The following is a 61,701-nucleotide window of genomic DNA, read 5'->3' on the forward strand; positions in this document are numbered from 1 at the left end:
CATGGTGAAAAGGAAGCGGCTGGGGCCAGGAAACTGGAAACTGTTAAAGTGGCGGAGGGCGTCTGAAGAGTCGCAGATGTAGGTGGGAAGAGACTGGACAAGGGGAGAAAAGATGGAGTCAAGATAGGAAGAGATAAGTTCCATGGGGCAAGAACAGGCTGAAACGATGGGTCTACCAGGGCAGTCCTGTTTGTGGATCTTGGGAAGGAGGTAGAAGCGGGCTGTGCGGGGTTGGGGAACTATGAGGTTGGTGGCAGCGGGGGGAAGATCTCCAGAGGAGATGAGGTCAGTGACAGTCTTGGAAACGGTGGTTTGATGTTCGGTAGTGCGGTCATGGTCCAGGGGGAGGTAGGAGGAGGTGTCGGAGAGTTGGCATTCAGCTTCCGCTAGGTAGAGGTCAGTGCGCCAAACAACAACAGCACCACCCTTGTCAGCGGGTTTAATGACAATGTCAGGGTTGGATCTAAGAGAATGGAGTGCTGCAAGTTCAGAGGGCGGTAGGTTGGAGTGAGTGAGGGGAGCAGAGAAATGGAGACGGCCGATGTCACGGCGGCAGTTAGCGATGAAAAGATCTAGAGAGGGTAAGAGGCCAGGGGGAGGGGTCCAGGTAGAACGGGAATTCTGCAAGCAGGAGAAAGGGTCAGTCGTGCGGGGGGAAGACTCCTGGCCAAAGAAGTGGGCACGGAGACGAAGGCGGTGGAAAAAGAGCTCAACATCGTGCCGAGCTCGAAATTCATTGAGGTGGGGGCATAGGGGGATGAAGCTCAGGCCTTTGCTGAGGACTGATCGTTCAGGGTCAGAGAGGGGAAGGTCAGAGGGGATAGTGAAAACGCGGCAGGGGGTGAGATTGGGAGAAGGGGGGTCAGAGGAAAGTGAAGGGGAAGAAAGTTCCGGAGGGGCGTTGGTGTCTAAGAGTTGACGAAGCTTGCAATCCTTGACATCGGAAAGGAAGAAGAAAAGTTTTTTGTTGAAGCGTCGGATGAGTCGAAGGATGAAATGGAACTGTGGACCCAGACAGCATTGAAATAGAGTGCGTCGGTGCTGCTGAAGAGAGAGGTCAAGGTTGTTCATGTGGCGGCGCATGGCATTGAGCGAGGATCTCAAGATGCGGCGAGAGCAGTAGTTCGAGGAACGATGAATATCTTGGAGATATTTGTAATCCTGGGTGGATCCGAAGCACGAAGGGTGGAAGTTTAGTTGGAATCCATGTGGAATAAGTCGGAACCGGAGACAGTTGCTGAGGAAAATGATGTGGCTGTGAAACTGAGTCTTGGCAGATACCTGATCAAACACGAGAAGGGAAACTGAAAGTAATGAAGATGAACAAGGTTGAAGAGCCAAACGGAGATCCCGTCGAAGAGAAGAGCAGAACTTCTTCAAGGTAGGCATTCCTAGAAGAGGTGTGGCAGTAAACCAAACACTAGTATGATAGCAAAATACTGCGGATGTTGGAAATCCGAAATAACAACAGAAAATGCTGGAAAAACTCAGCAGGTCAGGCAACATCCGTGGACAGAAATTTGAGTTGATGTTTTGGGTTGAACCCTTCTTCAAAACTGGAAAGAAAAGATGGATCGGAGGCAGGGCTGCGATCGGACAAAAGAATAAAAGAAACAAAGGAAGTAAAAAAGAGACAATGAAGGGTGTTAGAAGCTAGACGAGATGGTAATAGGCTGAGATTGGGTGTAAAGTGTACTGGCAGGGCAAGGGATAGCTGCCAGGTGTGAGAGCAAAACAAAAGGAAAGGGGTGGGGGGGGGGGGAAGAGTGGAAAAATTACAAGAAAAAATGAAATAGGGGCCGAGGTTATGATCTGAAATTGTTGAACTCGATATTGAGTCCGGAAGGCTGCAGAGTGCCTAATCGGAAGATGAGGTGCTGTTCCTCAAGTTTACGTTGAGCTTCCGTGGAACAATACAAGAGGCCGAGGACAGTGAGGTCCGAGTGGGAATGGAGCGTTCAGGGCCCGGGGCCAGGGGAGGCTGTGGGCCTTTATTCCCCTTATTGGACACAAGGCTCTTTGTCTCACAACACACTGGTGCAGGTTTTAATGCAGACTTTTTAAATTAATCAATAAAAGCAGATAAACCTCGTGCTTCTGTGGAACAAACTTTTTAATATTTGGGAGCCAAAGGACAAGTTTTTTTTCCCTCTGGGGAATTTATTATTAGTGTCAGGAAACAACAACAACCACTTGTATTTATAAAGCGCCTTTAATGTAGTAAAACGTCCCGAGGCTCTTCACAGGATCGTTATAAAACAAAATTTGACACCGAGCCACATAAGGAGATATTCGGGCAGATGACCAAAAGGTTGGTCAAAGAGGTAGGTTTTAAGGAGCATCTTAAAGGAGAGAGAGGTAGAGAGATGGAGAGGTTTAGGGAAGGAGTTCCAGAGCTCAGGGCCCAGGCAACTGAAGGCACGGCCGCCAATGGTGGAGCGATTAAAATCGGGGATGCTCAAGAGGCCGGAATTAGAGGAGCGCAAATATCTCGGGGGGGGGGGTGGCAGGGGTTGTGGAGCTAGAAGAGATTACAGAGATAGGGAGGGGCGGGGCCACGGAGGGATTTGAAAACAAGGATGAGAATTTTAAGGATGAGACACTTGAGGAAAAGCAGGGAGTGGGGGAGGGTCAAGCCCCTATGGGACAGGGTCACTAATTCTGTTCTGCGACAGTTACTGGGACAGACTGTATCTCCCCCTCTCCTCCACACAGGGATTTGTGGTAGTTAAAGGGACAGTGATTCTCCTTGTTCTGTGAGATTGTAATTAAAGGGTCACTACTCTGAGATGGCTGCAAACTTTTAGTGTCACCAGCCTTTCTAAAACATCTTCCTTCCTTTGAAGATCTGTGTGAACTCGCTGGTGACTCAGCAGGTTGGATGAACTCTGAAACCTCTTTACACAGTCTGAACATTTAAAGGGTCTCTCATCAGTTCTGGGGCAGGAGGGATCTAGTTAACAGTGATCACAATATCAGTAGGTTTAAAGTAGTTATGGAAAGGGACAAAGAAAAATCAACGGTGAAAATACCCAGCTGGAAGAGGGCCAATTTCAGTGATGTGAGAAGGGATCGAGCACAGGTGGACTGGAAACAAAGATTGTCCAGGAAAACAGTGAATGACCAATAGCAGGCCTTCAAGGCTGAGATAGTTCGGGTACAATCCAAGCATATTCCCATAAGGAGGAAAGATGGGGCATCCGAAGCTAGAGCTCCCTGGATGAGAAAGGATATCGAGGTTAGAATAAAACAGAGGAAGGAGGTTTACGACAAATGTCAGGTACAGAATACAATCAAAAACCAGGAGAATACAGAGAGTGCGGGGAAATTGAAACAGGATATAAGGGCAAAGAGACAATATGAGAAAAGATTAGCAGGTAACATAAAAGAGAACCCAAAAATCTTCTATAAACATATGAAAAGTAAAAGGATAGTTAAAGGAATGGTGGGGCTGATTAGGGACCAAATAGGAGCTCATCATACGGAGGCAGAGGGTGTGGCTGAGGTACTGAATGAGTACTTAGCATCTGTCTTCACAAGAGGATGAAGTTAATGTCGCAGTAGAGGAGGGGGGAGTAGAGAAATTAGATAAAAATGGATAGAAAGGAGGTGCTAAATAGGTTGTCATCACTCAAAGTTAACATGTCTTCCGGTCCAGATGCGATGCATCCTAGATTGCTGAGGGAAGCTAGGTGGAGATAGCAGAAGCTCCGACGACAATCTTTCAATCTCCCTCAGATATATGGGAGTGGTGCCAGAAGACTGGAGGATTGCAAATGTTACACCGTTTAAAAAAGGGGAGAGATAAACCTGGGAACTACAGGCCAATCAGTCTAATGTCAGTGTGGGTGAACGACTAGAGACCATTGTCAAGGACAAAATTAATTCTCACTAGGAGAAGCATGGGTTAATAAGGGGCAGCCAGTATGGATTTGTTAAAGGTAAATCGTGTCTGACTAACCTGATTGAGTTCTTTGATGAAGTAACAGAGGGTTGATGAAGGTAGTGCAGTAGATGTATATATGGACTTTCAAAAGGCATTTGATAAAGTACCACATAAGAGACTTATTCGGAAAATAGAAGCACAGGGAATTAAAGGGCTGATGGTAATTTGGGTATATAATTGGCTAAGGGATAGGAGACAGTGAGCAGTGCTGAGGGATGTTTTTCTGACTGGAGGGAAGTATGCAGTAGGTTCCCCCAGGTGTCGGTATTAGGACCACTGCTTTTCTTGTTATATATAACTGACCTGGACTTGGGTATAGGTGTAAAATTTCAAAGTTTATGGATGATGCAAAACTTGGCAACGTAGTAAATAGTGAGCATAGTAGTAGCAGACTTCAGAAGGACAGAGACAGACTGTGAAATGAGCAGACACAAGGCAGATGAAATTAAATGAGGATAAGTTAGAAGTGATGCACTTTGGGAGAAACAACAGGGAGAGGCCGTATAATCTAAATGGGGCTATTTTGAGGGGGTGCAAGAGCAGAGGGTCCTGGGGGTCCATATTCACAAATCTTTGAAAGTGCCGCGGCAAGTTGGTGAGGCAGTTCAGAAAGCGTATGGGATACTTGGCTTTGTAAATAGGGCCATTGAATACAAAAACAAGGAAGTTACACTAAACCTTTACAAATCACTAGGAACATACAACAGGAGGAGGCCATTCAGCCCTTCGAGCCTGTTCCGCCATTCAATGAGGTCATGGCTGATCTGCGACCTAACTCCATACACTTGCCTTTGGCCCATATCCCTTAATATCTTTGGTTAACAAAAACCTATCAATCTCAGATTTAAAATTAACAATTGATCTTGCATCAGTTGCCGTTTGCGGAAGAGAGTTCCAAACTTCTACCACCCTTTGTGTGTAGAAGTGTTTCCTAATTTCACTCCTGAAAGGTCTGGCTCTAATTTTTAGACTATGCCCCCAGTCCTGTAATCCCCAACCAGTGGAAATAGTTTCTCTCTATCTACCCCCTCTGTTCCCCTTAATATCCTGAAAACTTCGATCAGATCACCCCTTAACCTTCTAAATTCTAGGGAATTCAACCCTAATTTGTGTAATCTGTAGGGGGTTTTGGTTTGGAGTTTTTTGTCTGGTCCGTCAGTCATGTGCCTGAGCTGCCCCAGCCCTGTGCGGTTCGAACCGCTTCCCCCCTTTTAGTTCTGAGCACCGGACTTATTTACAAGTAGCGATATAGACAAACGAGACCAGTGGTTTGGTGCAAAGAAAACCAATGTTTATTAAAATAGAGAAACATAGAAACTAGGAGCAGGAGTAGGCCATTCGGCCCTTCGAGCCTGCTCCGCCATTCAAGGAGATCATGGCTGATCATCCAAACCCTAGCACCCGGTCCCTACACCGACAGCCATCCCACCCAAGCCCTATCCCCGTAACCCCGTGTATTTAATCCCCCCATAACACTAAGGGCCAATTTTTTTATCATGGCCAATCAACCTAACCCGCACATCTTTGGACTGTGGGAGGAAAGCGGAGCACCCGGAGGAAACCCACGCAAACATGGGGAGAATGTGCAAACTCCACACAGTCACCCGAGGCCGGATTTGAACCCGAGTTCCTGGCGCTGTGAGGCAACAGTGCTAACCACTATGCCACCGTGCTGAAATAATTATTATACAGAGAAAATCACTATGGATGCAATACAGTTACACTTAGCGGGGGAGGAGAAACGGACACATCGAGGGAAAATGACTAAAATGACAATTTTAGCAATCCCCTTAACTCCCACCCTTTACACCTATCTAGGTTATCTTGTGATGGGCCAGAAAATTGATGCTCACCAGTCTAGGATGTTGAAACGCCTGCTCCGTGCCCTGTTGCCTGTCGATGTTTTTAGGTTTTCACCACCCCAAAGCAGAGATACCCCAGTAATTCAAACGTAACTGCGGGTGTCCTACTTCCCTGGACGGGCTCTTCGTCGACGATCCTCTCGCTGTGTTGATGATACGGCAGGGCACTGGAGGCAAGGCGAGAGAGAGAGATGGCTTCCTGAGGGACTAGTTATACCCCTCCTTGGAGTCCTTATCTCCCGCCAGATCAGCTTGTTCCTTTGTCTGACCTGGACGTGTTGAAGCTTATACAAAGGAAACCGATCTGGGCCCATTGACCTGGATGGCCGGTTAATTGGTTTTTGAACGTCTCATAAGTGTTTCCCTTTGTCCAACTGGTTTCGTGATGGGGCCATTCCAGCTTGAATGCCCCGTTGATCATTTGCAAACAGTGCTGATTGTCCTCTAACAAAGGTCTGAACGCAGCTATTACATATTGATTGACTGTGCAAACGGCCTTGATGGGTTTTAATCAGAGGCCCGAATGCCACTGGTTTGCTTCTCATTCATAAATGCAGAAGGTTTGTCTGCCTTCTAATTTCTGGACAGTTCCTTTTTTGTCAGCCCAAACTGAAACTTACAGGCCTTGGCCATGAGGTTGACCGCAGCCATCTTGTTGAGCCCTGGAGCCCTGGATTTTAAACTCAGTCCAGCCAGGGTTTCTCCAGTAAGCCAAAAGTAAATGTTCGGGGGAGACATGAAATTTGCGAATCCTTTCAATCCCCCCTAGGATACTGAAACTTGCTTGAAGTGTCCAATCAAGGTGAGCAAATTTCTGACCCCCCCCCACAAACAACCTTCCCCTATATTTATCTATTCACGATCCCCCGACACATACATTCCCCTTACTTAGAGAAAACCGCAGTGCACGACAGGCATCTATGGATAGAAACAATTACTATTTGTTACAATAGTCCAAGCATGGAGGGGGTCCCACACCCCTACACTACTTGGGACATCATAAAACTTCATTACAACACACAACCTTCAATAAAAATAAACATCAGGCCAAAAAAACATATTTATTAAAAATAACAAAAGGAACGAGCTATTTAAAAATAGCAGACGGATCTGCCATCACTCGGCAGTGATATGACACAAAACTCACACGGGTGTTTCTTCTTCCACCCGGGCATACTGGTCCTTCCACAACCCTTTTACTTTAAATTCTACCCGGGACCCTTTCTCCTACACTGGACACAAACCAGGTAGAGGATGATCCCTAGCTGACAGACTACTAAGATGTGGGGCGCCATTCGAATCCAGGAGGGGACCTCTATACTCTCAAAAACGTTCCACCAGGGCGGGGTCGTAATATCTAAAATGTTGGCCCCTATCTGTACAGTCTTCTGTTCCAAAGTGTAGAAGTGCTTTTGTGATACTAGAGCGGCTTTTAATAATTTGGTAAGGTGCTCTGGAAGAGGGGGAATCGGGTAACCGAAGTGGGCGACATATTTCTGGAGGTGGGTAAAATTCTCCTCCACAGTGAGGTGAACAGTGGATGGTTCAGGAATGGGGACAAATCATGTCTGTGTCACTTGAACTTCTGCCTCGGGTTTGAAACAGAAGCTGCTGTCACTCACCGCGCACCAGCTCTGCTGTCCGTGCTGGTAGTGAGATGCTCCTGTGGTGACGCAATATGTCCCACCTCCTATATATGCTACCTGTGGGGGAACATGGCCTTACAATTTATAGGTTTCGCGTCAGCAGCTCTGAACCTGCATTGTGGTTTCGAATAGGCATTCAAGTGCTGGGGACACAGGATGATGTGAGCTCCCCGGCTACGGCACCCCGAGAGGTCAGTACCTGTCATAGCATGCTCCCACTTTATGACGGCGGGACCGCTGCAAAACGAACGTGTGCACCCCCTTGAATGATTCCAATGTTCTCCACCCTGTATACCGGTGCGGGTCAGGCTGTCCTACCATAACCGGCATTCTGACTACTATTCCCATAATTGGTAAAATTCTCCTCTGCATCCCGTTCGCCGCTCCCATCGATCGCTATCGGCGCTGTGTCTCCAGAGCACCCATAGAGGTGGGAATCCTCCACGTCACCTCTCCTTCCGAAGCTCAGTCCTATCAGGGCGAGTAGGATTACGCCCCCCTTCATTCCGTAAATTTTCCTGTAACAGATATAGAAGCACACAGCCAGGTTCCCTGGAGATTGGCTGGCTTGGGTGAAGCATGGTCGGGTCTTGCGACCGCGACTCAAATGTACACACTCTGAACAGATTACTTAAAACTAACCATCACCTTAATTAGAATTAAATTAAACACCCTAAACTTAACACTATATAAACTTAAAAGTTATACTACCTAAACTATATACATCCGCTGCCCGTCTCCGGGCGGCCAACCTAATCCCTGTTTGAGCTGCTGCAGGCTGCTCCCTGCGGCGTGGCTGCACTGACCTGCACTTCCGGTCCCTTGCAGTCTGTAGGTGCTAGCTGGGGACCTTTGTCTTCCGACTTCTCTTTAACTCGGAAGGTTGTCATTTTAAGCTGGGGAGTCAGTGACCATACCTTTCTGGGCTGGGGTGTCCGAGGGGACCTTCTAGGGAGGGCTACGGGTGGGGTTTTCTTGGCGGGTGGACCTTTGGCTCAGACCGCAGCCTTTGTTAGCGCGGTCTGTGGGTTTTCCACGACCGCTGGCTGGGGGTCCTCTCCCTCAGATTTCACCTCTCCCAAACTTGGGTCGATGGCAGGTAACCTTTTGCCGCCTGTTGCAGCAGGCTGTGAGTCTCCGTCCCCAGGTTCCAAACCTGGGTTGGGGGCGGGATTCTCGCGCTCGGACTCCTCCCCATCTGAATTCCAGAGGATTGGGGGAGTGTCCTGAACGGTGGGCGGAATGGCTCCTCCCCTGACACAAGCCACAGCGCCTGCCTGCGCAGCCTGTGAGCTTGTACCCACTGCGGGCTGAGGATCTCTATCCTCAGACCTTGTCCCAACTGGCTGCTCTTTCTTTTCAGGTTTAAACAACTTACATCATTTAATATAACTAGCAGCCTGCCAGTAACCCTGTTCTAAATTCTTTCTCTTTACCAGGGCGGCCTTAAAGGCGAAATCTTGGGCTTGGACCTGCTTTTGGTCCGGGGCCAAAGCTGTCCCGTGTGCCTCCCTTGTCCCGGATTGCTGCTGCCGGGCCTGCTCTACAGGGGTCCCAGAACTCTTCTTCCCTGTCCCCCTGCTTGGCCACCTCGTTGGTCTTTTGGTTACCCTCCCACATGGTACGGAGGGATCCTAAATCTATGGCCAAAGGTTTTGACCTTTCCCCAGCCTGCTCGTTCCCTGTGGATCCCATTAAGCTAAATGGGACCTTGTTAGACCGGGGTGAATTGGTCAGGTCTTCCGAATGGTCCACCGTGCTGGAAGCTCCAGTGTCCACCGAATATCTTCCCTGCACCGTCTTCACCCCCATCTTAACATAGGGCCTGCTCCCCTCAGCATTTTCGCGGGTACACAGGTCGACAGGCTGCACTGGTTCTAGTCATTGCTGGGAGTGGGATGGGGCAGACGGGGTCAAAGCACCGGTGGTGGCTGCTATTTTCCCCTGGCTGGTCAGGAGGAGAGATCGTATCAACTCCAAGAGTGGCTCGATCGCAACGGGAGGGATACCTGGCTCTGCCTTTTAGACTGAGGCTGATGAATTCTTCCCCTTATTCTCCTTCCAGGGATTCTTACAATCCTTGCGCCAATGGCCCTCCTTCCCGCACCCGTAACAATTTAACTTAGCCTGGGAGGGATGGTTCCCCTCCTGGTGCCACTCTTTCTTATTCTGGCCCCCAGGTTTAACCTCATGGACTTTCCCCTTGGGTTGGGGCGTCTCGATACCCCTTGTATTTTAAAATGCTATCGTGAGCTGGCGGATCACCGTTTCCTCGGTGGTCTGGGGGCTACTGGGGTCAAACCAGGCCGCAGCCTGGGCTTGGATTTGGGGCAGGCAGTTTGTCATTAGACAACGGAGCCAATGGGTCAATTGGACTTGGTTCAGTAATGTCCGCGCTGGCATTCCCGGGCATGCGCTCCGGTAGACTGGCCACAGCCTAAGTGCTCCATCTTGCGCCTAGCGCTGGCTTTACTTTCAGTGGTCTGGTATTCCAGGCACTCTACCCTTGCCTGGTGTTCCCGTTGCACCTCGACGGCCCGGGCCTCCAGGCGCTCTACCCTTGCCCGGTGTTCCCATTGCACTCCGAGGGCCCGGGCCTCCAGGCACTCTACCCTTGCCTGGTGTTCCCGTTGCACCTCGATGTCCCGGGCCTCCAGGCACTCTGCCCTTGCCTGGTGTTCCCGTTGCACTCCGAGGGCCCGGGCCTCCAGGTGCTCGACCCTTGCCTGGTGTTCCCGTTGCACCTCGACGGCCCGGGCCTCCAGGCACTCTACCCTTGCCTGATGTTCCCGTTGCACCTCGAGGGTCCGGGCCTCCAGGCACTCTACCCTTGCCTGATGTTCCCGTTGCACCTCGAGGGCCCGGGCCTCCAGGCACTCTGCCCTTGCCTGGTGTTCCCGTTGCACCTCGACGGCCCGGGCCTCCAGGTGCTCTACCCTTGCCTGATGTTCCCGTTGCACTCCGAGGGCCCGGGCCTCCAGGCGCTCTACCCTTGCCTGATGTTCCCGTTGCACCTCGAGGGTCCGGGCCTCCAGGCACTCTACCCTTGCCTGGTGTTCCCATTGCACCTCGACGGCCCGGGTCTCCAGGCACTCTACCCTTGCCTGATGTTCCCGTTGCACCTCGAGGGTCCGGGCCTCCAGGCACTCTACCCTTGCCTGATGTTCCCGTTGCACCTCGAGGGCCCGGGCCTCCAGGCACTCTGCCCTTGCCTGGTGTTCCCGTTGCACCTCGACGGCCCGGGCCTCCAGGTGCTCTACCCTTGCCTGATGTTCCCGTTGCACCTCGAGGGTCCGGGCCTCCAGGCGCTCTACCCATGCCTGGTGTTCCCGTTGCACTGAGGGCCTGGGCCTCCAGGCACTCTACCCTTGCCTGATGTTCCCATTGCACCTCGACGACCCGGGCCTCCAGGCACTCTACCCTTGCCTGATGTTCCCGTTGCACCTCGACGACCCGGGCCTCCAGGCATTCTATCCTTGCCTGATGTTCCCGTTGCACCTCGATGGTCCGGGCCTCCAGGCGCTCTACCCTTGCCTGGTGTTCCCATTGCACCTCGACGGCCCGGGCCTCCAGGCGCTCTACCCTTGCCTGGTGTTCCCGTTGCACTGAGGGCCCTGGCCTCCGGGTGCTCTACCCTTGCCTGGTGTTCCCGTTGCACCTCGACGGCCCGGGCCTCCAGGCACTCTGCCCTTGCCTGGTGTTCCCGTTGCACCTCGAAGGCACGGGCCTCCAGGCGCTCTACCCTTGCCTGGTGTTCCCGTTGCACTCCGAGGGCCCGGGCCTCCAGGCGCTCTACCCTTGCCTGGTGTTCCCGTTGCACTGAGGGCCTGGGCCTCCAGGCACTCTACCCTTGCCTGGTGTTCCCATTGCACCTCGACGGCCCGGGTCTCCAGGCACTCTACCCTTGCCTGGTGTTCCCGTTGCACCTCGAAGGTCCGGGCCTCCAGGCGCTCTACCCTTGCCTGGTGTTCCCGTTGCACCTCGACGGCCCGGGCCTCCAGGCATTCTATCCTTGCCTGATGTTCCCGTTGCACCTCGACGGCCCGGGCCTCCAGGCGCTCTATACCCTTGCCTGGTGTTCCCGTTGCACTCTGAGGGCCCGGGCCTCCGGGCGCTCTACCCTTGCCTGGTGTTCCCATTGCACCTCGAAGGCACGGGCCTCCAGGCGCTCTACCCTTGCCTGGTGTTCCCGTTGCACTCCGAGGGCCTGGGCCTCCAGGCACTCTACCTTTGCCTGGTGTTCCTTGGCCGTCTGCTCTCTTTCTTGGCTTAACGCCTGAAGCGCCACTAGCACCTTCTCTTCTGCTAAAACCTTATCCTGCATTTCTCGGGCCAATTTCTTGAGCTTGGCAGCCTGTGCTGCTACAACCCTGTCCAGCACTAGGACCTGTTTCTTATAACACATTAACCAGACTGCCTTTTCAATTGCCCTCTTATGCTGTTTACTCGCCATCCACTGGGCGGCGGCGTCTATGGGATGCTCGGCCTTTAACAAAGCGCCCACCCATTTCTTGCCGATATTAACCTTTCTACACACATAAGTGGACAACCTCTCTTCCATTGCGGTTTCTCCCTCCGCACCACTGTCTGTCATATCGCATACCGTCGCCGATGCTCCTACCTGGCTTGCCATTTCTGTAGGGGGTTTTGGTTTGGGGTTTTTGTCTGGTCAGTCAGTCGTGTGCCCGAGCTGCCCCAGCCCCGTGCGGTTCGAATCGCTTCCCCCTTTTTAGTTCTGAGCACCGGACTTATTTCCGAGTAGCGACATAGACAAACAAGACCAGTGTTTATTAAAATAGAGAAATAATTATTATACAGAGAAAATCCCTATGGATGCAACACAATTACACTTAGCGGGGGAGGAGAAATGGACACATTGAGGGAAAATGACTGAAATGACACTTTAGCAATTCCCCTTAACTCCTACGCTTTACACCTATCTAGGTTGTCTTGTGATGGGCCAGAAAATTGATGCTCACCAGTCTAGGATGTTGAAACACCTGCTCCGTGCCCTGTTGCCTGTTGATGTTTTTAGGTTTTCACCGCCCCAGAGCAGAGATACCCCAGTAATTCAAACGTAATTGCGGGTGTCCTACTTCCCTGGACGGGTTCTTCGTCGACGATCCTCTCGCTGGATTGATGATACGGCAGGGCACTGGAGGTGAGGCGAGAGAGAGAGAGAGAGCGAGAGAGAGAGAGAGATGGCTTCCCGAGGGACTAGTTATACCCTTCCTGGTAGCCCTTATCTCTCGCCAGATCAGCTTACTTCTTTGTCTGACCTGGATGTGTTGAAGTTTATACAAAGGAAACCGATCTGGGCCCATCGACCTGGATGGCTGGTTAATCGGTTTTAAACGTCTCATAAGTGTTCCCCTTTGTCCAACTGGTTTCATGATGGGGCCATTCCAGTTTCAATGCCCCGTTGATCACTTGCAAACAGTGCTGATGTCCTCTAACAAAGGTCTGAACGCAACTATTACATATTGATTGACTGTGCAAACAGCCTTGATGGGTTTTAATCAGAGGCCCAAATGCCACTGGTTTGCTTCTGATGCATAAATGCAGACGGTTTGTCTGTCTTCTAATTTCTGGAAAGTTCCTTCTTTGTCAGCCCAAACTGAAACTTACAGGCCTTGGCCATGAGGTTGACCGCAGCCATCTTGTTGAGCCCTGGATTTTAAACCCAGTCCAGCCAGGGTTTCTCCAATAAGCCAAAAGTAAATCTTCGGGGAAGACATGAAATTTGCGAATCCTTTCAAATCTCTCCTCGTAACTTAACCCTCGAAGTCTGGGTATCATTCGGGTAAACCTACGCTGCACTCCCTCCAAGGCCAATATATCCTTCCTAAGGTGTGGTGCCCAGAACTGCTCACAGTACTCCAGGTGTGATCTAACCAGGGTTTTGGCCTCAGCTGGAGTCTTGTGTACAGTTCTGGGGACCACACTTTAGGAAGGATGTCAAGGCCTTGGGAGGGTGCAGAGGAGGTTGACCAGGATGGTACCAGGGATGAGGGACTTCAGTTATGTGGAGAGATTGGAGAAGCTGGGATTGTTCCCCTTAGAGCAGATAAGGTTAAGAGGAGACCTAATAGAGGTGTTCAAAATGATGAGGGGTTTTGATCGAGCAAGTAGGGAGAAACTGTTCACTCTGGCAAGTGGGTCGGTAACCAAAGGTCACAGATTTAAAATAGTTGCTAAAAGAACTAGAGGGAAATGAGGAGAATTGTTTTCACACAGAGGGTTGTTAAGATCTGGAATGCACCATCTGAAAGGATGCTGGAATCAGGTTCCACAGGAACTTTCAAACAGTAATTGGACATGTGCTTGAAGAGGACTAGTTTGCAGAGTTCTGGGGATAAAGCTGGGGTTTGGGACTAAATTGGACAGCTCTTTGAAAGAGCCAGCACAGACATGATGGGCCGAATCACCTCCTTCTGTGCTGTTAGATTCGATGATCAGTGTGAAGACGCTGGTGACTCTTAAGGCTGTTCGAGCTTTTAAAGCTCTTCCCACAGTCAGAACATTTAAAGGGTCTCTCGTCAGTGTGAACAAGCTGGTGTGTCAGCAGGTGGGATGACTGAGTGAATCCCGTCCCACACACGGAGCAGGTGAACGGTCTCTCACCAGTGTGGAGGCGCTGGTGTCTCTTCAGCTTCCCGGAGCTTTTAAAGCTCTTCCCACAGTCAGAACACTGAAAGGGTCTCTCGTCAGTGTGAACAAGCTGGTGTTCAATCAGTTCCCTTGGGCTTTTAAAGCTCTTCCCACAGTTAGGACACTGAAATGGTCTCTCCCCAGTGTGAACAAGCTGGTGTCGCTTTAGATCCCCGGGGCATTGAAAACTCTTCCCACACTCGGAACATTTAAAGGGTCTCTCGTTAGTGTGAACTCGCTGGTGCCCCTTCAGATCCTCGGGGCTTTTAAAGCTCTTCCCACAGTCAGAACAGTTAAATGATCTCTCCCTAGTGTGAACTCGCTGGTGTGCCAGCAGGTTGGAGGACCGAGCGAATCCCTTTCCACACACGGAGCAGGGGAATGGCCTCTCCCCAGTGTGTAGGAGCCAGTGTCCCTTCAGCTCCTGGGGGCTTTTAAAGCTCTTCCCACAGTCAGAACATTTAAAGGGTCTCTCGTCAGTGTGAACTCGCTGGTGTGCCAGCAGGTTGGAGGGCCGAGCGAATCCCTTCCCACACACAGAGCAGGGGAATGGTCTCTCATCAGTATGAGCTCGCTGGTGTGCCAGCAGGTTGGAGGGCCGAGCGAATCCCTTCCCACACATGGAGCAGGTGAATGGTTCCTCATCAGTGTGAGCTCGCTGGTGGTGCTTCAGTTCCCCGGGGCTTTTAAAGCTCTTCCCACAGTCAGGACAGTTAAAGGGTCTCACATCAGTGTGAACTCGCTGGTGTTTCTTCAGTTCCCCGGGGATTTTAAAGCTCTTCCCACAATCAGAACACTGAAATGGTCTCTCATCAGTGTGAACAAGCTGGTGTTGCTTCAGACCCCAGGGGCTTTTAAAGCTCTTCCCACAGTTTGGACACTGAAATGGTCTCTCATCAGTGTGAACAAGCTGGTGTACTTTCAGCTCCCCGGGGCTTTTGAAGCTCTTCCCACAGGCAGAACACTGAAATGGTCTCTCGTTAGTGTGAGCTAGCTGGTGTTGCTTCAGATGTTCGGGCCTTTTAAAGCTCTTCCCACAGTCAGAACACTGAAATGGTCTCTCATCAGTGTGAACTCGCTGGTGTGTTTGCAGGTGGGATGAACGAACAAATCCCTTTCCACACACGGAGCAGGTGAACGGACTGTCCCTGGTGTGACTGCGCCGTTGAACTTCCAATGCAGACAGGGAACTGAATCCCTTCCCGCCGTCCCCACCTTTACCCGGTTTCTCCCCGGTGTGACGGTGCACGTGTCTCACCAGGTCAGGCGATCGGCTGAATCCGCGTCCACACACCGAACACGTGTGCGGTTTGTCATCGCTGAGATTGCTGCTTTCTCCTTCCATGTGCAAAGGCCGATGATATTCAGGTCCAGATGAATCGAGCGACTCTGTCAGATCTTGACGTGACGTTTGGTCTGAGCTCCCTGCCTGTAACTGCTCCACTTCTATAACCCTGTAAATAGAGATCAGAAAAGGATCAGAGGCAAACTGTTGTTTAATTTTCCCCTTTCCGACCCTAGGAGCAGTGAAGCTGATTTTCAGGCCCCAGCTGCTGCACAGGTTGGTTGAAAGGATCAGCAGTAATGGCGGCTGTAATACCCACAAGCCCCCATGCTCCAGAAAACGCTCTGTTGACTCTGAGTCCCGCGCATGCGCCTCATGGCCCCTGCGCTCTCCCTCCTGCTCCACAATCGCCCGTCCCGATCGGTCCACAACACGCATGCTCAGCGCACAAAACCCCGCGGTTGGAACATCGGGCGCGCATGCGGAGCCGCAACATCTGGTACGTGTGCACGGCTCAGGTGGGGGCGAGTCGGTGTTTCACCTCAGCCGCCAGGGAGGTGCGCATGCGCAGGACGACCCAACATTCTTCCTGTCAGCAATCACTCCCTCATTTCTTTAATAAAAACAGAAACTGCTGGAAATACTCAGCAGGTCAGGCAGCATCTGTGGAGACAGAACCAGAGTTAACGTTTCAGGTCGATGACCTGTCGCCAGAACTGCTTGTTCTTTAGTGTCAGCCAGTGACTCAGTTGGTAGCACTCTCACCTCTGAGTCAGAAAGATGTGGGTTCAAATCCCACTCCAGAGACTTGAGCACAAAAATCTAGGCTGACACTCCAGTGCAGTGCTGAGGGAGAGCTGCACTGTCGGAGGTGTCGTTTTTTGGATGAGACGTTAAGAGAGCAGACAGGGCCTCAGTTTAGGTGGATGTATAAAATCCCATGACACTATTTCGAGAAAGAAAGACTTGCATTTATACAGTGCTTTCATGTGTAATGATATCAGCAAATAGTGATGGTATTTGCCGGTTTGATTATGATGCCTTACCAGCATGTTTGCATGTATTGATTACTTATGCCTGACCAGCAGAGGGCATGTGACAGAGACAAGCAGTTTAGTTTTGCTTTCGCTTTAGATGGATCCCTAACATGATGTCTCCTGTAAATGCTGTTATAAAGAGTTGAACAAGCTTTAGATTAAAAGACATTCTCTTTCATAAATGTCTCGTCATTGAACCCACAAAGAAATCAATACATGGTGTCAGAAGTGATTGAAAGAGATGAAGAGGAAAATCTGAAGTTAAATCAGCTCTCCACATATTAGCAAGCCAAAACAGAACATCGTTACTTACCATTGGAGAATAGCTAACGAAGTGAAAAAATGGAAGGATTACACTCACCGGCGAAGCTTCAGTTGACAGGTAATGTGGCTGAAAATTGGAGGAGATTCAAACAACGTGTGGGGTTGTATTTAGCGGCAATCGGAGCCGACAAGAAAAGCGATAAAAAGAAATCGTCAGTGTTCTTACATGTCGTGGGTGATGAAGCGCTGGAGGTGTATAATAACTTCACATTCGCTGCTGATGGAGACAAAATGAAGCTAGATAAAATAATGGAACAGTTTGAGGCCTACTGCATACCTAAACGTAACATGACGTTTGAGAGGCACAGATTTTTCACGTGTACAGAAAATGGGAGAGACTATTGATCAGTATGTGACTGAACTGAGAAACCGAAGCAAAACATGTGAATTTGGTGGACTGACAGACTCGCTGATAAAAGACAGACTGGTGTGTGGTATTCCAGATAATGGTCTAAGGGAAAGACTGCTAAGAGAGCAAGATCTAGACCTGGGAAAAGCCATAGCACTGTGTAGGGCTGCAGAGACTGTGAAGTCGCAGGCAAAGGAGCTGTTCAGTGACAGTAGCTGCAACGTGGATGCAGTGAGTAAGAACGGACACAAACCGTTTAACAAAAAGAGCGCCAATGTGAAAAAAGAGGCGTGGCCAGCGAACGAAAATGAAAGGGACAATCGAAAGTCATGTAGTCGATGCGGTACACAGCATCCACCAAGGAAGTGTCCAGCATATGGTAAAACATGCAATAGCTGCAACAAGAACAACCATTATGCCCGTTGCTGCAAGATCCAAGCGCAACAAAGCAAGGTCCATGCAGTAGATGAAAGCGAGATAGAAGAGTTCAATGTAGATGTTGTGTCTGAAAACAAAGAAGAAAAAAGAGACTGGATGTTGACACTAAAAGTGAATGACATACACATTCCATTTAAATTGGATACTGGAGCACAAGTTAATGTGATATCAGAGACTGATTTTAAGAAAATTAGACCCAGACCAAAGATACATGGAATAAAAGTGAAAGTGACAGGATACTCAGGTACTGATATACCAGTGAAAGGAAGATGCATTGTCAAAGTAACACACAAGGACAGAGAGCACACGCTAGCATTAATCGTGGTGCCAAAGGATGTGCAAGCCATACTAGGTTTAAAAGCCTGTGAGAGACTGAACCTGGTAGAGTCCTCGTTGTGGAAAGCGAAGGAGAGACAGTCTATGATGAACTCATGAAAGAGTACAACGACCTATTTAAGGGTCTAGGCTGCCTGCCAGGAGAACACATGATCAGAGTAGATAAAAGTATGCCAACGGTCATACATCCATGCAGAAAAGTTCCGTTTGCTCTTCAAAAGCAACTGAAGGCAGAGTTGGACAGGATGGAAAGCCTGAACGTGATTCGGAAGATAGATGAGCCAACTGAGTGGGTGAGTTCCCTCGTCGTTGTGGACAAAAAGAATGGAAAGCTCAGAATTTGCCTGGATCCAAGAGATCTAAACAGAGCAATAAAGAGAGAGCACTTCAAGCTTCCTACACGTGAGGAAATCATGGCACAGTTTGCAAATGCAAAGTATTTCAGCAAGTTAGATGCATCATCAGGATTTTGGCAGATGAAATTGGACGAAGCAAGTTCAAGACTGTGCACGTTCAACAGTCCATTTGGCAGATACAGATTCCTAAGGTTACCATTTGGCATTGCCTCAGCTCCTGAAGTGTATCACAAAACTATCCATATGATCTATGAGCACCTGGAGGGAGTTGATACATCAATGGATGACATCATAGTATGGGGAACCACGAGAACTGAGCATGACGAGAGACTGAAAAAAGTGCTGGAAGCAACAAGGAAAACAAACCTGAAGCTGACTAGAGAGAAATGCCAGCTCGGGGTGACAGAACTGACATTCGTGGGAGATATCCTTAGCGGTGAGGGCATCAGACCAGATCCCAGAAAGGTGTCCGCCATTGAGAATATGCCAAAGCCACAATGCAAAAAGGACATGTAGAGGTTTAATGGAATGATCAACTACATGGGTAAATTCATATCCAACCTCTCAGAAAAGATGGCGCCACTGAGAAGACTAACTGAAAAGAACATAGAATGGGAATGGAATCATGAGCATGAGAAGTTAATGGAGCGATCTAAAGAAACTGCTCACAGAGGAACCAGTTCTGAGGTTTTATGACCCAGCGAGACCCATCAAGATATCATCAGATGCATCACAGCGTGGGCTCGGTGCCGTTCTTCTGCAAAAATATGACTACTGGCAACCTATTGCATATGCATCGCGCTCAATGACAGACGCGGAGACGCGATATGCTCAAATAGAAAAGGAGCTGCTCAGCATCACATACGCCTGTGAAAGATTTCACCAGTTTGTGGCAGGACAAGCAATCAGTGTAGAGACTGACCATAAGCCCTTGATTGCATTGTTCCAAAAGCCACTAAGTAGCTGTCCGCTTAGAATACAAAGAATGATGATCAGGCTGCAACGCTATACACTGAATGTTGCGTACACACCGGGTAAGCTGATGTACACAGCAGACATGTTGTCCAGAGCTGTAGACCCAAGTGAGCCCGCAAACACCAAAATGGATGAAAAAGTGAACGCCTACGTGGACATGATCACAAGTGCACTGCCCATAGCAGATGCAAAAATGGAGCTCATAAAGACTGAGACAAACAAAGATGAAACAATGAGACGACTGAGGAAAAGCATCTTGGATGGATGGCCCAACATGTAGCAAAACTGCTCACCTGACATGGCAGAGTACTGGAACTGCAGGGCAGAACTATCAGTGGTCGAAGACAGCATCTACAAAGGAAGTAAAATAGTTATCCCAAAGAGTCTGAGAAAAGAGATGCTAAAAAGGATCCATGGAGGACATCTGGGAATCGAAAAGTGTAAGAAAAGAGCACGAGAGGTGATGTACTGGCCACGAATCAACCAAGATGTGACAAATGAGGTGTAAAACTGCACAATATGCCTGAAATATCGAGCAAGCAATCCAGTAGAACCACTAAAGCCACACCCAGCGCCAGACAGACCTTACCAGAAGGTAGGCGCTGACCTATTCGTATGTCAAGGGAAGGACTATCTTGTAGTCACAGACTATTACTCCATGTATCCAGAGGTTTGTAGACTGTACACCACCACTGCAGATGCTGTGATAACATGTATGAAAGCCATATTCTCCAGACATGGCGTGGCAAGTGAGGTCTTCACAGACAACGGACCCCAGTTTTACAATGCAAGTTTCCGACACTTTGCCAAAGAGTGGGACTTTGTCCACACAACGTCAAGTCCTCACTATCCACAGTCCAATGGACTAGTGGAAAAATCGGTCCAGACAGTGAAAAGACTGATGTACAAGGCAAAAGACAGTGGAACTGACTTCTACCAGAGCATGCTTGTATACCACACAACTCCGCTCGAGTGTGGTAAGTCACCAGCCCAACTCCTTATGGGACGTCGGCTAAGGTCAAACCTACCCATCCCGGAGAACCTCCTGAAAACAAAAGAGGGGGAGAAAGTGAGGAAGTTCAAAGAACAGAAAGAAAAGCAAAAGTACTACTATGACAGAGGAACACAAAACCTACCTGAACTCCACACTGGTGACCAAGTAAGGTTCAAAGACAAAACAAACATATGGACTCAGAAGGGAACTGTCCTGAGTGAAGTTCAACCAAGATCATACACCATTCAGACGGATGAGGGTGCTGTTCTGAGAAGAAATCGTCGAGATCTTCTCATGGGACCAGCCACAGCAAGTCAAAAGACTGATACTGTTGAACAACCCGATCACACAGCTGAGAACACATCATCTGAGGCAACAACTCAGATTCAAAGACAATCAATCAGAAAATCCTCAAGACGCATGAAGCCTCCTGAGAGACTCATTGAGCAAATTTAAGGACTATTGTTATAGAAGGAAGTAATGTTATCTTATTCTTTCTTCAAGTTCTAGTGTATTTACATATTTCATGTGAACACACAAAGCAAGTTAAAAAACCTTGATCATGATACTGATAATGTAAGTTCATTAAGTGTTACAGTTAAAATGCAGATTAATACAAAGAAAACATGTTGTTAGTTAAAAGTAAAATACTTTTGTTTTAAGAAAGGGAGATGTAATGATATCAGCAAATAGTGATGGTATTTGCCTGTTTGATTATGATGCCTTACCAGCATGTTTGCATGTATTGATTACTTATGCCTGACCAGTAGAGGGCATGTGACAGAGACAAGCAGTTTAGTTTTGCTTTCGCTTTAGATGGATCCCTAACATGATGTCTCCTGTAAATGCTGTTATAAAGAGTTGAACAAGCTTTAGATTAAAAGACATTCTCTTTCATAAATGTCTCATCATTGAACCCACAAAGAAATCAATACATCATGAACAGCAGATGTCTTGAAGTGCTTTACAGCCAATGAGGTACTTTTGGAGTGTAGCCACTGTTATAATGTGGGAAAGAGCAGGGGAATTATCACCGGTGTCCTAGCCAATGTGTATCCCTCAATTAACATCACAAAAAGATAGATTATCTGGTCATTATCACATTGCTGTTTGTGGGAGCTTGCTGTGCGATTATTGACTTCCACGTTTCCTACAACAGTGACTACACTTCAAAAGTACTTCATTGACTATAAAGTGCTTTGGGACATCCGGTGGTGGTGAAAGGCGCTATATAAATGCAAATATTTCTTTCTTCACTGGCCTCACCAGCGACTTCTTCTGGCTGTTGGTTGATTGACAGCCGAGAGTCCGCTCATGCGTACGCGGGATGGCGGTTTGGGACGAGTCCGACACAGCGACCCCTCCCGGTCACCAAGGGTAATAACCGCGCATGCCCAGAGGACACGAACCCCCCTCCCCCACTCGGAGCTGCGCCTGCGCACTCAGATCCTGTCGGACGGAGTCGGCGCGGGGCATTCCGGGAAAGGCCTTGGTGTCGGTTTTCTCCGCTCCAATTGGGTGGAGAATCGCGCGGGGTGGGGGGAGGGGTGGATCGGGAGAGAATAAAGAGAAATAGAAAAACCTGAGAGTCCTCGAGACTCCGGACCGAGCGGCATCAGTTGGACGGCGCACGTGATATCCTCAGGGACACATGACCCGGGCCCGCGGCCTGATTGACGGGAGCTTCCGACCAATAGGGAGCGAGCGGGGCGGGGCTGGAGGAGCGAGCTGGCGGCGGGTCCTCCAACCAATCGGGGAGCCTGAGGGGCGGGACTAGCGCCAGCTGATTGTCTGATCTGCAGGGCAGCGAGTTTCTCCAGTCCCTTGTTCAGGGCCCGGGGCCAGGGGAGGCTGTGGGCCTTTATTCCCCTTATTGGACACAAGGCTCTTTTTCTCAACACACTGGCTCAGGTTTTAATAGAGACTTTTTAAATTCATCAATAAAAGCAGATAAACCCCGTGCTTCTGTGGAACAAACTTTCTAATATTTTATAGAATCATAGAATGGTTACAGCACAGAAGGAGGCCATTCGGCCTGTCGAGCCCGTGCTGGCTCTCTGCAAGACCACTTCAGCGAGTCCCACTGCCCCGCCCTTTCCCCGTAACCCTGCACATTTCTTTCCTTCAGGTACTTATCCAATTCCCTTTTGAAAGCTGTGATTGAATCTGCCTCCACCACCCTTTCAGGCCGTGCATTCTAGATCCTAACCACTCGCTGTGTAAAAAAGTTTTTCCTCATGTCGCCTTTGGTTCTTCTGCCAATCCCCTTAAATCTGTGTCCTCTGGTTCTCGACCCTTCCGCCAATGGGAACAGTTTCTCTCTATCTACTCTGTCTAGACCCCTCATGATTTTGAACACCTCTATCAAATCTCCTCCCAACCTTCTCTGCTCTAAGGAGAACAACCCCAGCTTCTCCAGTCTATCCACGTAACTGAAGTCCCTCATCCCTGGAACCATTCTTGTCAATCTTTTCTGCACCATCTCTAAGGCCTTCACATCCTTCATAAAGTGCGGTGCCCAGAATTGGACACAATACTCCAGTTGAGGCCGAACCAGTGTTTTATAAAGGTTCATCATAACTTCCTTGCTTTTGGACTCTATGCCTCTATTTATAAAGCCCAGGATCCCGTATGCTTTTTTAACCACTTTCTCAACCTGCCCTGCCACCTTCAACGATTTGTGCACACATACCCCCAGCTCTCTCTGTTCATGGACCCACTTTAGAATTGTACCCTTTAGTTTATATTACCTCTCCTCGTTCTTCCTACCAAAATGTATCACATCGCACTTTTCTGCGTTAAATTTTATCTGCCACGTGTCCGCCCATTCCACCAGCCTGTCTATGTCTTCCTGAAGTCTATCACTATCCTCCCCACTGTTCACTATACTTCCAAGTTTTGTGTCATCTGCAAATTTTGAAATTGTGCCCTGTACACCCAAGTCTAAGTCATTGGGCCAGAAATTCCAGGCCAGAAGCGTGAGTACGGTCGGCTTACTCACGCTTCTGGCCGTTGGAAATGCCGGCGTTCAGCATGAACAGTGCATGCGGGGAACGCCGGCATTTCCAGACCTTGAGCGCGTGCGACTGCACAGGCAGCGCTTGCGCAGTGAACTTCGTGGATTTCATTCATGAAATCCGTGAGGGTAAGTCCTTAGAAGTTACACGTGAAAAAAGCAAGTGTAAAGTTGTTCATTGGCTGCGGAGGAAGATATATTTTATCGTGGAGCTTTTGAAATGCAATATTTTTGTTTGGGAAAGGGAGGGAAGTTATTTTAAGAAATTTTAAGTAAGTTTTAAAGTTTAAATTTTTTTTTTTTTTTATATAAAAGGGTTTTCAGAACGGTAGGTAGAAGGAGCAATTGTGGCTGTGTGAATGGAATGTGAGAATGAGTTATGTATGTATGTCCACATATATTCCTTTACGTATATGTATGTATGTTTTATATTCCTTTACTAATGTGTATGAATGTATGTTTTTAATTATGATTTTCCAATAAGTTACTTTCTCTGAAAGTCATAATTAAATAATACATTCATACACATAAATAAAGGAATATATACATAACACGCAAAGGAATATATACAGACATACATACTTTCAGAAGCTCCACGATAAGAAATATCTTCCTCTGCAGCCTGTGGAGCAACTGTACCCATGCTTTTTTCATGTGTAAGTTGTAATGACTGGACCTCACTGAAAGCATTAATGAAAGCGGCGAATTATACTGCGCACGCGCTGCCTGTGCAGTCGCACGCGTTCTGCCTCTGAACCCCTTCGTTCAGAGGACAGGAAATGCCGGTTTTCCCCACATGCACTGTGAATGCTGAAAACCGGCATTTCATCCGGCCAGATGCGTAAGTACCCCGACCGTACTAGCACATTTGGAAGGGAATTACTGGGCCAACATTTTACATGTCAATAAAATAAAAAAATTAACAATTGCACGACTTGCCCCCTCGCATCTGCGACTGAGGGCCCAAGGAGGTGCATTGCGCAAGAGGTCATCATCGTACGTATCCTCACACTGTTCCCTTTGGGGAACTGTATGAAGTGGTGGAAGGATTTATGGCCGTGATTAACGCTCATTCCGTGACCGTAACCATCTTTGAACCAGCCATTAGGGTGGTTAGTCCTATGGCGGGAGGGTTTTACGGGCTACCACAACCCATCTGAGGGGGGGGGGCCACCAACACCCACGGACGCAAGTATCCCGCTGGATGTCCACCCAGAATTTAAAGTTGGAGCTCCGACTCCACTTGCCGGGACTGTCTGGAGTGGGGTTCAAAACCCTACTCCTTCTGGCCCAGCGGCGGGGATGCTTACTGCTACGCAAAAGGCCCACTCCGCACAAAAGGTGACACCCATACGTTTCCTGCGCCTTTTCCCTCCCCGTGACTGGAGCCCTATGCTGCCATTTCACGTTGCTAATTGGATTGGGCCTTTGTCATAGCGGTAGGATCCCCGCCGCTGGGCCAGATCAGGGTAGGGTTTCGAACCCCGCTCCAGACAGTCCCGGCAAGTGGAGTCGGAGCTCCGGCTCTAAATTCTGGGTTGACATCCAGTGGGATATTTGCGTCCGTGGGTGTGGGTGGCCCCCCCTCCTTGTATAGCTTGTGGGAGCCCGTAAAACCCTCCCGCCATAGGACTAACCGCCCTAATGGCTGGTTCAAAGATGGTTACGGTCACGGAATGAGCGTTAATCATGGCCATAAATCCTTCCACCACTTCATACAGTTCCCCAAAGGGAACAGTGTGAAGACACGTATGACGACGACATTGCTAAATAAATAAATGGAATTAAAAAAATTCTTTTAGGGCTTTTAAAAGTCTTTAAATTGCTTTAATTCTCTTTAAAACTACTTCAGATTACTCAAAATAATGTAAACATTTTAAAAAGTTTATAAAAGTTACCAAAATCTTCAAAAAACTTCCAAAAACCTATTTAAACTGCTGCTTTGCATGTAAAAATCCTTAGCAGCTTGACAGAAACATTGGGGGCATGTCCAGTGAAACTGAGACCTCAAGGGGCATGTCTCACTTACACTGCACGCTCCTGGCTTCGCGCTGGCTGCACTCCTGGGCGGCGTGACGTCATACGCTGCCCGGGAATGTGCTTTCTATTTCTGCAAGTTCAGGCGTCCCAGAAGCTGATCGGCACGAGCGCGGGGTAAGTGCAAATACGGGGCTTGCACGCGCTGCAAGCCCCGTTCTGGAATTTCTGGGCCATTAATATATATCAAGTAAAGCAGTGGTCCTAGTACCGACCCCTGGGGAACACCACTGTGTACCTTCCTCCAGTCCGAAAAACAACCGTTCACCACTACTCTCTGTTTTCTGTCACTTAGCCAATTTCGTATCCATGCTGCCACTGTCCCTTTTATTCCATGGGCTTCAACTTTGCTGGCAAGCCTATTATGTGGCACTTTGTCAAACGCCTTTTGGAAATCCATGTACACCACATTAAGCGCATTGCCCTCATCAACCCTCTGTTACCTCATCAAAAAACTCAATCAGAATCAGAGCGGTTTCTGGGGTGCGGGGAATTGTGGGTGCTGCGGCCGCCATTAGTCAGCGGCTGTCGGGAAGAGTTTTATTGCAGGCTGACGGAAGTCCGTTCCTGGCCGCCTGTGTAGGTCTTTTTGTTGCTTCAGTTTGAGCTGGAGTGGAGATGGAGGAGAAGCTGCTGGGTTTAACACCCAGTACTTCTGAGCCCCGGAGGACCCAACAATTTCCAATGTGAGACTGTCAAGGGAGGTGGATTCTGGGGGAGATTAGATTGCTAAGCAGACACTGTTCGCGCAGTGTAAAAGAGTATTGTTTTAGGAACAATTATTTCTGTAAAGGCTTTTAATCCGTTTTACATACAGAATTTAAAAATTAATTCTTGGGATATGGGCATCGCTAGCAAGGCCAGCATATATTGCCAATCCCCAGTGTCCCGTTGAGAAGGTGATGGTGGGCCTTCTTCTTGAACCGCTGCAGTCCGTGTGGTGAAGATACTTCCACAATGCCAGGTGTTACCAGATTTTGACTCAGCAATGAACGGTGATATTTGTCCAAGTCAGGATGGTGAGTGACTTGGAGGGGAACTTGGTGGTGATTGTGTTCCCATGTACCTGCTTCCCTTGTCCTTCTACAAACTGTAGGTCGCGGGTTTGGGAGTTTTTGTCAAAGTTGTTGTCAAGCTGCAGATGTATAGTCTCTCTCCTTTGACCCCTCCCACGCCCACCTCTCTCTCTCTCTCCTCCCATAGAGGCCAGAGTCGTGTGTAGGCCCAGACCAGGTGGCAGGTTCCCTTCCCTGAAGGACATCAGTGAACCAGTTGGGATTTTACGACAATCTGGCAGCTTTCATGGTCACTTTTTTCTGGTGCTGACCCCACAAATGACCAGATTCATTGAGCTCAATTTCACAACCTGCCTTTGTGTTTTTGTGTGTTCTCTCTCATGCTCCCTTTTTCCTGTTTTAAATTAATTTTACAGGGTATTAGAAGGGGAGGATTTGAAGACGGGAAACTCAAACAAAACATCACATCAAGATCTGACAGAGTCACTTGATTCATTGGGACCTGAATATCATCAGATTTGAGCATGGAAGCAAAAAGCACCGTTCACAGCGGGGAGAAACCGTACACGTGTTCTCAATGTGGACGAGGCTTCAGTCGATCATCTGGCCTGTCGAGACACAAGCGCAGTCACACTGGGGAGAAACCGTGTAAATGTGGGGACTGTGGGAAGGGATTCAGTTACCCATTTGAGCTGGAAATTCATCGACACAGTCACACCGGGGAGACACTGTTCACCTGCCCCGAGTGTGGGAAGGGATGCACTCATTCCTCTGCCCTGCTGAAACACCAGCAAGTTCACACTGACAAGAGACCTTTTAAATGCCCGGACTGTGCGAAGTGCTATAAAAGTTCCAGGGAACTGACGTGTCATCAACGTGTTCACACTGACGAGAGACCGTTCAGGTGCTCTCACTGTGGGACTGGGTTCAGGCGATCATCTGACCTCACTGTACACCAGCGCACCCACACTGGGGAGAGGCCGTTCACCTGCTCCGTGTGTGGGAAGGGATTCACTCAGTCATCCCAGCTTACTAAACACCAACTTGTTCACTCTGATGAGAGACCTTTTAAATGTTCTGACTGCGAGAAGTGCTTTAAAAGCAAAAAGGATCTGCTGACACACCAGCGAGTTCACACAGGGGAGAGGGCGTTCACCTGCTCCATGTGTGGGAAAGGATTCGCCCATTCATCCCAATTACTGAAACACCAGCATGTTCACACTGGGGAGAGGCCGCTCACTTGCTCTGTGTGTGGGAAGAGATTCACTGATTCATCCAACCTGCTGAGACACCAGTGAGTTCACATGTGACTGCAGAGGTTGGGTTCTCTGTTATTGCTGCTGTTAATCACATCCAGGACTGAACCGTGTTCATTCTGACAGGTGAGGTTTGTTTCTGCTGATGTTAATAACCCCTATAACTGGGCTGGAATTTAATATTCTGGATAATATTCTGGAGATGTTAAACTGAGGCCCCGTCTGCGCTCTCAGGTGGATGTAAAATATCCCATGGCACTATTTCGATTTATCCCCGGTGTCCTGGCCAATATTTATCCTTCAATCAACATAACAAAAAAAATAAGAGTACCTGGTGCATTGAGTGGTGCTGGAGTTTTGCTAAGTGGGAGAAAAATCATTTAAGTGTATTTTGTGAATTTTTGTGTGTTAAGAAGTCAATTATTTGAAGTAAGTTTAATTTTTTAAGGGTTTTTTAAACTCTTGGGCAGTTTAAACCAGAAGTAGAATCCGGGTATAAAAGGGGGGGCTAGTGCAGTGCACGGAGTGCCTTGTGCATTGAGTGGTGCTGGAGTTTTGCTAAGTGGGAGAGTTCGGATAAGTGGGAGGTGAGGGTGTGTTTTTTGCTCTGTTTTGTTCCCCACTCCCATTGGCAGAACGGTCAAGAACCAGAGGATATATGCTAGGGATGTTGGCCTGAACGAGAACACTGGCGTTCGTGTGCCTATCCTGCCAATGGATTTGCAGGATCTTGCGGAGGCAGCGTTGGTGGTACCTCTCCAGTGCTTTGAGGTGTCTGTTGTACATGGTCCACGTCTCTGAGGCATACAGCAGGGCTCTGTAGACTATGAGCTTGGTGCCGGGTTTGAGGTCCTGGTCTTCAAACACTCTCTTCCTCAGGCGACCAAAGGCTGCTCTGGCACACTGAAGGCGGTGTTGGACTTCGTCATCGATGTCTGCCCTTGTTGACAGTAGGCTCCTGAGGTATGGAAAGTGGTCCACGTTGTCCAAGGCCTTGTCATGGATTTTGATAATCGGGGGGCATTACTGTGTGGCGGGGGCAGATTGGTAGAGGACTTTTGCCTTACGGATGTTTAGTGTAAGGCCCATGCTCTTGTACGTTCCAGTGAAGGTGTTGACGATGGTTTGGAGTTCAACCTCCGAGTGAGAGCAGGCGCAAAATCTACAGGAGATCAGATACACAAATCTTTAAAAGTTGGAGGATAAGTTTATAAAGTGGTTTAAAAATGTTAAGAGGTTTTTTATAAATGGGGCGTAGAAAACAAAACCATCGGTTTGGCTGCAGTTAGAATAAGTTTTGGGCATCTTACATTGGGAAGGATGTCGGGGCCAGAGAGAGGCTGCAGAATAAATTCACTGAGGTTATACCACGGATGAGAGGCTTTAGTTATCAGAGAATCAGAGAATGATACAGCACAAAAGGCGGCCATTCGGCCCATCATGCTTGTGCCAGCTCTTTGGGAGAGCTATCCAATTAGTCCCACTCCCTTGCTCTTTCCCCATATCCCGGTAAATATTTTCCCTTGAAAGTTACTCTTGAATCTGCTTCCTCCACCCTTTCAGGCAATGCATTTCAGATCATAATAGCTCGCTGGGTAAAGAAATGTTTCCTCATGATGACCTGTCTGCAGTGAAGCACCTGTTTGAGTCTCTAACTGAGGCGAACTTCTCTTTCCCAGGAGGAGAGACGAGAGAAACTGGGGTACTTCTCATTAGAACAAAGCGGGGTGAGAGGAGATGTGAGCGAGGTGTTTAACCTTGATCAACGACACCAACCAAAATATCAGAGACACTCCCTGTCCTTCAGGACCTGTGTCCAGGGGAGAAGCTGATGGGTTTATCAGATCATCTTTGGGTTAAATGTTGTGCTCGTGGAGCTGAGCCCCTAGTGTCAGCATCAAACACTCTCCAGTCGGGTACAGCACGGGCCAGATACAGAGTAAACCCATCAGCCGCTCCCCAACACAGATACTGAGGGACAGGGAGTGTCCGGACAATGACATTTCTCACTCAATAAGGTATAAATTGATCCTGTACCTCTCCCCATTAATCCTGGGCTCCACACGGGACGAATCCTGCTCCTGTTTCCCTTCCTGTAACAGCACGGAGCTAAGCCCAGCCCATAATGAGCAGGGCTCAGGGAGGTTGGTTGTTAGGCACTGCAGTGATGTCATAAAGCAGGGCCATTCAACCCAGCTGGTCGTCTCCTTGTCCCTTTAAAGGTGGAGAGCCGGGACACCCTGTCTCCAAACACATCCCACCTGTTCATACGGAGAATCCCCGGGGAAGGCCCAAGGCCCAGAGTGTGGAACACAACCAAGGGGGAAAGAGGAGGAGAGAAGGGGAGGTAAATCAAGGAGTCGGGACTGAGGGACACCAAGCTTCAGTTTTAGAGCCTGTAGACTTCAGGAGGGGAAGACTGAGTTCAGTAGTTTTCGGATCCAGGGAGAGAACAAGGAGCAGATGGGGAGACTGGTGTGGATTCCAGCACAGTGAGGATGTCGGGGGAGGGAGATTGTGTTGGGCCATGTATTAGGGGTGTAGGAGGGACAAGAGAGGAAAGGTCAGAGGAGCAATTACTGCAGCAGTGCCCATAAAGAGAGAGAGAGAGAGAGAGAGAGAGAGACACGTGGTGGGGGTTCGAGTGGACCAAGGACAGTCTGTTAAACTCTGTTTGCTGTGACCAGTTTTCCTTCGGTTAAAAATGGCCTCCTGTAGCCCAGTGACACAAACAGTCCATTAAACTCCACCAATGGCCTTTGGTCTGGTGAGGTCTCCCTTTGTGAAACATCGGCTGTTGTTAAAGCTTTTCATTCTGACACGCTCACACTGAGAAATGAGCTGCAGAACTGCCAACACCGTCAACTTTAAGGAGATGTTTCCCTTTGGAGATCGGATTGTCCATTGAGTTTGATTAAATTTATGTTAAAGTAACAAGGCTGCTTTGCCCTGGACAATAACAGATTATCAGAATATTTCCCATAGGTTAAAATCCAATGTTACAGTGGCTCACTGCCCTGGATGGTTGAAGTGGACACTGTGATATAATGGGCCAGAAATTCCAGGCCAGAAGCGTGAATATGGTCGGCTTACTCACGCTTCTGGCCGTTGGAAATGCCGGCGTTCAGCATGAACAGCGCATGCGGGGAACGCCGGCATTTCCAGACCTCGAGCGCGTGCGACTGCACAGGCAGCGCTTGCGCAGTGAACTTCGTGGATTTCATTCATGAAATCCGTGAGGTTAAGTCCTTAGAAGTTACACTGAAAAAAAGCAAGTGTAAAGTGGTTCATTGGCTGCGGAGGAAGATATATTTTATCGTGGAGCTTTTGAAATGCAATATTTTTGTTTGGGAAAGGGAGGGAAGTTATTTTAAGAAATTTTAAGTAAGTTTTAAAGTTAAAATTTTTTTTTTTTTTTTTAATTAAAAAAAAGGGTTTTCAGAACGGTAGGTAGAAGAAGCAATTGTGGCTGTGTGAATGGAATGTGAGAATGAGTTATGTATGTATGTCCACATATATTCCTTTACGTATATGTATGTATGTTTTATATTCCTTTACTATGAATGTATGTTTTTAATTATGATTTTCCAATAAGTTACTTTCTCTCAAAGTCATAATTAAATAATACATTCATACACATAAGTAAAGGAATATATACATAACACGCAAAGGAATATATACAGACATACATACTTTCAGAAGCTCCACGATAAGAAATATCTTCCTCCGCAGCCTCTGTAGCAACTGTACCCATGCTTTTTTCATGTGTAAGTTGTAATGACTGGACCTCACTGAAAGCATTAATGAAAGCGGCGAATTATACTGCGCACGCGCTGCATGTGCAGTCGCACGCGTTCTGCCTCTGAACCCCTTCGTTCAGAGGACAGGAAATGCCGGTTTTCCCCACATGCACTGTGCATGCTGAAAACCGGCATTTCATCCGGCCAGATGCGTAAGTACCCCGACCGTACTAGCGCATTTGGAAGGGAATTATTGGGCCAACATTTTACATGTCAATAAAATAAAAAATCTAACACTTGCACGACTTGCCCCCTCGCATCTGCGACTGAGGGTCCAAGGAGGTGCATTGCGCAAGAGGTCATCATCGGACGTATCCTCACACTGTTCCCTTTGGGGAACTGTATGAAGTGGTGGAAGGATTTATGGCCGTGATTAACGCTCATTCCGTGACCGTAACCATCTTTGAACCAGCCATTAGGATGGTTAGTCCTATGGCGGGAGGGTTTTACGGGCTCCCACAACCCATCTGAGGGGGGGGGGGCCACCAACACCCACGGACGCAAGTATCCCGCTGGATGTCCACCCAGAATTTAAAGTTGGAGCTCCGACTCCACTTGCCGGGACTGTCTGGAGTGGGGTTCAAAACCCTACTCCTTCTGGCCCAGCGGAGGGGATGCTTACTGCTACGCAAAAGGCCCACTCCGCACAAAAGGTGACACCCATACGTTTCCTGCGCCTTTTCCCTCCCCGTGACTGGAGCCCTATGCTGCCATTTCACGTTGCTAATCGGATTGGCCGTTTGTCATAGCGGTAGGATCCCCGCCGCTGGGCCAGATCAGGGTAGGGTTTCGAACCCCACTCCAGACAGTCCCGGCAAGTGGAGTCGGAGCTCCGGCTCTAAATTCTGGGTTGACATCCAGTGGGATATTTGCGTCCGTGGGTGTGGGTGGCCCCCCCTCCTTGTATAGCTTGTGGGAGCCCGTAAAACCCTCCCGCCATAGGACTAACCGCCCTAATGGCTGGTTCAAAGATGGTTACGGTCACGGAATGAGCGTTAATCACGGCCATAAATCCTTCCACCACTTCATACAGTTCCCCAAAGGGAACAGTGTGAAGACACGTATGACGACGACATTGCTAAAAAAATAAATGGAATTTAAAAAATTCTTTTATGGCTTTTAAAAGTCTTTAAATTGCTTTAATTCTCTTTAAAACTACTTCAGATTACTCAAAATAATGTAAACATTTAAATTTTTTTATAAAAGTTACCAAAATCTTGAAAAAACTTCCAAAAACCTATTTAAACTGCTGCTTTGCATGTAAAAAAGCAAAGCAGCTTGACAGAAACATTGGGGGCGTGTCCAGTGAAACTGAGACCTCAAGGGGCGTGTCTCACTTACACTGCACACTCCTGGGTCCGCGCTGGCTGCACTCCTGGGCGGCGTGACGTCATACGCGGCCCGGGATTCTTGTTTCAGTTTCTGGAAGTGCAGGCGTCCCTGGAGCTGATCGGCAGGAGCGCGGGGTAAGTGCAAATACGGGGCTTGCACGCGCTGCAAGCCCCGTTCTGGAATTTCTGGCCCAATAGAATTTTCTGTCCTGTCAGACTTGGACATCTTGTAGATCCATCTTTTAACAAGTTGTGGGAACTCAGTTCTCAGGTGGATTCCACTCAGTTTGTAACAAGTCCTCAATCAGCTCGTCTTATTGTCGAGATATCAAGGACCCGACACACTGCGTGTGTGTGAAACAAAGCTAATTTATTTGACATTGATACAGGTTAAACTGCAGCCCAGTTATAGGGGTTACTAACATCAGCTGAAACAAACCCCAACTGTCAGAATGAACGTGGTTCAGTCTTGGATGTGATTAACAGCAGCAATAGCAGCAGAATCCAACCCCTGCAGTCACTTGTGAACTCGCTGGTGTGTCAGCAGGTTGGATGATAGACTGAATCCCGTCCCCCACACGGAGCAGGTGAATGGCCTCTCCCCAGTGTGGGTGTGTTGGTCTGTCCGCAGATACTTTGCACTTTCAGGAAGTCAAACAGGCGCTTCACTGCAGACAGGTTGCCATGGCAACACTGGTAGGACATTCCACTGAATCGACTGGTTGGAAACTGTAATCAGATCGGGAGAAACAACAGAGTTTGCCGTTATTAACCACAATATAAGTTTAAACCAGAGTGAGTAATACATTAAATTATAATGCGTGATGAAAGGTTATGACGGAAGGTCAGTGACCTGAACTGTTAACTCTGTTTCTCTCTCCACAGACGTTGCCTGACCTGCTGAGGATTTCCAGCATTTTCTCTCTTTATTTCAGATTTCCAGCAGCCGCAGTATTTTGCTTTTGTAATTGGATGGATCTTTCAGAGAGCCGCACAGGCACGATGGGCCGAATGGCCTCCTTCTGTGCTGTATCATTCTAGGATTCTGTGAAGTGTCGGTTAATGCAATTTAAGAAGCATCAAAGGGTTTGTGTCAGAATTTAACTGAGTATCGAGCCAACATTTCCAGGTTATGTAAACTGGGCCTGTTCACACTGGAAAGAGAAGGTGGAGAGGTGATAGGATTGCTGTTTTTAGGATTCTAAAGGGACTGGATAATGTAGAGCATGACAAGTTATTTCACCCTGTCCAGAACAGTAGAACCAGAGGACATGGCCTGCGCTTGAAGCGGGTAAATACAAATCCAATCTGTGGAAACAATATTTCAGTGAGTGAGTGGTCAATTTATGGGACAGGCTCCCTAGGGAAACAGTGGAAGCAGTTAGTGTTGATTCATTCCAATGTAAATTGGACCGATTTCATTCACAGAATAAGATTTTGGGACACAGTGAGAGAGTAATTTGAGATATGACATGTGGTCAGTGTAGAATGCTCGGGAGGAAGAGGTGACTTTTGTCCGATGGCTCCTAAAGCTCTCCACCACTGGGGTTTTCCTCACCTCATGTCTGGGTCTGTTGTAGACTCAATGATAGAGATTGATCACTGTGATTAGTCAACAACTCCATTATCGTTGTATCATGGGACTCCCAGGATGGTAGGAGGCCAATTAGATCAGAACCAAAATAATTCGGAGTAAGAAAGGAGAAATGGCCCAAAAATGGAGCAGTCAGCAACACGACATCAATTAGTCTCCGCTTATCATGGAGTCAGCACAGACTCGACACAAAAAGTGTATTTGAAACAAAGCTGATTTATTTGACAATTATGCAGAATATTAATCTCCAGTCCAGTTATAGGGTTATAAACATCAGCAGAAACAAACCCCAACTGTCAAAATGAACATGGTTCAGTCCTGGATGTGATTAACAGTAGCAATAACAGCAGAATCAAACCTCTGCAGTCGGTTGTGAACTCGCTGGTGTCTCAGTAAGGAGGATGACTGAGTGAATCCCTTCCCACACACGGAGCAGGTGAACGGTCCCTCCCCGGTGTGAACTCGCTAGTGTGTCAGCAGGTAGGATGAATCAGTAAATCTCTTCCCACAAACAGAGCAGGTGAACGGCCTCTCCCCAGTGTGAGTGCGTTGGTGTTTCAGCAGACCACTTGTGCTTTTAAAACTCTTCTCAGTCAGAACATTCAAAAGGTCTCTCATCAGTGTGAACATGTCAGTGTTCGGTGAGGTGGGATGACTGAGGCAATCCCTTCCCACACACAGAGCAGGTGAACGGTCTCTCCCCGGTGTGAACTCGCTGGTGTGTCAGAAGGTCGGATAAATCAGTGAATCCCTTCCCGCACCCAGTGCACATGAATGGCCTCTCCCCAGTGTGAAATCGCTGGTGTCTCAACAGGTGGGATGATCGGGTGAATCCCTTCCCACACATGGAGCAGATGAACGGCCTCTCCCCAGTGAGAGTGTGTTGGTGTTTCAGCAGGTGCTGTTTGCTTTTAAAGCTCTTCTCACAGTCAGAACATTGAAACGGTCTCTTATCAGAGTGAACAAGTTGGTGTGTCAGAAGGTGGGACGAACAAGTGAATCCCTTCCCACACACGGAGCAAGTGAACGGCTTCTCCCCAGTGTGGGTGTGTCGGTGTATCAATAAATCCTTTTTACTTTTAAAGCACTTCTCAGTCAGAACAATTAAAAGGTTTGTTATCAGAGTGACCAAGTTGATGTGTCAGAAGGTGGGATGACTGAGTGAATCCCTTCCCACACATGGAGCAGGTAAACGGCCTCTCCCCAGTGTGTCAACAGATCCTTTGTGCTTTTAAAGCTCTTCTCACAGTCAGACCATTTGAAAGGTCTATCAGTGTGAACTCACTGGTGTGTCAGGAGGGTTGATGATGTGCCTTCAATAACCACAAAACTAGAAGTTATAGACTTTAACAAGTTGGCTTTTAATCACTAAGATCAGAGCTAACATCTCAACACACTGACTGGCTCACAGGAATGAGTCATACAGATCCTGGGATCTTTATGTAAGAGAAATCAGGGGCGGAGCCAAGAGCCAAGACCTGGAACCTTCCAGGTTAGTCAGGAAAGAGGAAGTGAAACTATACACCATGTGGGGGAGGGTAATATACATGAGTGCAAAACGAATACAGGCAAGAACGAATACAGATTTCATTACATTCACCCCTTCTTTAGATTTAGTCCATCGGGGTGATGTTTCTTAAAAGTTGGTATAAGTGAGTCTGTCAGGAGGTTTTGCGGTTCTCAGTGATCGGCGCAAAGCCGGTTGGGGTGCCTCTAGGGGAGTGGATTCTGGTTCCTCCGCTGTCCGGGCCTCCGCAGTGTCTTCCAGGTTATCTGCAGTGTCTTACAGGTTAAAGTTGGGTATTGATACCTCTGGGCGTCCTGTCTCTTTTTGGTGTAGGTCTTCCTCGGGTAGTCTCTCATCGTTCTCTCCGCTCCCCGAGGGAGCGAGGTCTTTTATGGAAACAGTGTCCTCTCGCCCGTCAGAGTATTCGATATAGGCGTACTGAGGGTTTGCATAGAGGAGCTGTACATTTTCCACAAGGGGGTCCGTTTTATGGCCTCTCACGTGCTTCCGCAATAGTACTGTCCCTGGAGACGTCAGCCACGCGGGTAGAGATATGCCCGAGGTGGATTTCCAGGGGTAGCGTTAGTGGCTGTACATAACAGAGACCTTATGGAGTGGAGCACGTCTGGGAGGACTTCCTGCCAGCGGGAGGTCAGAAGGCCTTTTGACTTTAAGGCTAACGTGACAGCCTTCCAAACAGTAGCATTCTCCCTTTCCACTTGCCCATTACCCCGGGGGTTGTAGCTAGTGGTTCTGCTAGTGGCTAGCCCCTTTGAGAGCAAGAACTGGCGCAGTTCGTCACTCATAAATGACGTCCCCTAACGCTGTGTATGTAGTTCGGCATGCCAAACATGCAGAATAGATTACCGAGACACTTGATGACCGTGGCACTGGTCATGTCTGGGCAGGGAATGGCGAAGGGGAAGCAGGAATATTCATCGATGATATTGGGGAAGTATACGTTACGGTCGGCAGAGGGAAGGGGTCCCTTGAAGTCCAGACTTAGGCGCTCGAATGGCCGTGTGGCTTTGATAAGGTGTGCATGGTCAGGCCTGTAGAAACGAGGCTTGCATTCCGCACAGATACGGCAGGCTCTGGTCATTGCCCTGACCTCCTCGATGGAGTGGGGCAGATTGCGGGACTTTATACAATGGTATAGTCGGGTGACCCCTGGGTGACAGAGGTCGTTGTGGAGACCCTGTAATTTGTCCGTATGAATGCTGGCACACATTCCCCGCGATAGGGCATCTGGGGGTTCATTAAGGGCTCCCGGCCTGTACATAATATCATAGTCAAACGTGGATAGTTCGATCCTCCACCTGAGTATTTTGTCATTCTTGATTTTCCCCCTTTGTTTGTTATTAAACATGAAAGCCACCGACCGCTGGTCGGTGAGGGTGAAACGTTTGCCGGCTAGGTAGTGTCTCCAGTGCCGCACTGCCTCCACTATAGCCTGTGCCTCCTTCTCGACAGAAGAGTGCCTGATTTCAGGTCCCTGAAGGGTTTGGGAGAAGGCGGCCACAGGTCTCCCAGCCTGATTGAGGGTCGCAGCTAAGGCAAAGTCTGACACATCGCTTTCGACTTGAAAGGGAATGCATTCGTCCACTGCACACACTGCAGCCCTTTCAATGTCCTGTTTAATACTGGTGAAAGCCTCCCGAGCTTCAGCTGATAGTGGGAAGGACGTCAATTTAATGAGGGGTCGGGCCTTATCAGAGTAATTGGGCATCCATTGGGCATAATACGAAAAAAATCCCAGGCACCTTTTTAAAGCTTTGGGATTGTGTGGCAGGGGCAGTTCCTTTAGGGGGCGTAATTGGTCAGGGTCCGGTCCAATTACCCCATCTTCCACCACACAGCCGAGGATACAGAGACGGGTTGTGTTGAAGACACATTTGTCTTCGTTGTAGGTTAGATTCAGCTTTAGGGCAGTTTCAAAAAATCTCGCAAGATTTAGATCGTGGTCTTGCTGGTTGTGCCCGCAGATAGTGACATTGTCCAGATAGGGGTAGGTAGCTTGTAGTTTATTCTCGTCAACCATGCGGTCCATCTCACGTTGGAAGACCGAGACCCCATTTGTTACCCCGAAGGGCACTCTGAGAAAATGGTAGAGGCGTCCGTTCGCCTCAAAGGCGGTGTATGGGCGGTCCTCCGTTCTAATGGGGAGCTGGTGATACGCGGATTTGAGGTCGATAGTCGAGAAGACTCGGTATTGCGCAAACTGGTTGACCATTTCTGATATGCGGGGTAAAGGGTAGGCGTCCAGCTGGGTATAAATATTAACAGTCTGGCTGTGGTCAATTACCATCCGTTTCTTTTCGCTATTTTTAACTATGACTACTTGGGCATGCCACGGGCTGGTACTGCATTCAATAATGCCTTCCCGCAGGAGTCTGTCCACTTCCGCCTTGATAAAGTGTCTGTCTTCCAGACTGTACCGTCTACTTTTGGTCGCTATGGGCCTACAGTTCGGCGCGAGATTAGCGAATAAAGAGGGCGGGCTGATTTTTAAGGTTGATAGGCCACAGACTGTGAGTGGCGGCTGGGTCCCGCCATATGCTAGCGTGACACTTTCGTGGTGGCACTGGAAGTCCAGGCCCAAGATGACATTAACAGAGAGTTCTGGCATCACGAGGAGTTTAAAATCCTTGTAGTCCGTGCCTTTTACAGTCAGTGTTACCACACAGTAGCCCAAAATGTCCGAAGTGTGGGGCTTAGCAGCCATAGCAATTCTGCTCCGTGTAGGGGTTACCGTTAATGAGTGCTGCCGTACCAGGCTAGGGTGGATAAAACTCTCGGTACTCCCACAGTCAATTAAACATTTCGTTAAATTCCCGTTTACCTGTATGTCCATCATGGATTTTGTCAACGGGTGTGGCCTGGATTGATCCACCGTGATCGAAGCCACTGTTGGGCCCTGGGCGGCCGTTGAGTCGGGAAAAGATGGCGGATCCCAAGATGGCGGCCCGCACGGCATGCACGAGGCGGTGACGGAGTTGGAAATCGGATTCCCCCTGCAGACTTTGCTAAAATGCCCCTTTTTCTTACATTTGAAGCATGTAGCGTCCTTCGCTGGGCATCGTTGTCTGGGGTGCTTGGCCTGGCTGCAGAAGTAGCATTTCGGGCCTCGAGACATTGCCGCTGTAGTAGGACTCCTGGGTGAACTTCTGTGTGGGGACTCTGGCGGTGTAGAGCTGGTCTGAGACCTGGATGGGGAAGATGGCTGATTCCAAGATGGCCGCCCGCTCGGCGCGCAAGAGGCGGTGAGGGCCGCATGGCCGGAAGAATAAGAGTCAGAGTTTTTCTGGGCCACGTCCAGCGATCGCGCAGTGGCCACTGCCTTTTTTAAGTCCAGGACCTCCTTCTCCAGCAGTCTCTGCCGGATATAATTCGATTTGAGGCCCGTGATGAAGGAATCGCGGACCAATTCGTCAGAGTACACGTTGGCCGTCACGGCCTTGCAGTTACAGTCTGTAAGAAATCGTCCATTGATTCCTCAGGTCGCTGCCTGCGTGTAGCCAGCAGATGTCTGGCGTACACTTCGTTTACTGGCCTCTGGTATTGGGCCTTCAGGATAGTGATGGCCTCCGTGTAAGAGGTGGCGTCCCGGATGAACGAATAAATCCGATGATTAACGCGAGTAGTCAGTAGACTCAGTTTATCTACCTCGCTAGCGGATGAGGCCCTCGCGAAGAGTTCGAAGCATTTGAGCCAGTGTCCAAATTGATTTGATGCTTCAGCAGAATGTGGATCCAAGTCCAGACGCTCTGGTTTTAGGAGTCGATCCATCCTAGTATCCTTTAGTGATTAAAATTCATGTGCCTTCAATAACCACAAAACTAGAAGTTATAGGCCTAGAAATTGGGTTTTGGCGCAGCAACGGCTTTAGCGCCGGAAGTGAGTGCCGGAGCTAAGTCGCGCTGGTCGGGCCAAAAATTCAGTACTTCTGCGCCCAAACGGCTGCCGGCGCTGCTGAAAGCTGTTAGCACCTGAAAACTGGCGCTATGCGCTGAATTTCGGCGCTATTCCGGCGCTGCGGCGCCCGCTGCGGTGCGGCAGGTTCGGGAAGTGCAGGCCTCCTCCTTCCCTTAAGGAGGACCTGACTGCACCCGGCCGCGGCCCGCGATAATCGTATTAAAAATGAGCCCGGCACCTCGGACAAGTGCCGGGCTTGCTTCTGTTCCGGGGGGGGGGGGGGGGGGGGGGGGAAGTCCAGGGAGGGAGCTGCGGCCAGGCGGCCGGCGGGAAAGCGGCCGGCCGCCGCGGGGCCTTTAATGCGCCGGCGCAAACTTGTGCAAGGCACCTCTGCCAGAACGTTGCTTGCGGCTGCCACGGGCGAGGCGGCCGCAAGTCAATTTCCCAGTTCGGGCGGGTTACCACGGCAACCGGGACGCTGCGCACACCGATGACGTCATCGGTGCCGGCGCAGCGCTACCGGTCTACCGCGGCGGAAGGGCCCCAGGCAATTTAGGCGCCGGCGCCAATTGCAGCGCTAGGCCCTCTAGCGCCGCAAAATCGGCGCTAAGGGCACTGAATTTCTAGGCCATAGACTTTAACAAGTTGGCTTTTAATCACTAAGATCAGAGCTAACATCTCAACACACTGACTGGCTCGCAGGAATGAGTCATACAGATCCTGGGATCTTTATGTAAGAGAAGTCAGGGGCGGAGCCAAGAGCCAAGACCTGGAACCTTCCAGGTTAGTCAGGAAAGAGGAAGTGAAACTATACACCGTGTGGGGGAGGGTAATATACATGAGTGCAAAACGAATACAGGCAAGAACGAATACAGATTTCATTACAGTTGATAAAGCAGTAAATCCCTTCCCACATTCAATGCAGGTGAACGGTCGCTCTCCAGTATGAACTCGCTGGTGTGTATAGAGGCTGGATGACTGAGTGAATCCCTTCCCACACACGGTGCAGGTAAACGGCCTCTCCCCAGTGTGAGTGCATCGATGAGTTTCCAGCTCAGATGGGTAATTGAATCCCTTCCCACAGTCCCCACATTTCCATGGTTTCTCCATGGTGCGTGTGTCCTTGTGTCTCTCCAGGTCGGGCGATTAGTTGAAGCCTCGTCCACACAAACACGTGTACAGTTTCTCCCCGCTGTGAATGGGGTGATATTTTTCAGGCTGTGTAACTGGTTAAAGCTCTTTCCACAGTCAGTGCACTGGACCACACTCACTCGGGTGTGTGTGTCTCGGTGCCTTTCCAGTCACGCTGATGTTTGAAATCTTTCCCCACAGACAGAAAAGACAAACATTTCTCCTTCCACATTCAAAGACTGATGGTATTCGGGTCCTGATAAATGGAGTGACTCTGTCAGATCTTGATGTGGTTTGGTTTGAGTTTGCGGTGTGTAAATGCTGCCCTTCTCACAGCCTGTAAAAAGATTACAAAAGCCATCACTGAGAGTCCAGGATAGAAATTGACAAGATTCTCTCCTCCTGGTTCCTGGCCAAGGGGGCCGCGCAGCGCCCTGCTGCCCCCCTGAGCCTCTCAAGATGGCGGCTGTTACCCCGGGCTTGTCACCGGGAGAAAGCCCCGTAGCTGCCGCCCCGCTCGGGGCAAACGCCCGGCCCGGAGGCTCTTGTTCGGGGCCGGAGGCCCACCCCGGGTGTTTATAAAGTCTCCCCGCCGGTTCTATTGCTCCCCTGCGCTCCGCCGTCTCCTCCCCGCTCCGGAAACTTGTCTCCACCTTCCGGCGCCATCACCCGACTGGCGGCACCCGCCCCGCACCGAGCTCTCCCTGCATCTGCGCACACCAGGCCCTGCAGCATTGATAGGGCCTATTCTCGCGCGCGGAGTGTTCTGGGTAACAACCATCGCCATTTTAGGTCAACAACAAGGTGGCAGAAAAGTGAGTGGAATAGCTGAAGACAGAGATAACTTTGGAGGAGGGACTAGGAGGAGGATGAGCTGTGTGGCACAGAGCTCGAGAATCTACTAAACGGAGTGGCTTGCTAAACAGAGTGGTAAGGGGAATTTGGTGAGAATGGGAATTGGATGCTGAGGGGGAAGGAGGTGCTCTGTAATTTAAACCAAGGAGCAAGAGTAAATAATAAATAATCGCACCGGAGGACACAGAAAAAAGTGATGTTATAATCAACACACAGCAGAGCAAATTAACATGAGTATATCAGTAAGAATATCGATATCCCTTTGTGTCTTTAGTCTCTTTAGTGTTTAGTGTTAAGCTTGACTTAGTAAGAATTTATTAGTGCAAGTAAATGTAAGTCAAAGGAAAACGAGGTAAGTGATTAAAAGCAGTTAGAATTTAAAGATGCTCATAACTGATAAATAGCAAAGTAATTGATCACAGTTCAAGAAATAAACTACAGATAACAAAAAATAAATTCATTCATTCATTAATAAAGACCAGGCAGTGTGTGGGGATTGCAGTATGTGAGAGTTTGTGAACAACGAGACTGTCCCAGACTGCCACATCTGCAGCAAATGTCTCTGCCTCATGACATTCCAGCTCAGAGTCAGTGAGCTGGAGTCCGAGCTAGAGACACTCCGACATATAAGGGAGGAGCAGGAATTACTGGATAATTTACTCGAGTACAGTCACACACCAGAAGCAAGCACAGGTGCAGGAAGGGGAGAGTGTGACTGTCAGTCAGCCGGGTAAGGGGAATGTAGGAGAAGTAGTGAAGGAAGTCCAGCAGACACTGTTTCTGTCCAACAGGTACAAAGTACTCAATACCTGTGAGGATAAGGAGAAAGACTGGGAAGGACAGCTAGAATGCTGCCCAAGGCACCGTGGAACAGGAGGCTGTCCAAGGGGTGGAGGAGCAGAGTGGAAACATTGTCGTATAGGGGATTCTATAATTAGAAGAATAGATAGTAGTCTTTACAGTCAGGATTGAAAGTCCCGGAGGATGTATTGCTTTTCTGTTGTCAGGGTAAGGGACATCTCAAAATGTCTGGAAATGAATCTGGACACCAAATCCAGGGACTACTTACATTGTGACACCAAATCCAGGGACCCACGTTAAAAGAATTCACGCACAGGCATCTCCCACCCTTTAAAATGAAGTTCGGGACCTGGAACGTCAGGACCCTCATGGACCCCAACAGTGACAAACCGGAACATTGCCCGGGAGCTCAGACGTTTCGACATTGACATCGCTGCCCTAAGTGAGACCCGGCGGGCAGGGGAAGGCCAGCTCAAGGAGCAAGGTGGTGGCTACACCTTCTTCTGGAAAGGCAAACCTAAAAGAAGAACGCCGCCTCCATGGGGTAGGCTTCGCCATAAAAAATGAACCAGTTGAGCGTCTCAGAGACTCTCCAACATTGGAAGCCCCAGACGAGACCAAAGAGGAATTTTACTCCAGCCTCGAACAATCCCTGACCCGAGTCCCAACGGGCGACAAGCTGCTCCTCCTTGGCGACTTTAACACCAGAGTTGGAAAGGACACAGACCTCTGGGGAGGTGTGATCGGCAGAGAGGGGGTAGGGAAAGCCAACTCCAATGGTACCCTCCTCCTGTCGAAATGCTTAGAACATGGCCTTGTCATAACCAACACCTTGTTCCGTCAGAGAGACAAGTACAAGGCTTCATGGCAGCACCCTCGCTCCAAGCACTGGCATCTGCTGGACTATGTCATTGTCTGAGCGAGGGACCGCAAGGGCGTCCGCATCACCTGCGCCATGACAGGAGCTGACGACTGCTGGACAGACCACTGCCTAATCTGCTCTGTCATCTCCATCAATGTAGCCCCAAAACAGCGGCGGCACCAGAAACAATGCCGCAGGAAAATTAACGCCGGAGCACTCAAAGACCCCGCTAAGAAATCCCTATTCAGCCTGCGCCTCACAAACAACCTGACAACTCCCAGTGATGCAGAGACACAGAGTGCCCACAGTGCCTGGTCTGCACTCAAGGCCTCCATAATCAGCACCTGTGAAGAGACGCTCGGTCACTCGACCAGGAAACACCAAGACTGGTTCGAAGAGAACAACCAGGAGATCCAGGAGCTAATAAGCCGCAAGCGCAAGGTATTCCTGATCTGGAAACAGCAACACAACTCAAGAGCAAGAAAGCAGCTCTACAGATGCCTGAAGGCTGAGGTCCAACAAAAAACTTGCGACCTAAAGAACAGATGGTGGGTGGAGAAAACGCAGGAGATCCAGCAGCTAGCCGACAACCACGACATGCGTGGATTCTTTAGCGCAGTCAAGACCATCTACAGCCCAAGCACCCAAGGCCCTACCCCTCTGCAGGCCAAGAACGGAGAGGTACTCATCAAGGACAGAGAGGCAGTCAGTGCCTGCTGGAAGGAGCACTTCGAAGATCTCCTTAACTGCGACTCTGTCTTCGACGCAAGTGTCCTCAACTCCATCCCGCAGCATGCTACCCGCCACCATCTCAACACAACCCCAGCCCGGCATGAGGTTGAAAAGGCCATCCGACAACTGAAGAACAACAAGGCCTCAGGAGCAGATGGAATCCCCGCCGAGGCACTAAAGCATGGCGGAGAAGCACAACTGGCGCGAATTCATGAACTAATTTCTCTTATCTGGAAGGAGGAGAGCATGCCAGGGGATCTCAGAGACGCCGTAATTGTGACCATCTTCAAGAAAGGTGACAAGTCCGATTGCGGTAACTACAGAGGAGTTTCCCTCACAGGGAAAGTCATCGCAAGAATCCTCCTCAATCGCCTGCTCCCAGTGGCCAAAGAGCGCCTCCTAGAGTCGCAATGTGGATTCCGCCCACTAAGGGGCACAATGGACATGATCTTCACCGCACGTCAATTACAAGAGAAATGCAAGGAACAGCAGCAACCGCCGTACATGGCCTTCTTTGATCTCACAAAGGCCTTCGACACCGTCAACCATTATGGATTATGGAGTGTCCTCCTCAAATTCAGCTGCCCTCAAAAGTTTGTCACCATCCTCCGCCTGCTTCATGACGACATGCAAGCTGTGATCCTGACGAACGGTTCCACCACAGACCCAATTCACGTATGAACCGGGGTCAAGCAAGACTGTGTCATCGCACCAACGCTCTTCTCGATCTTCCTTGCTGCAATGCTCCATCTCACACTCAGTAAGCTCCCCGCTGGAGTGGAGCTAATTTACAGAACGGGAAACTGTTCAACCTCCGTCGCCTCCAGTCCAGATCCAAGGTCGTCCCATCTTCTGTTGTCGAATTATAGTATGCAGACGACGCTTGCGTCTATGCACACTCTGAGGTCGAACTCCAAACCATCGTCAACACCTTCACCGAAGCGTACGAAAGCATGGGCCTTACACTAAACATCCGTAAGACAAAGGTCCTCTACCAAACTGCCCCCACCACACAGTACTGCCTCCCGGTTATCAAAATCCACGACAAGGTCTTGGACAACGTGGACCACTTTCCATACCTCGGGAGCCTACTGACAACAAGGGCAGACGTCGACAACCAAGTCCAACACCGCCTTCAGTGTGCCAGTGCAGCCTTCGGTCGCCTGAGGAAGAGTGTTTGAAGATCAAGATCTCAAACCCAGCACTAAGCTCATGGTCTTACAGAGCAGCAGTAATACCTGCCCTGCTGTATGCCTCAGAGACATGGACCATGTACAGCAGGCACCTCAAAGCCACCAACGCTGCCTCCGCAAGATCCTGCAAATCCATTGGCAGGATAGGTGCACCAACGTCGGTGTTCTTGCTCAGACCAACATCCCCAGCATCGAAGCTTCGACCACACTTGATCAGCTCCGATGGACGGGTCACATTGTCCGCATACCTGATACGAGACTCCCAAAACAAGCGCTCCACTCGGAGCTCCGGCACGGCAAGAGAGCCCCAGGTGGGCAGAGGAAACGCTTCAAGGACACCCTCAAAGCCTCCTTGAAAAAGTGTAAGATCCCCACCGACACCTGGGAATCCCTGGCCCAAGACCGCACAAAGTGGAGGAGAAGCATCCGGGAAGGTGCTGAACACCTCGAGTCTCTTCGCCGGGAGCAAGCGGAAGCCAAGCGCAGGCAGCGCAAGGAGCACACGTCAACCCAAGCACCCCACCCACCCTCCCCTTCAACCACCGTCTGCCCCACCTGTGACACAGACTGTAGGTCCCGCATTGGACTCATCAGTCACCTGTGAACTCATTTTTAATGTGGAAGCATCATTCTCGGTTCCGAGGGGCTGCCTAAGAAGAAGGAGGAGTAGCAGAGTGGGAACATTGTCGTATAGGGGATTCTATAATTAGAAGGATAGATAGTAGTCTTTACAGTCAGGATCGAGAGTCCCGAAGGGTGTGTTGCCTTTCTGTTGTCAGGGTAAGGGACATCTCAAAATGGCTGGAAATGAATCTGGACACCAAATCCAGGGACCACTTACATTGTGACACCAAATCTAGGGGCCACTTTCACTGAGACTATAAATGAAAATCAGAGAGCCTCAGTATGGGGAATGGTCATGGTGGTGAAACCTGCTCTAGTGAGGGCGAAAGGCGGGTAATAGATGAAGATATAACGGTGGAATCAGATGGTGACAGGTTATTTTCAGAAGCCGTTTTCAGGCAGGCTGATGATTGGATGTAACCAGCCCAACACCTGGATCCGCCTGTTCTTGTCCCCAAATCCCAAAGTGTAATGTCCCTGATGTCTTTTTCTGTGAGAAATGTAGAGATGTGAAAGAAGGGAAAAATCACACTCCAGCCAGGAAGAATGTTCCTTGAATGAACAATTCATGAGGCTGTTCCGTGACTCGTCTGCGTGAGGTTAATAAACATGAAATGAAAAAAGATGCGTCCAGTGACACTTGTGTTGTTAATAGTGGTTTCTAACCCTAATCACTAACTCCTAAGTCTAACCTCCAATTGACTACCCCCAACCACTAACCCCAATCCTAACCAATAACCACTACCCCCAACCACTAACCCCAATCCTAACCAATAACCACTACCCCCAACCGCTAACCCCAATCCTAACCAATAACCACTACCCCCAACCACTAACCCCAATCCTAACCAATAACCACGAGCCCCAAACACTAACCCCTAAACCTACACCCTAACCGCAGCCCCTAACAAAGGATCATTGACAGGGATCAATGGAGCAGCTAAAGACCTGATAATGGAAGTATTTGAAATAATTATCTCGATGAAAGAAATAGTGCAAGGTATGTTAGTAACAAGAGATTAAATCAATGAGACCATCAAGCTCAGAAATTACTATTACAAAGATCAGAACCTTTCAAAGGTTATCACGTGCAGTATGTGTGGAGGAGTTTTACTAACTCGAATCCACAAAGGTTTAAATTATACTGATACTAGCTGAAGTGCCCGGCAGTGCCGAGGCTTTTTCGAGGGAATGTTGTTGTTGGAAGAGAGAGAGCGACTGGGGTGAAGAGAGAGCGACTGGGGGGCAAGAGAGAGAGCGACTGGGGGGAAGAGAGAGAGCGACTGGGGGGAAGAGAGGGAGGGGAGGGGAGGGGGAGGGGAAGGGGGGGAGGAGGAGGGGAGGGGGAAGAGGGGAGGGGGAGGGGAAGGGGGGGAGGAGGAGGGAGGGGGAAGAGGGGAGGGGGAGGGGAAGGGGGGGAGGGGAAGGGGGGGAGGGGAAGGGGGGGAGGGGAGGGGGGGAGGGGAGGGGGGGAGGGGAGGGGGGGGAGGGGAGGGGGGGGAGGGGAGGGGAGGGGGAGGGCGGGAGGGGAGACGGAGGAGGGAGAGGGGAGGAGGGGAGGGGGGAGGAAGGGAGGGGAGGGGGGGAGGAAGGGAGGGGGGAGGGGGAGGGCGGCGGGGAAGGGAGGGCGGGGGGAGGAAGGTAGGGAGGGGGGGGAAGGGAGGGCAGGGGGGAAGGGGGGAGGGAGGGCGGGGGTCGCCCCCCCCCCCCGAGGTGAAGACCGCCGATTGCGCGCGCAGCAGGAGCTGAGACTGTCGGCCGGCGGGCCCGGTTGCCAGGGTAACCGTGACGCTGACCAAGCCAGAGAGAGAGATGCCGCGTCTCAGCTGCTCCTGCTGCGCGCGCGCGGCCCCCCCCGCCCCGAGGTGAAGACCGCCGATTGCGGCTGCGCGAGACGTCCGGCGGGCCCGGTTGCCAGGGTAACGCTGGACGCTAAGCAAGCCCCGCCCCCCGGCCAGCCAGAGAGAGACAGTGGGTCTCAGCTCCTGCTGCGCGCGCACCCTAGCGGCGCTGGGCTGAGGCTGGCCCTCCAGCCTTCGAGTGGGGCCGGGAGGTGCCTAGCTCGGGCGTGGGTGCGGAGGAGACGCCGAGGCTTCTAGGCCTACCTGGAAAAACGGGGAAAGGTAGGAAAATTAATGAGATTAGATAAGTTAATTACTTTCTAAATCATTTTTTTAAAAAACAATATGTGTTTTAAAAGCAACGTTTTTTTTTAAGACGTAGAAAGCGGGAAAAAGGAAAAGTTTGGAATCAAGATGGCGGCGACTCACCTCGGTTCAGAACGATAAAGCCCGGCCACACACGCACCGATTGGCCCGGCGGCACACGCCAGCAACCCGGCGTACGATTGGTCAAGCTCGAGGTCACTCTGTCGGTCGCTCTGTCGCTAATGAGCGGATAATGAGATGCTAATGAGCGGAATGTTGAAGGTTTTTGGGATACCGCGGGCGCAATTTTAGCCCGGCCGAAACGTAGATACGCTTAAAACCGTCTCGGAAGCGTAAGCTTTCTTTGGAGGTAACGCGCGCGTAGGTACGCCCTGTAACTTTCGAGTGCATACCCGCAACGCACACGTGATGACAGACAGATAGACAGAATGACAGAAGTACCGATTTATATATATGGATAACAGATTTCAAAACTTATGCAAGTAGTTCTATAAAGCTATGGTTCAAAGGAATTGCAGCTGAGTGTACTCTTTTGTGCTAACAAATCAACTGTAACTTAACTTAAAACATTAAAGGAAACTTAATAATTAAATTAATATTTCATTACCTGTGGTGATAAGCACTCCAGTCCCTGCGGAGTGCAGATGAGTTTACTCTTTTGTCGGGACCATAAACAAATAAACTGTAACTTAAAAAACCATGAAATGAAACTTAACAAATTAAATGAAAATTTCGTTGGCCACTCTATGCCTGAGACAAAGAGCCTTGTGTCCAATAAGGGGAATAAAGGCCCACAGCCTCCCCTGGCCCCGGGCCCTGAACTCGCTGCCCTGCGGTTCAGACAATCAGCCGGCGCTAGTCCCGCCCCTCGGGCTCCCCGATTGGTTGGAGGACCCACCGCCGGCTCGCTCCTCCATCCCCGCCCCGCTCGCTCTCTATTGGTCGGCCGCTCCCGTCAATCAGGCCGTGGGCCCGGATCACGTGTCCCCGAGGAGATCACGGCGTCAGTGCTCGGTCCGGGGCCTCGCGGACTCTCAGGTTTTTCTATTTCTCTTTATTCTCTCCCGATCCACCCCACCCCGCGCGATTCTCCACCCAATCGGAGCGGAGAAAACTCACTTTGCGTCACCGATCGCGACTCTGGAACCGACAACAAGGCCTTTCCCGGAATGCCCCGCGCCGACTCCGTCCGACAGGTTCCGAGTGCGCAGGCGCAGTTCCGAGTGGGGGAGGGGGTTGGTTTTCTCTGGGCATGCGCGGTTATTACCCTTGGTGACCGGGAGGGGTCGCTGTACGGGACTCGGCCCAAACCACCGTCCCGTGTGCGCATGCTCGGATTCTCGCTGTCCCCAGGAGGAGCAGGAGTGGCCATTCGGCCCCTCGAGCCTGCTCCACCATTCACTGAGATCATGCCTGATCTTCTGCCTCAACTCCATTCACCTGCACTATCCCCACATCCCTCGATGCCCTTACTGGTCAGAAATCTATCGACTTCTGTTGTGAATATACCCAATGACTGAGCCTCCACAGCCCTCTGGGGTAGAGAATTCCAAAGATTCACCACCCTCTGTGTGAAGAAATTTCTTCTCATCTCAGTCCTGAATGGCCGACCCTTTATCCTGAGGCTGTGGCCCCTGGTTCTAGAATCCCCAGCCAAGGGAAACATTCTCCCAGCATCCACCCTATCAAGCCCTGTAATAATTTTGTATGCTTCAATGAGATCCCCTCTCATTCTTCTGAATTCAAGAGAATACAGGCCGAGTTTACTCAATCTCTTCTCATATGACATAGAAACATAGAAGATAGGAGCAGGAGTAGGCCATTCGGCCCCTCGAGCCTGCTCCGCCATTCAATGTGATCATGGCTGATCATCCAAACTCAGTACCCTGTCCCTGCTTTCTCCCCATATCCCTTGATCCCTTTAGCCTTAAGAAATATATCTAACTCCTTGAATATATTTAATGAATTGGCCTCAACTGCCTTCTTTGGTAGAGAATTCCACAGGTTCACCACTCTCTGGGTGAAGAAATTTCTCCTCATCTCTGTCCTAAATGGCTTACCCTTTATCCTTAGACTGTGACCCCTGGTTCTGGACTCCCCCGCCATCGGGAACATCCTTCCTGCATCTAGTCTGTCTAGTCCTGTTAGAATTTTATAAGTTTCAATGAGATCCCCTCTCATTCTTCTAAACTCCAGTGAGTATAAGCCCAATCGACCCAATCTCTCTCTTCATATGTCATTCCTGCGATCCCTGGTATCAGTCTGGTGAATCTTCGCTGCACTCCCTCCATGGCAAGAACATCGTTCCTCAGATAAGGCGACCAAAACTGCACACAATACTCAAGGTGTGGTCTCACCAAGGCCCTGTACAACTGCAGCAAGACATCCTTGTTCCTGTACTCAGACCCTCTCGCTACGAAGGCCAACATACCATTTGCCTTCTGAACCGCCTGCTGCACCTGCATGCTTACCTTCAGCGACTGGTGCACAAGGTCCCACGGTCTCGTTGCACTTCCCCTTCTCCCAATCTATTACCGTTCAGATAATAATCTGCCTTCCTGTTTTTGCCACCAAAGTGGATAACCTCGCATTTATCCACATTATACTGCATCTGCCATGCATCTGCCCAATCACCCAACCTGTCCAAATTATACTGGAGTTTCTCGGCATCCTCCTCACAGCACACACGCTCACCCAACTTTGTGTCGTCTGCAAACTTGGAGATATTACATCTAGTTTCCTCGTCTAGATCATTTATATATATTGTGAGTAGCTGGGGTCCTAGGACCGATCCCTGCGGTACCCCACGAGTCACTGCCTGCCACTCGGAAAAAGACCCGTTTATTCCAACTCTTTGCTTCCTGTCTGCCAACCAGTTCTCTATCCAAGTCAGTACCTTGCCCCCAATCCCATGTGCCTTAACTTTACATGCTAATCTCTTATGCGGGACCTTATCGAAAGCCTTCCGAAAGTCCAAATACATCACATCCACTGGTTCTCCTTTATCTATTCGACCAGTTACATCCTCAAAAAATTCCAGTAGATTAGTCAAGCACGATTTACCTTTTGTAAATCCATGTTGACTTTGTCTGATCCTGTCACTGTTTTCCAAGTACTCTGCTATTCCATCTTTTATAATGGACTCTAGCATTTTCCCCACTACCGATGTCAGGCTTACCGGTCTATAATTCCCCGTTTTCTCTCTACCACCTGACAATCCCGCCATCCCAGGAATCGATCTTGTGAACCTTCATTGCACTCCCTCTATGGCAAGTATATCCTTCCTTAGGTAAGGAGACCAAAATTGTACACACTACTCCAGGTGTGGTCTCACCAAGGCCCTATATAATTGTAGTAAGACTTCTTTAGTCCTGTACTCAAATCCTCTTGTAATGTCGCAGGCTCCTGACTGTCAATCAACCAACAGCCAGAAGAGGTCACTGGTGAGACCAGTGAAGAAAGAAAGACTTGCATTTATATAGCGCCTTTCACCACCACCGGACGTCCCAAAGCGCTTTACATTCAATGAAGTACTTTTTGAAGTGTAGTCACTGTTGTAATGTAGGAAATGCGGAAGTCAATAAGCGCACAGCAAGCTCCCACAAACAGCAATGTGATAATGACCAGATAATCTATCTTTTTGTTAAGTTAATTGAGGGATACACATTGGCTAGGACACCGGTGATAACTCCCCTGCTCTTTCCCACATTACAACAGTGACTACGCTCCAAAAGTACCTCATTGGCTGTAAAGCACTTCAAGACATCTGCTGGTCATGAAAGGCACTATATAAATGGAAGCCTATCTTTCTCGAAATAGTGCCATGGGATCTTTTATATCCACCTGAGAGAGCAGACAGAGCCTCAGTTTAACGTCTCATCAAAAAAACAGCACCTCCGACAGTGCAGCTCTCCCTCAGCACTGCACTGGAGTGTCAGCCTAGATTTCGGTGCTCAAGTTTCTGGAGTGGAACTTGACCCCACAACTTTCTGACTCAGAGGCGAGAGTGCTACCAACTGAGCCACTGGCTGACACTAAAGAACAAGCAGTTCTGACGAAAGGTCATTAACCTGAAACATTAACTCTGTTTCTGTCTCTACAGATGCTGCCTGACCTGCTGAGTATTTCCAGCAGTTTCTGTTTTTATTAAAGAAACGAGGGAGTGATTGCTGACAGGAAGAATGTTGGGTCGTCCTGCGCATGCGCACCTCCCTGGCGACTGAGGCGAAACATCGACTCGCCCCCACCTGAGCCACGCACGCATACCAGATGTTGCGGCTCCGCCTGCGCGCCCGATGTTCCAACCGCGGGGTTTTGTGCGCTGAGCATGCGCGTTGCGGACCGATCGGGACGGGCAATTGTGGAGCAGGGGGGAGAGCGCAGGGGCCATGAGCACATGCGCGGGACTCAGCGTCAACAGAGCACTTTCTGGAGCGCTGGGGCTTGTGGGTATTACAGCCGCCATTACTGCTGATCCTTTCAACCAACCTGTGCAGCAGCAGGAGCCTGAAAATCAGCTTCACTGCCCCTAGGGTCGGAAAGGGGAAAATTAAACAACAGTTTGCCTCTGATCCTTTTCTGAACTCAATTTACAGGGATATAGAAGTGGAGCAGTTACAGGCGGGAAGCTCAGACCAAACATCACGTCAAGATCTGACAAAGTCGCTCGATTCATCAGGACCTGAATATCATCGGCCTTTGCACATGGAAAGAGAAAGCAGCGATCGCAGCGATGACAAACCGCACACGTGTTCGGTGTGTGGACGCGGATTCAGCCGATCGCCTGACCTGGTGAGACACATGCACCGTCACACCGGGGAGAAACCGGGTAAAGGTGGGGACAGCGGGAAGGGCTTCCGTTCCCCATCTGCATTGGAAGTTCAACGGCGCAGTCACACCAGGGACAGTCCGTTCACCTGCTCCGTGTGTGGAAAGGGATTTGTTTGTTCATCCCACCTGCAAACACACCAGAGAGTTCACACTGGGGAGAGACCGTTTAACTGTTCTGACTGTGGGAAGAGCTTTAAAAACCCCCAGGATCTGAAGGGACACCAGCTTGTTCACACTGATGAGAGACCATTTCAGTGTCCTAACTGTGGGAAGAGCTTTAAAAGTCCCCAGTACCTGAAGCAACACCAGCGAGCTCACACTGATGAGAGGCCGTTTAACTGTCCTGACTGTGGAAAGAGCTTTAAAAGCTCCGGGGAGCTGAAGGGACACCAGCGAGTTCACACTAACGAGAGACCCTTTAAATGTTCTGATTGTGGGAAGAGTTTTAAAATCCCCATGGAGCTCAAGCAACACCAGCGCCTCCACACAGGGGAGAGGATATTCATCTGCTCTGAATGTGGGAAGGGATTCACTCAGTCATCCAAACTGCAGACACACCAGCTTGTTCACACTGACGAGAAACCCTTTAACTGTTCTGACTGTGGGAAGAGCTTTAAAAGCTCCGGGGAGCTGAAGAGACACCAACACCTACACACTGGGGAGAGGCCGTTCACCTGCTCTGTGTGTGGGAAGGGATTCACTCAGTCATCACACCTGCTGGCACATCAGCGAGTTCACACTGGGGAGAGGCGGTTCACCTGCTCCGTGTGTGGGAAGGGATTCGCTCAGCCCTCCAACCTGCTGGTACACCAGCGCGTTCACACTGACGAGAGACCCTTTAAATGTTCTGACTGTGGGACGAGCTTTAAAAGCTCCGGGGAGCTGAAGGGGCACCAGCGACTTCACACTGGGGAGAGACCCTTTAAATGTTCTGAGTGTGGGAAGAGTTTTAAAAGCCCCCGGGAGCTCAAGCAACACCAGCGCCTCCACACTGGGGAGAGGATATTCATCTGCTCTGAATGTGGGAAGAGATTCACTGAATCATCCCACCTGCTGGTACACCTGCGAGTTCACACTGACGAGAGACCCTTTAAATGTTCTGACTGTGGGAAGAGCTTTAAAAGCTCCCAGGAGCTGAAGCGACACCAACACCTACACACTGGGGAGAGGCCGTTCACCTGCTCCGTGTGTGGGAAGGGATTCACTCATTCATCCAACCTGCTGGCACATCAGCGAGTTCACACTGGAGAGAGACCATTCACCTGCTCCATGTGTGGGAAGGGATTCACTCATTCATCCCACCTGCTGCCACATCAGCGAGTTCACACTGGAGAGAGACCATTCACCTGCTCCATGTGTGGGAAGGGATTCACTCATTCATCCCACCTGCTGCCACATCAGCGAGTTCACACTGGAGAGAGACCATTCACCTGCTCCGTGTGTGGGAAGGGATTCACTCAGTCATCCCACCTGCTGGTACATCAGCGAGTTCACACTGACGAGAGACCCTTTAAATGTTCTGACTGTGGAAAGATCTTTAAAAGCTCCGGGGAGCTGAAGGGACACCAACACCTACACACTGGGGGAGGCCGTTCACCTGCTCCGTGTGTGGGAAGGGATTCACTCATTCATCCAACCTCCTGTCACACCAGCTTGTTCACACTGACGAGAGACCCTTTAAATGTTCTGACTGTGGGAAGAGCTTTAAAAGCTCTAAGAGCCTTAAGGGACACCAGCGTGTTCACACTGATCATAGAATCTAACAGCACAGAAGGAGGTGATTCGGCCCATCGTGTCTGTGCCGGCTCTTTGAAAGAGCTGTCCAATTTAGTCCCAAACCCCAGCTTTATCCCCAGAACTCTACAAACTAGTCCTCTTCAAGTACATGTCCAATTACTGTTTGAAAGTTCCTGTGGAACCTGATTCCAGCATCCTTTCAGATGGTGCGTTCCAGATCTTAACAACCCTCTGTGTGAAAACAATTCTCCTCATTCCCCTCTAGTTCTTTCAGCAACTATTTTAAATCTGTGACTGTTGGTTACTGACCCACTTGCCAGAGTGAACAGATTCTCCCTACTTGCTCGATCAAAACCCCTCATCATTTTGAACACCTCTATTAGGTCTCCTCTTAACCTTCTCCGCTCTAAGGGGAACATAGAAACATAGAAGATAGGAGCAGGAGTAGGCCATTCGGCCCCTCGAGCCTGCTCCGCCATTCAATGAGATCATGGCTGATCATCCAAATTCAGTACCCTGTCCCTGCCTTCTCCCCATATCCCTTGATCCCTTTAGCCTTAAGAAATATATCTAACTCCTTCTTGAATATATTTAATGAATTGGCCTCAACTGTCTTCTGTGGTAGAGAATTCCACAGGTTCACCACTCTCTGGGTGAAGAAATTCCTCCTCATTTCTGTCCTAAATGGCCTACCCCTTATCCTTAGACTGTGACCCCTGGTTCTGGACTCCCCGACCATCGGGAACATCCTTCCTGCATCTAGTCTGTCCAGTCCTGTTAGAATTTTATAACAATCCCAGCTTCTCCAATCTCTCCACATAACTGAAGTCCCTCATCCCTGGTACCAGCCTTGTCAACCTCCTCTGCACCCTCTCCAAGGCCTTGACATCCTTCCTAAAGTGTGGTGCCCAGAACTGTACACAAGACTCCAGCTGAGGCCAAAACCCTGCAGCTGAACAAAACCCTGGTTAGACCACACCTGGAGTACTGTGAGCAGTTCTGGGCACCACACCTGAGGAAGGATATATTGGCCTTGGAGGGAGTGCAGCGTAGGTTTACCAGAATGATACCCGGACTCCAAGGGTTAAGTTACGAGGAGAGATTACACAAATTAGGGTTGTGTTCTCTGGAATTTAGAAGGTTAAGGGGTGATCTGATCGAAGTTTTCAGGATATTAAAGGGAACAGATAGGGTAGATAGAGAGAAACTATTTCCGCTGGTTGGGGATTCTAGGACTGGGGGGCATAGTCTAAAAATTAGAGCCAGACCTTTCAGGAGTGAAATTAGGAAACACTTCTACACACACAGGGTGGTAGAAGTTTGGAACTCTCTTCCGCAAATGGCAACTGATGCGAGATCAATTGTTAATTTTAAATCTGAGATTGATTGGTTTCTGTTACCCAAAGGTATTAAGGGATATGGGCCAAAGGCAGGTGTATGGAGTTAGGTCACAGATCAGCCATGATCTCATTGAATGGCGGAACAGGCTCGAGGGGCTGAATGGCCTCCTCCTGTTCCTATGTTCCTAACTAGTGATTTGTAAAGGTTTAGTGTAACTTCCTTGTTTTTGTATTCAATGGCCCTATTTACAAAGCCAAGTATCCCATACACTTTCTGAACCGCCTCACCAACTTGCCGCGGCACTTTCAAAGATTTGTGAATATGGACCCCCAGGTCCCTCTGCTCTTGCACCCCCTCAAAATAGTCCCATTTAGATTATACGGCCTCTCCCTGTTGTTTCTCCCAAAGTGCATCACTTCACACTTATCCTCATTTAATTTCATCTGCCTTGTGTCTGCTCATTTCACAGTCTGTCTCTGTCCTCCTGAAGTCTGCTACTACTATGCTCACTATTTACTACGTTGCCAAGTTTTGTATCATCCGTAAACTTCAAACTTGTACACCTATACCCAAATCCAGGTCAGTTATATATAACAAGAAAAGCAATGGTCCTAATCCCGACCCCTGGGGGAACCCACTGCATACTTCCCTCCAGTCAGAAAAACATCCCTCAGCACTGCTCACTGCCTCCTCTCCCTTAGCCAATTATACCCAAATTACCATCAGCCCTTTAATTCCCTGTGCTTCTATTTTCCGAGTGAGTCTCTTATGTGGTACTTTATCAAATGCCTTTTGAAAGTCCATATATACAACCTCTACTGCACTACCTTCATCAACCTTCTGTTACTTCATCAAAGAACTCAATCAGGTTAGTCAGACACGATTTACCTTGAACAAATCCATACTGGCTGCCCCTTATTAACCCATGCTTCTCCAAGTGAGAATTAATTTTGTCCTTGACAATGGTCTCTAGTCGTTCACCCACCACTGACATTAGACTGATTGGCCTGTAGTTACCAGGTTTATCCCTCTCCCCTTTTTTAAACAGGGTGTAACATTTGCAATCCTCCAGTCTTCTGGCACCACTCCCATATATCTGAGGGAGATTGAAAGATTGTGGTCGGAGCTTCTGCTATCTCCACCCTAGCTTCCCTCAGCAATCTAGGACACATCACATCTGGACCGGGTGACTTGTTAACTTTGAGTGATGACAACCTATTTAGCACCTCCTTTCTATCTATTTTTATCCAATTTCTCTACTCCCCCCTCCTCTACTGCGACATTAACTTCATCCTCTTCTTTTGTGGAGACAGATGCTAAGTACTCATTCCGTACCTCAGCCATGCCCTCTGCCTCCGTATGATGAGCTCCTATTTGGTCCCTAATCGGCCCCACCATTCCTTTAACTCTCCTTTTACTTTTGATAAGTTTATAAAAGATTTTTGGGTTCCCTTTTACGTTACCCACTAATCTTTTCTCGTATTCTCTCCCTTGTGTCAGCTGTGGCTCAGTGGGTAGCACACTCGCCTCTGGGTCAGAAGGTTGTGGGTTCTAGTCCCACTCCAGGGACTTGAGCACATAAAGCTGGGCTGACACTCCAGTGCAGTGCTGAGGGAGTGCTGCACTGTTGGAGGTGCTGTCTTTCTGATGAGACTTTAAACTGAGGCCCCGTCTGCTCTCTCAGGTGGATGTAAAAGATCCCATGGCACTATTTTGAAGAAGAGTAGGGGAGTTATCCCCGGTGTCCTGGCCAATAGTTATCCCTCAACCAACATAACAAAAACAGATAATCTGGTTATTATCACATTGCTGTTTGTGGGAGCTTGCTGAGCACAAATTGGCTGCCGTGTTTCCCACATTACAACAGTGACTCCACTTCAAAAGTACTTCATTGGCTGTAAAGAGCTTTGACATGTCCGGTGGTTATGAAAGGCGCTATATAAATGCAAGTCTTTCTTTCATATATCCTTTTTCAATTTCCTCCGCACTCTCTGTATTCTCCTGGTTTTTGACTGTATTCTGTATCTGACATTTGTCATAAACCTCCTTTTTCTGTTTTATTCTAACCGCGATATCCTTTGTCATCCAGGGAGCTCGAGCTTTGGACGCCCCATCTTTCCTCCTTATGGGAATATGCTTGGTTTGTCCCCGGTGTCAATTTTTGTTTTATAACGTGAAGCGCGTTGGGACATTTTACTACATTAAAGATGTTATATAAATACAAGTTGTTGTTATTGTCTGAAACTAACAAATTTCAGAGAGGAAAAATAACAGTATTTTTACTCCCAAATATTAAATATTTTGTTCCACGGGGTTTATTTGCTTTTATTCATGAATTTAAAAAGTCTCTATTAAAACCTGAGCCAGTGTGTTGTGAGACAAAGAGCCTTGTGTCCAATAAGGGGAATAAAGGCCCACAGCCTCCCCTGGCCCCGGGCCCTGAACAAGGGACTGGAGAAACTCGCTACACTGCAGATCAGACAATCAGCCGGCGCTAGTCCCGCCCCTCGGGCTCCCCGATAGGTTGGAGGACCCGCCGCTGGCTCGCTCCTCCAGCCCCGCCCCGCTCGCTCCCTATTGGTCGGAAGCTCCCGCCAATCAGGAGCCCGGGTCACGTGTCGCTCACCGACTTTACTAAGAAAGCCTCGTGCGGTCGCCGGGCAGAGCTGCAGGTTGGCGAGAGCGGGGTCGGGAGATTAATAAACTGCGGGTAGGCCGCGCCGCAGGGTTTATAAAGTTGGAGTGATTTATAATGGTTCCGCCATTCAATGAGATCTTGACTGATCATCCAAACTCAGTACCCTGTCCCTGCTTTCTCCCCATATCCCTTGATCCCTTTAGCCTTAAGAAATATATCTAACTCCTTCTTGAATATATTTAATGAATTGGCCTCAACTGCCTTCTGTGGTAAGAGAATTCCACAGGTTCACCACTCTCTGGGTGAAGAAATTCCTCCTCATTTCTGTCCTAAATGGCCTACCCCTTATCCTTAGACTGTGACCCCTGGTTCTGGACTCCCCGACCATCGGGAACATCCTTCCTGCATCTAGTCTGTCCAGTCCTGTTAGAATTTTATAAGTTTCGATGAGATCCCCTCTCATTCTTCTAAACTCCAGCGAGTACAAGCCCAATCGACCCAATCTCTCCTCATACGTCATTCCTGCCATCCCAGGTATCAGCCTGGTGAATCTTCGCTGCACTCCTTCCATGGCAAGAACGTCCTTCCTCAGATAAGGCGACCAAAACTGCACACAATACTCAAGATGTGGTCTCACCAAGGCCCTGTACAACTGCAGCAAGACATCCTTGTTCCTGTACTCAAACCCTCTCGCTACGAAGGCCAACATACCATTTGCTTTCTTAACCGCCTGCTGCACCTGCATGCTTACCTTCAGCGACTGGTGCACAAGGACACCCAAGTCTCATTGCACTTCCTCTTCTCCCAATCTATTGCCATTTAGATAATAATCTGCCTTCCTGTTTTTGACAACAAAGTGGATAACCTCGCATTTATCCACGTTATATTGCATCTGCCATGCTTCTGCCCAATCACCCAACCTGTCCAAATCATACTGGAGTTTCTCAGCATCCTCCTCACAGCACACACGCCCACCCAGCTTTGTGTCATCTGCAAACTTGGAGATATTATATCTAGTTCCTTCGTCCAGATCATTAATATATATTGTGAATAGCTGGGGTCCAAGGACCGATCCCTGCAGTACCCCACTAGTCACTGCCTGCCACTCGGAAAAAGAGCCGTTTATTCCAACTCTTTGCTTTCTGTCTGCCAACCAGTTCTCTATCCAGGTCAATACCTTGCCCCCAATCCCATGTGCCTTAACTTTACATGCGGGGCCTTATCGAAAGCCTTTTGAAAGAATTAATCGTCAAATAACTATTTATTTCAAAATATAAAGCAGTGATTTGAAATGGAAAGACTTGCATTTATAGAGAGGCTACTGTAATCTCAGGATGTCCCAAAGCGCTCTACAGCCAATTAACACTTGTGTTGTGTTACAGGGGGTCAGGGGAATTTTTATAACACAGGAGGGGCCTCAGAGCAAAAAGTTTGAGAACCCCTGATCTACACTGTCCCATCCAACACTCCCAGGGCAGGTACAGCATGGGTTAGATACAGAGTAAAGCTCCCTCTACACTGACCCATTAAACACTCCCAGGGCAGGTACAGCACGGGTTAGATTCAGAGTAAAGCTCCCTCTACACTGTCCCATCAAACACTCCCAGGGCAGGTACAGCACGGGTTAGATACAGACTAAAGCTCTCTACACTGACCCATCAAACACTCCCAGGACAGGTACAGGGGCGTGTTACCAATACCTCCCCTGGATACCAAGGCTAGGAGAGGCACTCTGGAAGGTATGGAGAGCTGGGACTTGTCCATGAGAGTAACTGAAGGTATGAGAACTGAAACAATCTAGAGTAATGATTATTTGTGTCTCAGTGGGAGCACTCTCTCTCTCTATCTATCTCTCTCTTGTCTCTGTGTCAGGAGGTTGTGGGATCAAATCCACCTCCAGGGACTTGAGAACACAATCTGGGCTGACACTCCAGTGAGTACTGAGGGAGCGCTGCACTGACAAGAGGTGCCGTCTTCGGACGAGATGTTCAAGCGAGGCCCCATCTGCCATCTCAAGTGAATGTAAAAGATCCCATGATGTTATTTCGAAGAGCAGGGGAGTTCTCCCTGGAGTCCTGGCCAATGTTTCTCCCTGAACCAACATCACTAAAACTGATCATCTGGTCATTATCACAGTGCTGTTTGTGGGATCTTGCTGTGCACAAATTGGCTGCTACATTTCCTACATTACAACAGTGACTGCTCTTCAAAAGTACTTCATTGGCTGTAAAGTGCTTTGGGATGTCCTGAAGTTGTGAAAGGTGCTGTATGAATACAAGTCTTTCTTTAACAAAGGAGAAAAGGCCCAAAATGGAACAGTCGGTAACAGGACATCAATTAGTCTCCTCTTATCTTAGAGATGCCAAGGACTCGATACAAAGTGTGTTTGAAACAAAGCAGATTTATTTGACTAATTTCTAGAATATTAAACTCCAGCCCAATTAGCGGGGTTATTAACATCAGCAGAAACAAATTGATTCAATCCAGCCCGCCAAGGCCTGGCTTCGAGGCTGAACATCCGCCGCACCCGACCTCAGCCTGACCCCAGCCCACGTAACGTCAGGAGGCGGGTCATTGTCTCCGAGGCAGCAGGGGAGTCACAACCACAAACAGGCGGGCAAATGGAATCTGCTGTTTGCTGCATCAATGTGTCTGGCTCTGTTCCATGGAGGAGCCGGCAGATTTCCAGTTTCAACCACCCCCCGCCCTCCAATCTGCAAGCTCCCTGTCAGCCCTGGTTTAGCAGTTGGAGCTTGATATTGCACAGATGAGGCCCGGCCATCAAAATGGCTGGGTCCTCTTGCCGAGGACATTGGACAGGCAGCACCATCGCACCGCTCGCCCGATGTCCACCCAGAATGAAAATCAGCCCCAAGAAGTCTAAGCTCAGCAATCTCAGCAACGTCAAACACATCCAAGATCCCCGATCAGCTGCAAGAGAAGGATTGACATTCCATTCTTGCCCATGTGCCAGTTGCAATTGAGCCTTTCTTTGAAAATGAGCCTGACTGAATGATCTGATCTGTGGTGTTTAATGGACTTGGGAAGCCAATCCTTGTTGGAAATATGAAGCTGAACCCTGTATTTATTGAAAATATCAAATCTACCTTATTCAGCT

General features: G+C 49.3%; 3 protein-coding genes across 3 annotated transcripts; 1 reads left to right on the top strand and 2 right to left on the bottom strand.

The window, feature by feature from the left end:
• Nucleotides 1–6,855: 6,855 nt before the first annotated feature.
• Nucleotides 6,856–15,553, bottom strand: LOC147119374 (uncharacterized). Its single transcript, XM_085984983.1, has one exon. The coding sequence runs from the start codon at nt 15,448–15,450 to the stop codon at nt 13,897–13,899; it is 1,554 nt and encodes a 517-aa protein (XP_085841109.1). The 5' UTR covers nt 15,451–15,553; the 3' UTR covers nt 6,856–13,896.
• Nucleotides 15,554–26,596: 11,043 nt separating this feature from the next.
• LOC147119375 (uncharacterized) lies at nt 26,597–54,630 on the top strand. The gene is given in 3 exon segments (XM_085984086.1): nt 26,597–27,494; nt 52,655–54,449; nt 54,452–54,630. Coding segments are annotated over 3 exon segments (2,676 nt in total). The 5' UTR covers nt 26,597–26,792.
• Nucleotides 39,982–48,853, bottom strand: LOC147119376 (uncharacterized). The gene is made up of 2 exons (XM_085984995.1): nt 48,645–48,853; nt 39,982–41,139 (listed from the first exon to the last, which is right to left on the bottom strand). Exon 2 carries the CDS (start codon nt 40,779–40,781, stop codon nt 40,401–40,403), a length of 381 nt encoding a protein of 126 aa, XP_085841121.1. The 5' UTR covers nt 40,782–41,139; nt 48,645–48,853; the 3' UTR covers nt 39,982–40,400.
• Nucleotides 54,631–61,701: the final 7,071 nt, after the last annotated feature.

The sequence above is a fragment of the Somniosus microcephalus genome, chromosome 4, assembly GCF_052327205.1.
Source record: "Somniosus microcephalus isolate GS21.2 chromosome 4, FLI_Smic_1.0, whole genome shotgun sequence".
Classification (NCBI taxonomy): domain Eukaryota; kingdom Metazoa; phylum Chordata; class Chondrichthyes; order Squaliformes; family Somniosidae; genus Somniosus; species Somniosus microcephalus.

Coding starts and splice junctions, on each gene's coding strand:
- LOC147119374 (XM_085984983.1), bottom strand. CDS start 15,450: ATGGAAGGAGAAAGCAGCAATCTCAGCGATGACAAACCGCACACGTGT.
- LOC147119376 (XM_085984995.1), bottom strand. CDS start 40,781: ATGGAGAAACCATGGAAATGTGGGGACTGTGGGAAGGGATTCAATTAC.